The sequence below is a fragment of the Dendropsophus ebraccatus genome, chromosome 9 (assembly GCF_027789765.1).
Source record: "Dendropsophus ebraccatus isolate aDenEbr1 chromosome 9, aDenEbr1.pat, whole genome shotgun sequence".
Taxonomy (NCBI): Eukaryota; Metazoa; Chordata; class Amphibia; order Anura; family Hylidae; genus Dendropsophus; species Dendropsophus ebraccatus.
Genome location: NC_091462.1, coordinates 107,687,840 through 107,748,787, shown reverse-complemented (window position 1 = coordinate 107,748,787; position 60,948 = coordinate 107,687,840). Strand labels below are relative to the sequence as shown.

Here is a 60,948-nt window from a genome sequence, read left to right as displayed (position 1 = left end):
AAACTATTAATTAATCACATTCCTGATCTCGCACGGTAAACGGCGTCAGCGCAAAAAAATCCCAAAGTGCAAAATTGCGCATTTTTGGTCGCATCAAATCCAGAAAAAATGTAATAAAAAGCGATCAAAAAGTCGTATATGCGCAATCAAGGTACCGATAGAAAGAACACATCATGGCGCAAAGAATGACACCTGACACAGCCCCATAGACCAAAGGATAAAAGTGCTATAAGCCTGGGAATGGAGCGGTTTTAAGGAACGTATATTTGTTAACAATGGTTTGAATTTTTTATAGGCCATCAGATACAATAAAAGTTATACATGTTATATATCGTTTTAATCGTAACGACTTGTGGAACATGCATAACAAGTCAGTTTTACCCCAGGGCGAATGGCCGTGTTCAGACAGGTGATGAATATGAGAAATGCTACCTGGGGCATTCCTAATGATGAGGAGGGCGGGGAGGAGAGACGGAGGGTTGGTGCAGGCCCAGGGCACACACACTCTAGGCCACACCAATTTGACACAGGGCTGCAAGTTTAAAGCGACTCTGTACCCACTTTGTGCCCCCCACAACTACTCATACCTTCCTGTAGCTGATAAGTTCTTGCTGGTGGTATGTTTATCATCGCTGGTGTCGCTTTCCAGTGCCCGAAAATCATACTTTACTGTAGCTGGAACCGTGTCTAAGAGGCGTGGCCTAGAGCGATCGTGGCCTAGGCCAGCACCGCCTGTGTGGTGGTCTTCTCTGTCTCCCACTCCACCCGCTGACCGCCCTCTGTCTGGCGCCCAGTCATTGCAATCGTAACAAAGTGGGTACAGAGTCGCTTTAAGGGTATATTCACACGGGCGGGCTCGCAGCGAGATTCTTGCTGCGAGCCCGGCAGGTCCTGGCAGTTCCCATACACTACATACTTGCTGCGGTCTAAACGACCGCAGCGAGTATGTAATTATACCGCCCTTAACCCCTTCTGCTCCCGCCCGGCTCCCCCGCTGTAAGCATACATTACCTGTCCTCGCTGCACGGGTCCGGCGTCCTGCTCTCCCGTCCGGCCAATTAGTGTGTTGTGCAGCCGCAGCCACTGATTGGCCGGGCGGGAGAGCAGGACGCCGGACCTGTGCAGCAAGGACAGGTAATGTATGCTGCTTACAGCGAGGGAGCGGGGCGGGAGCAGAAGGGGTTAAGGGCGGTATAATTACATACTCGCTGCGGTCGTTTAGACCGCAGCAAGTATGTAGTGTATGGGGACTGCCAGGACCTGCCGGGCTCGCAGTTAGTTTTTTAGGACAATAACTGCATCACTTGCCGAATCTGACCCCAGGCCAGATCTTGGATTTAAAGCAACTATCTGGTGTACAAGCGGTTTGTGGGGGGAGGCGCTAGATTGTGGGCACAGACTCGCTTTTAAGGGTTTCATATGGATAGAACAGCGCTGGAATTTTTTTGAACCGCAGCCCAGTTCCCATGTACGGTGCCACGTACGTGGCTCCATTAGAATAAATAGATACTGCTCCCTCCCTGCTCATTCTCCAGATCGGGATAAATCCCATCATGGAAGATTACCTGCAACATAGAAACATAGAAGATTGGCACAAAAAGACCACTGGACACTATACTTTCCTACTAATCAACAGTTCCCAGGTCCCAGTGATGGTGTCGATCCACGCGTGAGCATAGCATCTGTCACATGATGCGTCAACACAAAATATCATCGCCTGTGGATAGGTATACGGACTAGAGGGAGACCAGGAAGTGTTGCCATGCGATCAGTAAAGCATTTTAAAGTGACTGTACCATCAGGCCCGGGCTGAAGCACAGGAGGCGGGCCGACCTACCCCCAGTGGGAGGAAACCCCCTCCCCTCTAAGACGCGGCTTCATTAGAATCAATGGATCCATATCATACAGGGGCGGGGGTTTCCTCCCACTGGGGGTAGGTAGACCCGCCTCCTGTGCTCCAGCCCGGGCCTGATGGTACAGTCACTTTAAAATGCTTTACTGATCGCATGGCAACACTTCCTGGTCTCCCTCTAGTCTCCGTATACCTATCCACAGGCAATGATATTTTGTTTGTTACGAATGCAGAGCCATGGCATCCAGGATCCGTCGAGCACGGACTATTTGGTTACGTCCATAGACTACATGCTCTGTGAAGCACGATCGCACAGGCATCATTCACACTGTAATCTATACACTCGCACATACCCAAAGAGATGGGAAGAAAATTTATTCTGAGAAAACTTCTTTAAAAAATAGTTTTTAACCTTTTAAGTTGCTTTAGAGTTTTTTATAAGGTTTTTTTCACCCACAGTGGTGTTCAGAATTCTGCTGGTTGCCATTGGAAAATGACAGCATTTAAAAGGGGTTATCCAGGATAAGAAAAAATGCACAGCAAAAACAGCGCCACACCTCTCATCAGGTTGTGTGTGGTATTACAACAAAGCTCCATTCACTTCAATGGAATTGAGCTGCAAATCCCAAACTTATTTTTTTTTTTTTAAGTCTGGATAACCCCTTTAAGCCGTTCCCAGTGTCATCTTAGCTCACTGTGGGAACAAGCAGATGGAGCACAGTCAGTCCCTGTAGGCACAAGGCGCAACTGTCTCTTGAAGGGACCAAACATTTCAGGTCTAATGGTCCTTTTACACGGAACGATTTATCATTCGAATTTGCACGATAACGAATTCGAACGATAATCGTATGTGTAAACGCATCGAACGATCAAGCGACGAGCGAGAAATCGTTCATTATGATCTTTCAACATGTTCTCAAATAATCGTTGATTGTTCGCAAAAAATTCGCAGATCGTGAGATAGGCTTAAACGATCGCAAAATGATTTTTCCGTACGATGTATCCGTCTAAACGCTGATCGTTATAAAAAAAACATCGTTCATTCAAAATCGTTAATCGTGCGATCAGGCGAATTATCGCTCCGTGTAAAAGTACCATAATACAACTGCAAGATCTGGATCACCTGCCATTCTAGTGAACCGGACCTGATCACTACAGAACCTAAGTCCACTTCAGTAGAACCACAGCTCTGGATGTTACGGCTAAAATGCGGCAATATTACAGGCACCTGTTTCGGCTTCCTGAGGGTTATGGTAAGGTGCAAAGTCTTTGACAGCAGCTGAGTTTCCCTTTAAAAATGTAAAGATGGCGACTTTTTTCCAAAAACAGCAGCACACCTGCCTGTAGCTTGTGTCTGGCATTGTAGCGAATGGTGCTGCACTACCACAAGTAATCTTGTGGACAGGGGTGGCGCTGTTTTTGGAAGAAAGCAGCCATATTTTTGTAATTTGTCTCCACATTTTACAAAAATACAGGTTACACTATGGTGGAGATATGTCGTCTGCTAGGCATGGACTCCCATTGTTGCAGTTCAGATTCCAGTGTCCTATCATGATTTTGTCTGATGTAACCATCCATAGAGGCAAGCAGGTCCCAGGCCTTTGTTTGCACAGGATATGATGGTTCTTTCTATTCTTAGTCTTCATATAACATCTGTATCAGTAATGATCCTGTGCCCTGCACTGGTGGGAATCCTCTGAACCTCCGCACTCATCCATACACAGGTCCATGTTCTAATACTGCTGTATACGGCACAGTTTTCCATGCTAGTTGCGGCACTCGGATGAGGTGGGGCTACGCACGCTGGACATCAGGTGGGATTTGTAGGTCTTACTGAGGCCGGTCATCCAGAATTTAAGCAGTTTTACATTGTCCTCCTCTGACGCTCCCAGAATTCCCAGCAGCTTCTGAGTATCCTCTTTGGGGCGACTGTCCACTTTAGTGAACTTGAAAAGGACTTTCACTTTACTAAAATATAAAATGCATAAACGGGTAAGTCTCAATTACAAACACCAATATTTCTAATAAATTGCAGTAAAACTGTGACTGTAATGATTAACCACCAAGTAAAAGTGGCAAATCTGACAGTGACTCCTGGGACATCCCCCGCTACTTTTATATCCCTTTAAAGGGGTACTTTGGAAGAAAAAAATAAATATTTCAAATCAACAGGTGTCAGAAACTAATACAGATTTGTAAATTTACTTCCCTTAAAAAAATCTCCAGTCTTCCAGTACTTATCAGCTACTGTATGTCCCGCACATGACACAGTGCTCTCTGCTGCTACCTCTGTCCATGTCAGAAACTGTCCAGAGCAGTAGCAAATACCCCTGGGAAACCTCTCCTGCTCTGGACAGTTTCTGACGTGGACAGAGGTGGCAGCAGAGAGCACTGTGCCAGACTGGTGAGAATACACCACTTCGTGCAGCAGCTGATAAGTACCGGAAGACTGGAGATTTTTTTTTTTTTTTAACAGAAGTAAATTAAAATATGTATAAGTTTATGACACCAGCTAATTTGAAAGAATTTTTTTTGCCCAAGTACCCCTTTAAGCAGCTTTCTTTATACAGACACTAAATTCTTAGATAAGCAGATTTCCTGAACACTTGATGCAGTGTATTCTGCAAATCCACCCCCCCCAATAGAAGTGCTGCCCCTTACTTCATCCATTCCTCCTTCAGACACACCAGGCACTGCTCCACCACATCCATAGACAGGTTCTCGTTGCTCAGAGCAGCCTCGATTTTGTTCAGGATTGTCAATCCCACTGCAGGTAAAATTACAGGATTGAGACTCTAAGACATCAGCCCATAGACTGTCTATAGATAAGTCCATTCAGGTACTCACCCCTGTCTGTGGCCACCGGGCTCCCACTCGCCACCACAAATTCATACTTGCTGAGTGGCTCATCATCCACGAACAGGACGGGGTATAGGTTGGATCGCGGAGCTGTGCGGACTTCAATCATTACAGCAAATTCTGTCAAATCAAAAAAAAAAAAAAAAATTATATATGTCAGACCTAGACATTGCAGTATAAGGAACTTTCTTGGCTCTGCTATACTGTGACTCACCAGAGGATTGCACATGTGGAGGGATCTCCGCCTGGGGGCTTAGGCCCAGGAAATTGCACCTATAGGCATCTTCATACTTTTCACTGTACGGGATCACACGAACACAACCCACAGGGAGCATGGCCTGAGAGGCGGAAGGATCAAAGCTCAATGTGGTATCCGAGAGTCTCATCAAGACATATAACATATATAACATGAATATATACAGTCTGCACTCACCTGCAGGACATCGAAGGCAGACTGGATGAGGTCTCGGTCCTGCCCCTTCCATATGACTTGGTTTCCCATGAGAATGTGCCAGGCCAACATGCGGAAGGCGGAAGCACCAAGCACCTGGATAGAGACATCACTTCACTGACTAAAAATGGTATATAGGACAGAAACCAGACGTCTGCTCAGGGACTGGCCTGGGATGTGATCGGGTATTAGTAAATCAAGTGGTAAGTGTCCATCAGGACGTGTGAGAAGAACCCCAACCCTAATCTAGGACAGGATTACCCAAAGTGTGGCTCTCCAGCTGTTAAAAACTAAAACTCCCAGCCTGCCCAAACTTCTACACGTTGGGGGAACACTAATCTAGGTTAAAGTGAAGTTCACTATCAGCGGGGGAGACCGTATCCCACTCCTACTCAGACTATATCTTTATAAGAAAAACTTCATCTGGAACCCAGTGGAGAGATGTATACCAATACAGCCACCTTGTACACCACCTGCGTACTGTAATATTACTATCTCTAATACACAATCTTCTCATGTGTCCATAAGCTCCCACCTGTCTCATGTGTCGCAGAGACCGGAACACAGCCGTTCTCCGCATGTTCCAGCTGCAGTCCGATAGGGCAGAGGACTCTATATGGCATTTGGACAGCTCTCTTCCCTCCAGAACTTCAGGCTGGGGTCGGGGCAGACCTTCCTCCTCTTCCTCATGACACTCCCAGGCTGCGCACTCTTCTTCCAAGTCTGGAGAAAAATAACAGTAAATACCTAAAGCTCCCAATCTTTGATGATCCTAGCGCTATCCAGAGCTCCCAGTCCCTACTACTACCCAGAGCTCCCAGTCTCCAGATACCCAGTGCTATCCAGAGCTCTCAGTCCCAAGAACTGTCTACAGCTCCCTGATAATCCCAGTACTTTTAACTCCCAGTCCCTGGTGATAGCTGATGCACCCAAATCTGCAGTTATATCTAGCTATCCTGGTTGTCCAACGCTCCCTAGGGTTTCCAAGTGAGATCTAGCGTGCCCAGCCAGTGATGAGCTAATACTATCTACAAAACAGGGGTCAAACTCAGGCCCTCCAGCTGTTACAAAACTACAATTCCCATCATGCCTTGACATCCAAAGCTAACACTAGTTTTGCAACATCTGGAGGGCCTGAGTCTGACAACCCTGATCTACAGCTTCCAGTCGGTGGTGACCAGATGAATCTACAGCTTCCAGTCCCTGATCACCTGGTGATATCTATCAGTCACATGACCCAAGTAATATCTACAGATACCAATGACTAGGTGATATCCACAGCACCAGTTCCCATCCTAATATTATATATATATATATATATATATTATATATATTATATATATATATATATATATATATATATATATATATATATATATATTACACATACACATACATACCTGCCTGCTTCTCCATCTGCACCAAAGTATCCTCTGTGGGAGCTCCTTCCAGCAGTTTCTCGGTAAGACGGCAGCCACAAGCTTTCAGTAACCTGCGGAAACCTTGTCACCTTAATATATCACAAATGGCAAACTACTAATAAAAGGTTCTAACCAGAAAAAAAAATCTTCAGCATCCCTGCATCTGCTGTGCACATCTCAAGCACATCTGCTGTGATACCCTACACTTGTCATACTGATATAATGTAGTTTCCACTTAAAAGGAGAACTATCAGCAGGTCAGACAAATCTAACCTGCTGATAGCACTCTAGAGGACACAGGGTGCTGAGGATGAAGGCATGTCTCTTACCTTTATCCTCAGCGCCATTCCTGTACTGTTAGTTGGGCCCGGTAAGCCGTTAGAAGCACTGGGGGCAAGGCTACCGCCCTGGGCCAGCCCCTTCTATTGATATTCATTAAGGGGGCCGAATCTGTGCTCACCGGGCACAAATAACAGAGAGAACGATGCTGAGGCTAAAAGGTAGGAGACATACAGTCATGCTCAGCGCCCTGTGGTAGTTCCCCTTTAAGGGACAGAATCAATGTCTACTTTAACACTGTGTGTTTGAAATCGCCATCCACATCAATGTTTACATATATATGTTACTATTGAAGCTAGGCATGGTGTAGATTGTGATTTATACACGGTCATCAGACCCTCTTAGTAGTGCAGCCTCAGGCTTTGGACCTTGACATATAAGAGATCAGATCTATGGCATAGAAGACAATACAGAGACTTAAGTTACCATGCAAAAGATGTGTGAAGACAGGCCCATAAGTTATCATCATTGGTGAGTGACGTCAGGGATCGGGCTGCGTTACCATTTCTCTGGTGCAGAAACGGTGTGAACGCCGTGTTAATTCGAAGGGGGCGCTGTGGGCAGCCGTACTGCTCTGCTTCAAACACCTGTAACACAACCATAATGTGGCTGATGACAAACTGCTGATCTTTTATTACTCAGACCCCCCCCCCTCCCATATAAGTTAATGGGACATTTTCCTTACTTTTAATGCCTTCCCTTGAAGCTCATCTATCACCCCTCTAATCTTAGACAACAGGAAGGGCCAGGAGTTGATCAGGTAGATCCGGTCCATCATGATCACGATGATACTGTACCAGCGCTGGAAGCCCCGGGCGAGGCTGTCCTTGATGAAGAACGTGTGGCTGAAGACAAACCCATGCTGCTCATCCCCAAAGAAGATGGGCCCTTCCCTGCCAGGGCAGACCTACAACACAGGGGCACATCCAACAGACATGAGGGCTGAATTATATACCATTTTGTGTATATATCTCCTCTGATCTGCACACATAGGTCGACATAGGAGCTGTATACATGAAATAATAGGAGATTATTCTATACACAAGTGACTGATGCTACTATTACCTCACAGCTTAAGCTGCGCACACAGGCCTGACGCACAATGCTGAAGAGCTGAGGGTGGTTGGGGTGCTGGTGGCTGACATACTTAATGGACGTCTCCTTATCGTGACTGATGTATCCTGGGTGGCCAGCATCCAAAGAACGGCAGCCCTGAAGGAGCAAAAAAAAAATTTGAAAAAGATTATAAATATCATAATGTCTGCCCAATCCAGACTCCATAAATATTGTGTGTGCTCTTATGTACAATAATATAACTGCTAAATATAACAGGAGGCACCTGTGCACACATGATTAGTACCTCCTATTTTTCCCATTCTATCTGCAGGAGCAATGGTTAACGATAAGACCATGTTCACTCTTGTGTTGCTTGGTGGCAGCTTTCTCTGCGGGCGGTGCCTGCTGGGTTTGGGGGGGGCCCTTTGGGATTGGTCCTGTGACATTGGGGTTGCAGGACCGTTCTATGGCCTCCCTTCCCTGTTTGTGCTTGCTTTGCGGGGTTGGTGGCCGCTGACTGACAAGTGTTCAGTTAGTATCCTGGCGTTGGTTTTTAAATATAGCCAAGAGGCATTAGTATCAGCCATAGGTGTGAGGTGCAGCACTCCTTTCTCTCCTTGTCCATAACTCCTATAATACTTCCTCTATATACAAGAATATAACTACTATAATACTGCCCCCTATATACAGGAATATAACTACTATAATACTGCTCCTATATACAAGAATATAACTACTATAATACTGCTCCTATATACAGGAATATAACTACTATAATACTGCCCCTATATACAGGAATATAACTACTATAATACTGCCCCCTATATACAAGAATATAACTACTATAATACTGCTCCTATATACAAGAATATAACTACTATAATACTGCCCCCTATATACAGGAATATAACTACTATAATACTGCTACTATATATAAGAATATAACTACTATAATACTGCTCCTATATACAGGAATATAACTACTATAATACTGCTCCTATATACAGGGATATAACTACTATAATACTGCCCCTATATACAAGAATATAACTACTATAATACTGCCTTCTATATACAGGAATATAACTACTATAATACTGCTCCTATATACAGGGATATAACTACTATAATACTGCCCCTATATACAAGAATATAACTACTATAATACTGCCCCCTATATACAGGAATATAACCACTATAATACTGCCCCCTATATACAGGAATATAACTACTATAATACTGCTCCTATATACAAGAATATAACTACTATAATACTGCCCCCTATATACAGGAATATAACCACTATAATACTGCCCCCTATATACAGGAATATAACTACTATAATACTGCTCCTATATACAAGAATATAACTACTATAATACTGCTCCTATATACAGGAATATAACTACTATAATACTGCTCCTATATACAGGAATATAACTACTATAATACTGCTCCTGTATACAGGAATATAACTACTATAATACTGCTCCTATATACAGGAATATAACTACTATAATACTGCTCCTATATACTAATATGCTAGTTACCTCGCACATATCGGACTTCTTCAGTCTGGGGCTGTTGGACTCCGCACTGGCGCCATCTGCAGGGCTGTGAGATCGGATCCTGCTGCTCATCTGGATTCCTCCCTCCTCCTCCTCCGCCTGCTCCCCCTGGCCCAGACTATCTCCACAGGTCGCCCCCTGGGGGTGGGGGGAGTGCAGAGCTTCGGTGCAGAACAGAGTGCGGGGTCCATGGAGCTCACAGAAGTGACAGAGAGCTACTATGGCGTTCATGGTCGCTGTTCTGCGGTCAGCGTGCAGCCATGGGTCATACTGCGGGAAGTGAACACACAAGGGAGAGTTAGCACCATCCTCAATACATAGAGCTGTATGGAAGTCAAAGATATGTATGGATCTACAGATGAACGCTCTCAGGGAATGCTGGGAGATGTAGTTTTGTCACAGATGTTAAAACAGATTGCGGAACATCAGTCTAGTCTGATCTAAAGCATGATGGGAGTTATAGTTCTGTAACAGCCAGAGAGCAACAGATTGTAGACCACCCATAGAAGTCTATGGCAAGGAAAACCAATCGAGCACCGAACCTTATAAGGCTATAGTACTTCGGCTCCTCTCGGGCGCACTCGGCTCCTCTCGGAAGTCACCTATTCGCGCAGTGATAATAGGGAAGGGCGGCGGGGGTCTCTGCCGAGAGATCCCCCGCTAATCATCATACTACAAGTCCCAGCACGTCTACACATACAAAACTAGAGCGCCTAAAGTAAGGGGCACCCCCAGAATACGTCCACACACTCACCTGTCAATCCGCCATGTTTACATCACATGACAGTCACTGACTTCTCTTTCTTTGGGCGATCCCAAGTGTCGCGATTAAGAGGGGGGGGGGTGAAATTTGCACAGTCCGACAAATGACTTTTTGTTGCTGTGTTAATAAGATTTTAATTTATAACAATGCAAAGGTGTCGGGAATTAGTCCGAATAAAGGTAAAGTGACGGCGGCGGTTAAACGTTGTCCTACTTCACTCCCCCCGCGCAGGACTTAGAGATGGTTTAATCCGCAGCTCGGGTTTCTATACGGAATGCGTCAGCTGATGCAGTCACATGACTCCTCCCCCTCCAGGTTCTGAGCTGTGTCACCGGGCGGTCACAGGGCGCTGTGCTCTCACTGCACAAAAACTCTTAAAGAAATTTTGATTTTTTTATTTTTTTTATTTTGTAGTAAAGTTTTTGTAGAAAAATGTATTATTTGTTTATTCTTTGTAAATTTTTACAGCAGTATGGGAGGACAGGTCCTCTCTGCTACCACCACTGGCTGTGTCAGGAACTGCAGGGCTGCTCAAGCTCAAGTCCCCTGCTGCTCCCTGTAGAGCAGGGATGGGGAACCTTCGACCCTTCAGCTGTTGCAAAAGTACAATTCCCATCATGCCTGGACAGCCAAAGCGAAGCTTTGGCTGTCCAGGCATGATGGGAATTGTAGTTTTGCAACAGCTGAAGGGCCAAAGGTTCCCCATCTCTGCTGTAGAGCATCTCCTGGTCTATTATACATGCATGGGTGCCAATTCGGAGGACTCCTTTATATTATTGTTCATGTTTAATAGGACATAGGCGGTGATCTAAAACTATACTGAGTGTCCTTGTCTTTCTAACTAATAGTTACTAATAGAGATGAGCAAATTTACATTACAAACAAATGCAAGCACTTCGTTTGCTCGGCACTCGGCTTATGAACCGGCTGCCTTTGATCTCCGTGCTGCTCCCTGTCGCTCCGTCCTGGGGTGCCTGGAAAAGCTGGGTCCAGTTCTGGGAAACTTCTCCCAGTTTCCCAGGACTTGATCCAGCTTTTCCAGGCACGAAGCTCAAAGTCAGCTGGAGTATAGGCCGAGTGCCGAGCAAACGTCGCTTTGTTTCTAATGTAAATTTACTCATCTCTAGTTACTAACACTGCAATATGAGAACAGAAATCCAAACCAATGTCTCGGCAATCACAATCAATAGCAGCACAACAATGCCATCCGACAGGGGCGGTCTCATTGGAAAAACTAGGACTAATCTGATGCATTATGGGAAATTAACAATACAGGCATTTCTGATACTGTACAGTACTAGAGATATAGACTTACTAATCCCCCATGTGCCTGCTTGTAACCTGTTGCCGTTAGGATGCGTTTACATAGCGAGATTTATCTGACAGATTTTTGAAGCCAAAGCCAGGAATAGATGTGGGAAAGAGGAGAAATCTCAGTCTTTCCTTTATGACCTGATCTCTGTTTAAAGTCTGTTCCTGGCTTTGGCTTAAAAAATCTGGCAGATAAGTCTCTTTGTGTAAACGCACCCTTAGGGTAGCTTCACACGTACCGTATATCGCTGCGTTTTTGGTGCGATTTTTACATGCGAGTTTTGATTTTCACATGAAAATCATGTGAAAATCAAAACTTGCATGTAAAAATCGCACCAAACACGCAGCGATACGGTACGTGTGAAGGCACCCTTAGGGTGCGTTCACACCTACAGGATCTGCAGCGGAAAATACGCTGCGGATCCGGTAAGTGTGAACGTACCCTAAGTTACAACCCACTCAGGAGGGCCGAGCCTATTCAGTTCAAGTGCAATCTCCTGGTAGTACTGGCAGATGGTCTCCATGGAGCCTGTAAGCAAGGGGGATTGTGGGAGTGTTGTATGGCGACAGTAGGGTCACAGTACAGAGGAAACTGAACTGCAGGCTGGCACATATACTTACCAATGGTAATCAGTGTTCCACAGCGTGGCTTCGTTCCGGGGCCGCTAGGACCCCACGTGATCACTTCAGCTGCAGCTCAGGAGGCTGGAAGTCATGGTCCTTTTAGACGGAGCGATAATTTGTCCGATTAACGATTTTGAATGAATAATGTGTTTTTTTTATAACGATCAGCGTTTAGACGGAACGATACATCGTACGGAGAAATCGTTTTGCGATCGCTTAAGCCTATCTCACACATAGGTCAAATCTTCAAAAGACTGTTTACACGGAACGATGGGCGATGGGCAAACGATCAACGACAATTTGAGAACATATTGAAAGATCTAAAGGAACGATTTCTCGCTCGTCGCTTGATCGTTCGCAGTGTTTACACGAACCGATTATCGCTCAAATGCGATAGTTATCGTGCAAATTTGAACGATAATTGTTCCGCCTAAAAGGACCATCAGGGTTTCCAATACATCTCTATGATAGCGCTCTCATAGAGATGCCTAATGGTATGTTTACACAAAGAGATTTATCTGACAAATCTTTGAAGCCAAAGCCAGGAACAGACTATACACAGAGAACAGGTCATAAAGGAAAGACTGAGATTTCTCCTCTTTTCAAATCCATTCCTGGCTTTGGCTTCAAAAATCTGTCAGATAAATCTGTGTAAACGCAGCATAAGGGTCAATTTATATAGAAAGATTATCTGCCAAAGATTTGAAGCCAAGGCCAGAAATGGATTTTAAAGAGGAGCAATCTCAGTCTTTCCTTTAGGTCTGTTTCTGGCTTTGGCTTTAAATCTTTGGCAGATAATGTCAGATAATCTTTCTGTGTAAATGGACCCTTAGAAACCCTGACTTCTGGCCTTCCATAGACCTGTAGAAAGAAGGCGGCCCAGAAGAGCTGTGACGTCACTGCCAGCAGGATCCAAGTGGTGTAGCAGGACACCGATCATCCATGATAGTATATGTGCCAGTCCGCAGCTTGGGGGAGGAAACCTGGACTGCTACTTTAAATCCATGGGGGAGAAAAGCAGTACAGGGTACAATATATGTAAGTTAGCTTAAAGGAAGCAGAATCTGCAGCGGCACTCACCTTTATTGGACACAAATACACATACCAGGAATATAGAGAACACCCAATCCTGGCCCACCACTAGAAAGTGCCGGAAGGTGCAGAGACCATGGGCCGGGAGTGAGCGTTCTCAGTATTCCTGCTATGTGTATTTGTGCTTACATGTGTGTGTCAAGGTGTAATTTCTGGTGAGTGCTGCTGAAAATTCCTCTTCATTCAAGCTTATACATGGCCTCTGTGTGACAGCGGAGAACCACTTACAACACTGTGATTAAGATGTTGATATCTGTCTGGATTGCCGACCACCTGATCCTGTGACCTTCTATTGGAATCTATCAAACATGGTGTAAAGTGAAACTGTCTCAGTCGCCCCTAGCAACCAATCAGATTCCACCTTTTATTTCTCACAGACTCTTTGGAAAATGAAAGGTGGAATCTGATTGGTTGCTAGGGGCAACTGAGCCAGTCTCACTTTACACCATGTATGATAAATCTCCCCCTGTATGTGTAAATTACTTTACTGAATCAGCACATTTGTTCTCCTCAACATCCACGTATGTGGTGCACATATGGTTATACCATGACACCATCTGCAGCCATTGCTCTCAGTCTGAAACCAGTTATCCTGTAATCTTTAAAACCAGTCAGAAGTGGTCCCAGCAGGATTTACCCATCATACCCTGCAGGCCGGCAAATTGGACAAAACAGTTCTCTATTCTCTTCTATGCAGCTCGGTGGCTTTACAGCAGCCTGAAGGGAGGATATTGTAACAGACCTGCAGCTGTTCTACTGTACAGACTACATAATGGTAATGACTGAGGGCTGGCAGGGCATGATGGGAGTTATCATTTTCCAACAATTAAAGAGCTACAGGTTGGAGAACACTGGTCATGATGGGAGTTGTAATTTTGTAACAGCCTGATAGCCACAAGATGAGACCTAGTCAGGTCTACAGCATTATGGCATGTGCCGGTTGGGGAACCGTGGTCTAGAGCATGATGGGAGTAGTAGGTTTGCAACAGCTAGAGAACCCCAAGATTATAATGCAGTGACACCACGTAACCAAAATCCTCCTCCTGGGCACAGTCTCACCATTGTGCACATAAGCAGAATACAGGCACAGTATGTGTACAGGACTTGTGTAAAATCCCTTTAACCATTTACCAAGTCTCACAGGTCAGCAATAAAAAGGTCCAGAGACAAATTCACAACAGACTTTATTCGTATAGGTCATTTCCGTTCCTCAGAGTATAACTGAACGCATACAGGACCGAGAGAATTTGTGGTTTTTTTCATAAATATTGGTTTTCCATTTTTTTTTTTTAGTTAAATGTCCAGGCATAGAGGTGGTGGCATTTCTCCCAGTTTGTTATCGAAGACATTTTTTTCGTTTAACTCAAGAAAGAAAGAAAAAAAAAAGTTTTGCATTGCTTGACGATCCACATTCTGGAGTAGTGAGATGCCGGGGTCGTCCCCTTCAAGAATAGCTCGATGGCTTGTTTCCTGAGTCGTCGTCTTGAGAGCCCATGCTCTGCAATTCACAAGAGGTCGGGTCAGGCACAGTTCTGATATATGTCATAAGAATATACGGTGCAGAGTTATGACAACCCTCAAAGTTTACTTACAGAACCGCGGAGTCGTCAGTAACTAGATCATGGGTGTCCCTCCCGCTGTTGAAAAACTATGATTCCCATCATGTCTGGACAGCCAAAGCATTAGCCAGTTTGACACATGTGATCTGTTCATCAACTGGTGCCAGAAAGTGCCAAAGATTTGTAATTTACTTCTATTGAAAAAAAAATCTCAAGTCTTCGAGTACTTATCAGCTGCTTTTTGTCCTGCAGGAAGTTGTGTATTCTTTCCAGTCTGGAGAGAAGGAGAGGTTTTATATTGGGATTTAATACTGCTCTGGGCAGTTTCAGACACTTCCTGCAGGACATGCAGCAGCTGATAAGTACTGCAAGACTTGAGATGTTTAAATAGAAGTAAATTACAAATCTCTGGCATCACTTGATTTGGAAGAAATTTTTTAGGGTGAAAAACCCCCTTAAGTTACCACTACACAATGGGGACATTAATAACTAACCCCCTCCAAGTTTCCTGGACTGATTTACTAAGATGCACATCTGGCCAGCTCTGCGCCTCCCGCAACAAGTCTATAGCTACTTGGGGCAGGTGTAGATTTGTGCCCCGAGTTACCTCTGAGAGCGGGTGTAAATCATGATACATCAGGCGAGCAGGAGATACAGCTGGTGCACGCCATGGAAAAGGGGAGAATTTGTCCCTTTTTCTGTGGCGTAACATTGATGGATAAATGTCAATATGTCAAGCCGTGCTGAGAGTTGTAGTTTCTTCACAGCTGGACGCTCACAGCTTTCCCACCACTGATATACGTTATTACCTTCTGAACAAACTGTGGGTTCACCGTGATTTCTTGATCCATTGCTTTTAATCGATCGTCAAGGTCTATACAGCGCAGCATCTGGTGAGCGCAAACAGAAGAGTTATCAGAAACGTCATATAAAACATAGCAAACAAGTACTAGGCGCAATCCTAAGAGTCGTTGTTAAAGGAGCACTCCGGCAAGAATCTTTTATTTTAAATCAACTGGTTTCAGAAAGTTATATAGATTTTTACAGTGCTCTCTGCTGCCACCTCTGTCCATGTCAGGAACTGACCAGAGCAGCAGCAAATCCCTATAGAAAACCTCTCCTGCTCTGGACAGTTCCTGACATGGACAGAGGTGGCAGCAGAGAGAACTGTGTCAGACTGGAAAGAATACAACACTTCCTGCAAGACATACAGAAGCTGATAAGTACTGGAAGACTGGAGATTTTTAAATAAGAATTACAAATCTATATCATTTTCTGAAACAAGGTGATTTGAAAGAAAAAGATTTTCGCTGGAGTACACCTTTAAGTAAAAAGAAAAAAAGAAAAACACATTTACTGAACCCGGCATCTTACCTCCTGATCAATATTGTGAAGCATAGCAGGATTGTTGTATTTCTCGGGATTATCATGAAAGCACACCATGCCATCCTTCTGATTAATACTTGCAAAGATTTCTCCGTCTTCTATCTGAGAAGATAAAAAAACAAAGATATCAAGCTAAGACGCCTTCAGTGAGGCAGCCAATGTTCATACGAGTACAGGCCACTCACATACATATTAGAAGTGGGCAACTAGATTATGTGGATGGAAAACTAGAGGTGTCTGGCAGCAGCCAATCCCTGGTCCCCACTGAGAAGATATGCCTGCATATATATATCATATATATATATATATATATATACACACACACACACACATTTTCAGGAAGGGTAATTGAGCACCCCCCAACAAGCATATGCACATCTACTCCATTCATTCTCTATGGGGGAGGCCAGAAGTACCCCAGTGGTGCAGTCTATTTCGAGGAGAACATTGCCTTCCCTTTATGCTCCTTTTTAAATATGGGCCTGCGCTCGGGTTAAAAAAAGTGGCATCAAAAAGTGCCACAAAAATCACACAGGTAATCCTGAAACAAAAGCTGAAAGATAGAATGGCCACAGTTTTAACCCTTTAATCTCCACAGTGCGTGCAGTTGTATCAGCCATAGGACTGCAGTACGGCACAGGACTAGAACCTTTGCATTAGGTGCCGAACCCTTTCTCACCATACTTCTTACCATATATAGAACATATTTTTCAGCCTCTTGAGCACCGGATAATTGAACTCGACTGGCCATGTCTTGTAATGAAAGCGTTAGGAAGGTCTGGAAGAAGAGGAGAACAGCAGGGTTACAGAAGAGAAGGTATTCAAAACACAACACAATAAGGAGCTGATCTGGGTTCCATCATGGAAACTGATGGCTGATCCGGAAGATTAGTCATTAAAGATGAGCGAACCTCAGGCACACCTGGCTCCATCCTCGTGGCTGAAAAAGAAGTTGCCTCAAGCCCTAGGGAGTCCTGGAAAACATGGATACAGTCTACGGCCTATGGCTGTATCCATGTTTCCAATGCAGTCTTAGGGCTCCATCCAACCTCTTCAGCCACTGGTAATCAAATGACAAGAGTTCAGGTGCTTGAGAATCGCTCATCTCTATTTGTCATGAGAAGATGATGGGAGGAGTAGCACAGTGTATATGTGTGCATACATAGACATCCATTGAATCCATAGAGTGTCCAGCAGGGGGCGCACTATATATATAGAAGTCAATGGTATACATTGACTTATATATATATATATATATATATATATATATTATATATATATAAAGTCAATGAATACCATTGACTTCTATTTTATTTATATATATATATATATATATATATATATATATATATATATATATATATATATATATATATATATATATAAATAAAATAGAAGTCAATGAGTACCATTGACTTCTATATATATAGTGCGCCCCCTGCTGGACACTCCATAGGAATTACAACGGATTCGTGACGTCACGATTTTTGAGAGAATTTGAAGACTCCATGATCTACTAAATTAAGGGAAATACTAGTATATGTGCATTTCCCATAATTAATGAACATTAGGAATTTGTCTAACTTTCCATAGGTAATAACATATTAAAAAATGCTTTTGGCCAAATATTAGATGATTTGAGATCTGACACTATATCCCAACCAAAAGTATGTCTGAAGGGGTTATGGTATTCAGGCCTGAGATCTACCGTGGGTGTTCACAGGTTCATTTTTTTTGGGTAAATTTTAGGATATCTGGCACAGAGTTGTATTTGTCCCATGCCAGTATATCAAGCTTTCTAATCCAATAAGTCACCTATGAGATGCACTAAACATCATGAGTTTACTACCGCTCAGATTTGACCTGAATATTTGCAGGAACCTTCTAACGACGTAAGAATTCTCAACTTTATCCATTAGACTGAGCAGCTCCTATGACCAGATCCCACCTCCCCCCTATGCGTGTGTGATAAGCCGTGGCCGACACTTACTTTGGTAAGCCTCTGTATATTCTTTTTGTAGAGGGAGGACAGACACTGTTTCACCAGCCCCATGTTATTATCTCGGGTAAAGGTCTCGCTGTGTTTGTTCACCAGGTTTCGCAGCTCGGCCGGGTTGTTGGTCAGGTAGACTTGCGCCAGCTCGTGGTAGGCATTGCTAAGAGGCTGCAAGACCAAAAGGAACAGACGGCTCCACGTTATCAGCTGCAGATGTAATAACACAAAGAGCCTCACGTGCTGGACCGCCGCTCACCTTAATAAATCTACCGACAATCTGTGAGGTATATTTAGGCAGCTGCTGGACTTTTCCTAGGAGTATTAAAGAGACTAGGATATACTTCTTATAGGATTCCAACATTATGTGACTAACAGCCATGGCCGGCGTTGTGATCGCCTGCAACAAAGGGAACAAAGCAGCAAAATGAATCAAACTATATAAATTTGCTGGATTATAGGAATTGCACCATAAATCACATATCAGTTTTCTTCTTACCTGCTCATAGAAGTAAAGCGCCCTCTCGAAGTTCTTCAGCCCAGTGTAGATCATCCCTCCGTAATAATAGTAGCACAGGAAGGGTCTGGCGTCGTACGCTCCATTCTCCTTACATATGTCCATCATATCTACATCTAAGTAAGCCAGTGCCGGCTTAAAACATTTCGCTAGCAAGCAGAGCTGTGGCAACAAGAGGAAGATGGTAAACCAAGGCAGAGAATGACAAAATAGTCAGAGGCTTCAGCACCATAGGCTAATGGAGTCTGAAACCCACGTTCTGTGTGATCTCAGGCTAGTGATGGGTCTCTGCTTTACACCAGTGGTATCAAACTTGTGGCCCTACAGCCATTAAGGGACCCATTATGATAGTCTGTAGTCTGTAGTGTGCCAGTGCACAAGACCGACTCCGCATGTAGTGCAGTTTCCTCCTAAACTTCTTGTATAAGGGCAATAGCGGACAGCTTAAAAGGAATCTGTCACTAGGTGTATGGTGCCTTAAATGATGACAGCATAAACTAGTGACAGAAATGCTGAACAGATCGGTGTGTTACTTACATCATTCTGTTCAGCCGTTCTCCTAATATGCAGGAGAATAGGATTCTTGCCACACCCCTCCCCCTCCCTCCAGCTGCTGATTGACAGCTGACTGCCTATACACAGCATGGATAGATAACTGCCAATCAGCTGCTGGTGGGCAGAGTTTTCTGCTTCTCATGGATATCCAGGACTACTGAGCACATGCACATAATGGAGAGGACTACTTATTGTCCATGTTATACAGGAGGAGATCTCTGGATCAGCTGCACAGAACAATGTAAGTGATACATCATTCTGTTCAGCTTCTCTGTCACTAGGTTATGCTACCCTGAGATAGGACGACATAAACCTACTGACAGAGTCTCTTTAAGGTGTTTACAGCACAAGGCAATTTATTTGAGTTTAGTGTGGCTATTAATAGCCAATAGCAGGAGCCAAGTAGGTACCCCATAAGTAATTTGTACCCAGTTGCTTACATTTAGATAAATGGACCGCGTCGGCTTACATACAGGTAGGGTATAATAGGGAATTAGTGCAAAGGGGTGGACAGGGTAGGAGTCGCTCTTTTTTAGGCAAGCGCTCCGACACACCCTGTGAGAGAAGGGGTAGAGGTCTACACATATACTAGAGGAAACTAGAGTGAATAATTATCCCAATACCCCGTGGACCAATCCAACCATTTTTCTGGAGGGGACTCCCACAGGAAGACCTACGTGATACGACTAATATCTAAAGGATGATTGAACCTCACATTTGCTATAAGTCTTTCTATTTGGTAAGGGAGACCTGCTTTGGCTGTCCAGGCAGGATGGGAATTGTAGTTTTGCAGCAGCTGGAGGGCCACAAATGTGACACCTGTGCTTTACACTGCAGCTCTGCTTGCTGGCATTGTATATGAGCATGGTGTACAACCAAGCAGATCTGCATTACAGCCAGGACAGGATGTATTACCTGGCAGAGATCTGCGTGAATTGAGGTCAGCTGATTTGTATTCATTTGCATCTTGTCTATGGCTTGTCTGAGAACGCAGATCCCTCGTAAAGGCTGTAAGAGAAGATAGGAGATTAACCTTGTCTAGTTTGGAGCCGCTTTACATAACATTTTATAAAGTTATAATGTAGCGTCCTCCCAACCTGTGGGGAAACTACAACTCCCATAATTCCTTGAAGGCAGATGGCATAATGGGAGTTGTACTTTTACAACAGCAGGTTGGAAAACATCGATCAAGTCAAGGCATGATGGAGGTTACAGTAGTAGTAAAATCTTTTTTCAGGAGCAATCAAGTAGCAGAACAAAAGCTGCTGTCATTGCATTACAATCTAGGAAAGCTGGCTATGTTCTTGGGGATGAAACTGTGCTTATGTAGCATAGAAATTGAGACCTCACAGTTTGTGCTGAGCAGAGTTGCCAAACTGTTCGGTTTCAGCAACGTTCTCCAAATCTCAACGCTCTGCGTCTGGAAAAGTTAGATGTCACCCTAGTGAGTCATAGAAAACTTGGATACAGCCATAGATCATATGCATGTTTTCCCAGAAACCCTAGGGCAGCATCTAACTTTTCCAGACACCAGGAGTCGAATGCCGAGCGTTCGGGATTGGAGAATGTTGCAGAACCCGAACATTTCGGCAACTCCACTCAACACTACTGACGGTGAATGGTTTACTGCAGGGAAATTTGGCTCTCCAGCTGTTGCAAAACTACAACTACCATCATGCCCAAATTGGATAACTAAAGCTTCGGCTGTCAAGGTATGATGGGAGTTGTAGTTTTGCAACAGCTGGAAAACAAAGGTTCTTTACCCCTGTTCTATCAGATAGACTGATCCCTGTTACCTGCACTGATACACTGTAGCAAACTACCAGGGCAGGAAGAGGTTTGAGCTGCTGCGTTTTGTTTAGGGTACAGTGTCAGGACAGATTTGCATCCACTATAAACACAGAACATGCCCATTCCCTGACAGCAAGCGGAGGTCTTTAACAAGCCAAGGAAATGAAATGTAAAGTATCTGAGAAAGGTGCGATAAGAAATGACAAGACGCCGCTCACCTGTTTTCTCTCCACAAGTGCATTTGTTAACTGATGGCAAAGACCAGCGACTGAGAATGGGAAGAAAAGAGAAAGATTCAGTCACTGCAGAGGACGGGATCCTCATCCTCCCCCATATGGGATCATACTCACAGGTGTCTGTGGCATATCTAATGTGCTCCCCATTACAAGTGCTGATAAAGAGCTGGACTTGAGAGAACAAGGTCTCAAAATCAGGAATACTGGGCATGGAAAACTTCACAAACCTGCAAAAAGACAGAGTTGGTACTTCAGAGACTATATGGGCATCAACCGCCCATAGACATCGATAGCACAAGAGGAGGGGACGGACACTGATGGAAATTTATACTTATGTGTACAGTATTGCAGCCCAGCCCATTCACCAAACTGTAGTCACACTGCAGCACACCCTGTGCACAGATGTAGCAGATATGTGTGTGTATATATATATATATATATATATATATATATATATATATATATATATATATATATATATATATATATATATATATACACACACACATACACATATATTATATATATATATATAGTTCAAGGGGACTGGTGACCACTATGCACTACCCCTGAGATCAGAGAGGACACTGACATCTAGAAGACCAGAATGGATGATGATCAGGACCCTCTGTGATCAATCATCACATCCTCCCAATCGTGTTACTGTGTAATCCAGGTTTCCTTGCTCCTCATTATAGTAAAAACAGATTGTGATGATCGTGGATCAATACTTACAGGACAGCGAGGACCCCCAGGGAATGCTCCTGGATGTCCAGAGCCCCCAGCACTGTATCCAGGTGGGAGAGGTTCTTGGCCAGCAGCTCACCGCTCTTGTTGATCAGCTCACACAGCTGAGTCATTTGTCCTGTAACACAATGGAGGAAAGTATATATCATATATAATGTAACATACGGGGGAGGAAGGTATATATCATATATAACATAACATACAGGGGAGGAAGGTATATATCATATATAACATAACATACAGGGGAGGAAGGTATATATCATATATAACATAACATACAGGGGAGGAAGGTATATATCATATATAACATAACATACAGGGGAGGAAGGTATATATCATATATAACATACAGGGGAGGAAGGTATATATCATATATAACATAACATACAGGGGAGGAAGGTATATATCATATATAATGTAACATACAGGGGAGGAAGGTATATATCATATATAACATAACATACAGGGGAGGAAGGTATATATCATATATAACAACATACAGGGGAGGAAGGTATATATCATATATAACATAACATACAGGGGAGGAAGGTATATATCATATATAATGTAACATACGGGGGAGGAAGGTATATATCATATATAACATAACATACAGGGGAGGAAGGTATATATCATATATAACATACAGGGGAGGAAGGTATATATCATATATAACATACAGGGGAGGAAGGTATATATCATATATAATGTAACATACAGGGGAGGAAGGTATATATCATATATAACATAACATACAGGGGAGGAAGGTATATATCATATATAACAACATACAGGGGAGGAAGGTATATATCATATATAACATAACATACAGGGGAGGAAGGTATATATCATATATAACATAACATACAGGGGAGGAAGGTATATATCATATATAACATAACATACAGGGGAGGAAGGTATATATCATATATAACATAACATACAGGGGAGGAAGGTATATATCATATATAATGTAACATACAGGGGAGGAAGGTATATATCATATATAATGTAACATACAGGGGAGGAAGGTATATATCATATATAACATAACATACAGGGGAGGAAGGTATATATCAGGGGTCCTCAACTGGTGGACCCTGCACAGTAACTTTGAGCGCTCATAGTAACCTTCCAGCAGCAGCACTGACAGAGAGAAAGCCATCAGCTCCCTCCCTGTCAGTCACTCTTGTGGCTGCAGCGGTTATAAAAGGCCGCTCTCTACCTCTGGTTTCGGCAGGGGGGGGGGGGCTATATACTACTGGGGCAGTCACCCCATTTGTACCTAATTTCAAAGGGCTGGTGAGAGAGAAAAAAATGCCAGTTTTCCAACTAATAAGCATCAATTCTGTATGTAAATAGTTCAACAACCTTTTTGCTAAGTAACAAAACACGTTTCCTACTAATGTTCAGCTCGGACCTTCCCCTAATAGACCCCGGTAAGGTACATATCATATATGATGTAACATACAACACAGGAAAGTATAGCATATATAACATACATAGGAGGAAGGTATATATCATATATAACATACGGGGGAGGAAGGTATATATCATATATAACATACAGAGGAGGAAGGTCTATATCATATATAACATACAGGGGAGGAAGGTCTATATCATATACAGTGCTACCTTGGTATAAGAGCATTGCTTTGGTGTAAGAGCTCCCTGTACTGGGTGGGAGGGGGAGTGGCATGGTCTGCATAGCGGGGCCTACAGCACTGTACTCTGACCCAGGAAGTCTCCCTCACCTTCCAAATCATAGCAGATCCACTTCAGGCTGGGGCTTACATCAGAGGACAGGACTGTGGAGATAATCTCTCCATAGCTGTAACCCCTCTCTCCCCGGACAGAGAGCGCTGCATGTATGTGCCCCCATCTGTCCTGCTCATTCCTTCATGCTCCCTGCAGTCTCTGTCCGCCCTTGTGTTTCCCATCCTCTCCATTACTGTACAGTAACTTATAATATCACATATTCTGCTGTTTCTGAATGTTTGTTTCATCTGTTTTACATGTTATTCAGAATAATAAATCATTATTTTTGGAACCAATTGTCTGCATATCAGTGATTTCTTACGGGAAAATTTGCTTTGGTGTAAGAGTGGATTTGGATTACAAGCGCGGTCCCGGAATGATTTATACTCGTAATCCAAGGCACCAGTGTATATCACCTGGCTGACACTGATCTGTATATGGGAGACACCTATAACATAAGATGGTGATAAGGGTAGTGGGAGGAGCGGCTGCCATCTCCCGCTGACCAGGCGCAGGCCTCCTCCACACATCTCAGCAAGCAGAAGTAGTGAAAGGAACCGGAACACATGACATATTAGAAAGTTAAAAACTTCCTATTTGAATAGCCAAGCTTTATTGGTAAGAACAGTAACAGGTGAACATTAGACCCCCCCCCCCCCCCAAAAAAAAAACATAGCAACCAGCTTCCAGAAAGTAAAAGCATTGATCTGATTGGCTCTTGTAGGGCACTGCTCCATTGTAAGCCCTGTAGTTACCCATAGCAACCAATCAGCTTCTCTCTCAACGTCAAAGAATTAAAACGCTGATCTCATTGGCTGCCGCAGACGACTGCTCCTTCGCAGATCCCTGGAGTTGCCCATAGCAACCAATCAGCTTCCAGCTCATAGACGTCAAAAATTGAAGCGCTGATTTGATTGGCTGCCGTAGATACCTGCTTCTTCGCACTAGTTTTGACATCTTTCTTCATTCATGTCTCCCGTTCTATGTGCCCAGCCCCTCACCCGCACACCCTGGCTGCACCCGGCCTCCAGCCCGCTACCGCCGCTCCCGGCCTCCTCACCTTGAGAGGACAGCTGCCTGACGCTGTTAACGAACTGCTCCAAAGCGGACGCCATGGTGCGGGATGTCTCCCGCCTCCCCCGCGGAGGAGAGCCGGTGCCGGGAGCCGAGAGAGCAGGAGCACAGGCCGAGCTCACTCACCGCGCCGAAATCTCGCGAGATTCCCGACACCAGGCGGGGAAGCTAGACATCGCGAGATCGCTGTCAGTGAACGGGGCGGAGCCATGTCAACGTCACTGCGCGAACTATCGCGATAACGGCACCAAGCAGGTTAGTGTGAATTTAAAGAAGCAGTGTCACGATAATAGATATCACCGCGGTCCGATCATGGTTACTCAGGAGGGGCCACAGGAGGTCTCCAGGGAATGCTGGGAGTTGTAGTTTCCCCATGTCTCATTGGACCACTGTTTCCCTACATGCGGCTCTCCAACTGTCACAGAACTACAATTCCCATCATGCTCTACACTCTACATCATGCTCAATCACACTCCAACATCTCCGCTATGGCTAAGACCAAAGAGCTGTCTAAGGGACAAAATTGTAGACCTGCACAAGGCTGGGATGGGCTACAAGACAATAGGCAAGCAGCTTGGTGAAAAGGCAACAACCATTTGCACAATTATTACCCACTGTCTTATGCTACGTTTACACGGAACGATTATCGGGAGAATTTTCGCGTATGTGTAAACGCGGCAAACGAAGGGGGGGGGCTATTGGAGTGGCGGGGGTGGCGATCGGAGCGGCAGCGGGGGTGGCCATCGGAGCTGCGGGGGTGGCGATTGGAGCGGGGGGTGGCAAACGGAGCGGCGGCAGCGGGGGGCAATCGGAGCGGCGGGGGTGGCGATCGGAAAGGCGGGGGTGGCGATTGGGGCGGCGCAGGGGGCTGCGGTTGAGCGGGGTGCCGAGCTGCGAGCGGGGGGGGGTGGGCTGCGGGCGGCCGGGCTGAGCGTGCGCGATCGCAAAACGATTTTTCCGTACGATATATCGTACCGTCTAAACGCTGATCGTTATAAAGAAAAAAATCGTTACTTCGAAATGGGTAATCGTGCAATCGGGCCAATTATCGCTCCGTGTAAACTTAGCATTATGGTGCGTTTACACAGGCAGATTTATCTGACAGATTTTGGAAGCCAAAACCAGAAATGGAATTGAAAAGAGGAGAAATCTCAATATTTCCTTTATGACCCTTTCCCTGTCTATGGTCTGTTCCTGGCTTTGGCTTCAAAAATCTGTCAGATAAATCTGCCTGTGTAAACACACCATTAGCCTGGGCTCTAAATTATCAGTAGAGTATTTTACCAGCTGTAAGAAGCTCCTCCTACTCTGCACTCATTATCTCTATTACTTGCACTTGTTTAAACTCGTTACCTATTTAATAAAAAAAAAACAAAAAAAAACACCTGTCCAAACACCCAGTCAATCAAACTCCACCATGGCTAAGATCAAAGAGCTGTGTAAGGACACCAGGGACAAAATTGTAGACCTGCACAAGGCTGGGATGGGCTATGGGACAATAGGCAAGCAGCTTGGTGCAATTATTAGAAAGTGTAAGAAATACAAGATGACTGTCAATCTTCCTCAGTCTGGAGCCCCATGCAAGGACTCACCTCATGACTCCAAATTATTTGTAGAGTATTTTACAAGCTTGGGAGACATGAGGCAGACTCAGGATTATGTGAAACAAGCTTATAGTTTATTGGACTAAATGCATATTTATACATAAAGAAACAGGACGGCATCCAACCAAGAAAGGACATGGGTGACTCCCAAGCTCCTATTGGTCACATACATATTCATTCTTATTGGATGAGCGTCAGTGACATATTCTGTTACCCAGTACATTAGCAGATAAAGTTAGTTAAGCCACTTGTTATTTAGACTAGTTACTTATTATCCAGACTCCACACCAGCAGTATCTTTAAAGCTCGTAGTCTTAATTGTTCCCTTCAAGGTATCTCAACAACTTCTACAAACAACATACTGCACACATTGTCATCTCCCTTCAAGGTCTCCCAAGGAATTCTACAGTCTCCTGCATACTTTCTATGGTTAACCATTTCATTTCCTCACACTTTGTGGGCTAAGGATTATTTTGAAAAGGGTCAGGAATCAGCCCAGAACTACACATGAGGACCTGGTTGGTGATCTGAGGAGAGCTGGGATCACAGTCTCATAGATTACCCCTAGTAACACTACACCGTCATGGATTATAATCCTGCAGGACACACATGGTCCCCCGGTTTATACCAGCACATGTCCACTAATGACCATCTGGATGATCCAGAGGAGACATGGGAGAAGGTCATGTGGTCAGATGAGACCAAAATACAACTTTCTATTATCGACTCCACTTACCGTGTTTGGAGGAAGAAAAAGGATGAGTACAACCCCAAGAACACACAGTCAGGACAACTAAGGAGGAGACACACAGCCAAGGGGACAACTAGGGAGGAGACACACAGAAGGGACAACTAAGGAGGAAACACACAGCCGGGACAACTAAGGAGGAAACACACAGCCGGGACAACTAAGGAGGAAACCCACAGCCGGGACAACTAAGGAGGAAACACACAGCCGGGACAACTAAGGAGGAAACCCACAGTTGGGACAACTAAGGAGGAAACACACAGCCAGGACAACTAAGGAGGAAACACACAGCCTGGACAACTAAGGAGGAGACACACAGCCGGGACAACTAAGGAGGAAACACACAGCTGGGACAACTAAGAAGAAAACACACAGCCGGGACAACTAAGGAGGAAACACACAGGACAACTAAGGAGAAAACACACAGCCGGGACAACTAAGGAGGACACCCACAGCCGGGACAACTAAGGAGGAAACACACAGCCGGGACAACTAAGGAGGAAACACACAGCCGGGACAACTAAGGAGGGAACCCACAGCCGGGACAACTGAGGAGGAAACCCACAGCCGGGACAACTAAGGAGGAAACACACAGCCGGGACAACTAAGGAGGAAACACACAGCCGGGACAACTAAGGAGGAGACACACAGCCGGGACAACTAAGGAGGAAACACACAGGACAACTAAGGAGGAAACACACAGCCGGGACAACTAAGGAGGAAACCCACAGCTGGGACAACTAAGGAGGAAACACACAGGCGGGACAACTAAGGAGGAAACACACAGGACAACTAAGGAGGAAACACACAGCCGGGACAACTAAGGAGGAAACACACAGCCGGGACAACTAAGGAGGAAACAAACAGCCGGGACAACTAAGGAGGAAACACACAGCCGGGACAACTGAGGAGGAAACACAGGGACAACTAAGGAGGAGAAACACACAGCCGGGACAACTAAGGAGGAAACACACAGCCGGGACAACTAAGGAGGAAACCCACAGCTGGGACAACTAAGGAGGAAACACACAGCCGGGACAACTAAGGAGGAAACACACAGCCGGGACAACTAAGGAGGAAACACACAGCCGGGACAACTAAGGAGGAAACACACAGCCGGGACAACTAAGGAGGAAACACACAGCCGGGATAACTAAGGAGGAAACACACAGCCGGGACAACTAAGGAGGAAACACACAGCCGGGACAACTAAGGAGGAAACACACAGCCGGGACAACTAAGGAGGAAAAACACAGCCGGGACAACTAAGGAGGAAACACACAGCTGGGACAACTAAGGAGGGAACACACAGCCGGGACAACTAAGGAGGGAACCCACAGCCGGGACAACTAAGGAGGAGACACACAGCTGGGACAACTAAGGAGGGAACACACAGCCGGGACAACTAAGGAGGAGACACACAGCCGGGACAACTAAGGAGGGAACACACAGCCGGGACAACTAAGGAGGAAACCCACAGCTGGGACAACTAAGGAGGAAACACACAGCTGGGACAACTAAGGAGGAAACACACAGCCGGGACCACTAAGGAGGAGACACACAGGACAACTAAGGAGGAAACACACAGCTGGGACAACTAAGGAGGAAACACACAGCAGGAACAACTAAGGAGGAAACACACAGCCGGGACAACTAAGAAGGAAACACACAGCCGGGACAACTAAGGAGGAAACCCAGAGCCGGGACAACTAAGGAGGAAACACACAGCCGGGACAACTAAGGAGGAAACACACAGGACAACTAAGGAGGAAACACACAGCCGGGACAACTAAGGAGGAAACACACAGCCGGGACAACTAAGGAGGAAACACACAGCCGGGACAACTAAGGAGGAAACACACAGCCAGGAGTTCCGGCAGCTGTCAGACAGCACTGCGGTGGTACAGTGACAGGTAAGTATACATTCTATATTATGTTCCCCACATCCCCTGCCTGCACAGGATTTTTTTTATTTAATTTATTTTTTATTACATACAATGTGATTCTCTTGAATTTTTTTTATAGATTATGTCTCTCACAGCGGATGTTACCTATGATAAACATTACACATCTCGCCATTCTTTGAATGTGGGAAATATTGCTAAATCAACAGTCTATCAACTATCTATCTACCGTTTTCCCGAAAATAAGGCATATTGGAGGATTTATAGGATAGCTTAAAATAGGGAAAATAAGGCATCCCCCGAAAGTAAGACCTACATCGCCACCATGCTGCTAAGGGGAGTTGTGATGTTAACTACTATAGTAGTATATAATGGTAATTTTTCTTTTGTTCAACAATAAGTGTGAATTCTTCCTCATGTAAAAATAGACACAGCGTATCTTTATAATATAAGACATTGTCTAATTTTCGGGGAAACATCTCTATTAAGGATGGTCCGAACCTGCCGAGGTTCCGGTTCGTATGAACCCGAACTCTCGGCAATGATTCCCGCTGTTTGGCTGCTCTGTGGAGAGGGTGGATACAGCGGGAGGACCGCCTGGAAAACTGGGATACAGCCATAGCCATAGGCTGTATCCCAGTTTTCCAGGCGGTCCTCCCGCTGTATCCACCCGCTGCACGGAGCGGGCACACAGCGGGAATCTGATGCCGAGCGTTCGGGTTCATACGAACCGGAACCTCGGCAGGTTCGGACCATCCTTAATCTCTATCTATTATCTATCTATCTCCTATCTATCTATCTCCTATCTATCTATCTATCTATCTATCCCCTATCTATCTATCTATCTATCTATCTATCTATCTATCTCCTATCTATCTATCTATCTATCTATCCCCTATCTATCTATCTATCTATCTATCTATCTCCTATCTATCTATCTATCTATCTCCTATCTATCTATCTATCTATCTATCTATCTATCTATCTATCTATCTATCTATCTATCCCCTATCTCCTATCTATCTATCTATCTCCTATCTATCTATCTATCTATCTATCTATCTATCTATCTCCTATCTATCTATCTATCTATCTATCTATCTATCTATCTATCTATCTCCTTCTCTTCTCCTGTGACCTTCCCCCTCTCCAGCTCAGACTTGTAGGAGTTAACACTTCACCCTGTCCCTCCCCTGGAGAGTTGCTATGCAGAACAGAAACACAAACAGCGGGCGCCTGTCCCTTTAAGTAGAGCAGTCAGCCTGTCCTTACAAGGCAGCAGTGTACAGGAACAGGCAGGGTGATAGGAGGCTGTGGCTGCAGATCCCCCCTGTGCATGGAGGACGGAGGGACCAGTGCAGGCAGTGATCGGGAGCCCCCCTGTGTATGCAGGACGGAGGGGCCGCTTACATAACTATTGAGGTATCTGCAGGACATTAGTGCAGTTGTTGCTGCCGGTCCAGATGCCGCCGCCGCCTCCTCCCTGTGCCTACCCTCCATGCAGCACTGCTGTCCTCCTGTCACTAGCTCACACCCTGCAGTGTAGCATTCACAATGCCCTGGACTATCAGTGTCATACAATGATCTCTCTACAGACCCCGGCTGCTGCTGCTGAATGAACAGGACTCTGCACCAGGAAGATCTTCTCCCCTGAGCGGTAACCCCGGCTGGGGTCATATTGCACCTGTGTGATGTAAAGGGGTCCCCGGAGAGCATGCCCACATCTCCCTCCAGGTTACACAGGCGTGGATCTGATGCTGTATGATTACAAGCAACGTGTCGGCAAACTCCATATGATACACCGCTAGTTCATCCAGCGCCATGTCCATTCCTAGACTGCTCCGCGGGGGCAGCGCTCTCACCGCTGGGCTCCAGAATTGCCGGCCGTCTTCTTCCCCCGCACGTTCTACCAGGCGCCTCAGAGTGCTGGTTGACATGGATGGAGTGTTGGCCGACTTTGAGGGAGGCTTCTTGAAGAAGTACAGAGCTCAGTACCCCAAAGAGCCTTACATTGATCTGGAGGACCGCAGAGGATTCTGGGTATCGGAGCAGTACGAAAAATTAAAGCCAGGACTGAGCGTAAGTTATTGGTACAATATGGTATGATCTTCTGTAACTATCATTTATGCTGCGTTTACACGGAGCGACTATCGTTTGAATTTTCGCAATAACGATTGCATTTGAGCGATAATCGTTCCATGTAAACACAGCAAACGATTAAGCAACGATCGAGAAATCGTTCATTTTGATCTTTCAACATGTTCTCAAATCATCGTTCGTCGTTCGCTAAAATTTTGCAGATCGCTTTGTGTAAACAGTCTTTCAAAGATTCACCATATGTGAAAGATGGGCTTAAAGGGGTTATCCAGCGCTATAAAGCATGGCCACTTTCCCCCTACTGTTGTCTCCAGTTTGGGTGGGGTTTTGAAACTTAGTTCCATTAAAGTAAATGGAGCTTAATTGCAAACTGCACCTGAACTGGAGACAAGAGAGGGGGGAAAAGTGACCATGTTTTTGTAGCGCTGGACAACCCCTTTAAGCAGTCTTAAAAATGATTGCAATAACGATTTTTCTTACGAATTTCCTAACGATTTATTCGTCTAAACACTGATTGTTATAAAAACCAAATCGTTGCTTCAAAATCGGTAAACGATCGATTGGGCAAATTATCGCTCCGTGTAAACGCAGCATTAAAGCAGGGATGGGAAAGCTTTAGCTTTGGCTGTCCAGGCATGATGGGAATTGTAGTTTTATAACAGCGAAGTTTCCCTATCCTTGCCTTAAAGGGACATTCATTCCCCAGCTACAGGATAACGAATGACTTAACCACTGACACCCCCACAGATCACAGGAACAAAGGTCTATGGGGGGGGGGGGGAGATTTATCAAACATGGTGTAAAGTGAAACTGGCTCAGTTGCCCCTAGCAACCAATCAGAGTCCAGCTTTCATTCCTCACAGACTCTTTGGAAAATGAAAGGTGGAATCTGATTGGTTGCTAGGGGCAACTGAGCCAGTTTCACTTTACACCATGTTTGATAAATCTCCCCCTATGTCCCTACTGCAGAGAGACTGCAGCTCTGTTCAATGGGGGACATGGGGCATGATGATGATCAGTGGTTGGAGCTTCACTGATCAGACACTGGTATGAGTGTCCGTTAAAAGGGAAGTTTACCCCCAAAAAATTTATTTCAAATTAACTGTTGCCAGAAAGTGCCAGAGATTTGTAATTTACTTCTATTAAAAATCTAAAGTCTTCCAGTGCTTATCAGCTGCTGTATGTCCTGCAGGAAGTGGTGTATTATTTCCAGTCTGACACACTGCTCTCTGCTGCCACCTCTGTCCATGTCAGGAACCGTCCAGAGCAGCAGCAAATCCCCATAGAAAACCTCTCCTGCTCTGGACAGTTCCTTACATGGACAGAGGTGGCAGCAGAGAGCACTGTGTTAGACTGGAAAGAATACACCACTTCCTGCAGGACATACAGCAGCTGATAAGTACTGGAAGACTGGAGATTTTTTTTTTTTTTATAGAAGTACATTACAAATCTCTGGCACTTTCTGGCACCAGTTGATTTGAAAGATTATTATTTTTTTTTTTTGAACTACCCCTTTAGAGGGGGTGATATCACTAGGATTTGTATTCAGGGGGTAATGCTTCATTGTGACTTATACAGACTTTAGTCTATTTGATTTTCTGCAGGAGAAAGCTATTAGCATCTGGGAGGCAAAGAATTTCTTTTTGGATCTGGATCCCATTGATGGTGCTGTGGAAGCCTTAAAGGAAATGTCAAGTTTACCAAAGTAAGTGTATATCCCAAGGTTATACTTTATCGGCGATGCATAGTCAATAGAGATGAGCGAACCGGGTTCGGGTTTGAGTCGATCCGAACCCGAACGATCGGCATTTGATTAGCTGGGGCTGCTGAAGTTGGATAAAGCTCTAAGGTTGTCTGGAAAACATGGATACAGCCAATGACTATATCCATGATTTCCACATAGCCTTAGGGCTTTATCCAACTTCAGCAGCCACCGCTAATCAAATGCTGAATGTTCTGGTTCGGATCGACTCAAGTATGCTCCAGGTTCGCTCATCTCTAATAGTCCAGTATAGGTGATAAGTACCTGATGATGGAGGGTCAGAGCGCGGAGCCCCCATTCATCATGGGGGCTTCATTCATTCATCATGGCACAACGCTCACCTATGCGCTTGTCTGCCCTAGAGGTGGAGAAACTTGTCTGCCCTAGAGGTGGAGAAGCTGCTGCTGCACATCTTGTCACTCAGAAGATCTATCTAGTTATCCAGCAATACAGTCACTAGAATATATATCTGTGTAACTTTTCAAACCGCTAAAGGGGTAATCCAGCAAAAAAAAGATTGGCCTTCAGATTGACTGGTTTCAGAAAGTTATATAGATTTGTAAATTACTTCTATTAAAAAATCTCCAGTCTTCCAGTACTTCCAGTGCTGTATGTCCTGCAGGAAGTGGTGTATTCTTTCTAGCCTTACACAGTGCTCTCTGCTGCCACCTCTGTCTGAGAGCAGCAGCAAATCCACATAGAAAACCTCTCCTGCTCTGGACAATTCCTGACATGGACAGAGGTGGCAGCAGAGAGCAGTGTGTCAGATTGAAAATAAAACACTACTCCCTGCAGGACATACAGCAGCTGATAAGTACTGGAAGACTGGAAATAAATTACAAACCTATATAACTTACTGAAGCCAGTTGATTTGAAAGAAAAAGATTTTCGCCAGAGTACCCCTTTAAGCTGTTATTGATATAATAATACTGGTTGTCACCCAACTTTACCAGTAGTTATTCTAAAGAATTTAAATTCATAGACGCAAACGACCTAAAGACTTTGGTGGACCAGTCTGCAAACTGTGGTGCTACAACTCCCAGCATGCTGAAATAAGGAATGGGAACCTCCGTCCTCCTAGCTGCCTGGACGGCATCCCTGCTCTCATAGCTGCATTCTATCATTTATAATCATTGACAGATGACACAAATTTTTTCACTCCTGGCTGGCACCACGTGAGATCAGACCACAGATACTGATCTGCCTGTAGTACGACCTGTCATGGCCTCGGGCACAGCCGATTGACGGAACGTGCAGCGACTTGTATCTCAGCTCCTGGTGTGCCAGGGGAATGTAAAAAATACTCCGTCTATTTCCCACAACCCTAATGGGACCCTGAGCCTATAGGTCGTCTCATCATCTCATGTGTTGTGCAGATGACTGCAGTCCATTGTTCCCTGGTATCAGCCACCTCAGCCTCACTGTATTATTTCCTATTTATGTCATGTATTGTCAGTGCTGAGCTTTACCACTTGTCCACAGGATTAGAATTCATGACCACCAGTACCCCCACCAATAGTGTTCCCTACTGTTCCTTGTTAAAAAGGATCATGAGTGACCATGCATGACTGCCGTTCCATTCATTGCTATGGAACCAATTGCATTTGGAGAACTCTGTTAGTCCCATAGCATTGAATGCAGTGCATTCACAAGGAGAACTCAGAAACATCAGTTTTTGGTAGGTGTCCTTATGGTTGGACCGCCAGGGATCATGCATACATTCTCAATCCTGCGGATATGTGGCAAATGGTTGTAGTGGTAAAACTCCTTAAAGGGGTATTCCACTCAAACATACCTTTTGATATGTTGCTACCCATGGTGAGACTAACAATCCCTTCCATACTTATTATTATTCAGTCTCCTCCCCCAGTTTTGAGCTGCTGCTTTCTGCTGTAGACAGAAAAATCTATGTATGAGATTTTCTCTCTGTCTCCCCCTCCTCCCCCCTTCCTTCTGAGACGGCTGATGTAAACAAGTCCGTGGAAGGCTGTATCTGCAACATTTTAGCTTCTTTGTAATGCTGTGAGGGTTATTCTGAGGTCAAGTTGCTGATGGACTCACTGTGATTAACCCTCCAGGCATTACAAAGAAGCTACACTAGTGATACATTGCAAATACAGCCACTCTACTTATTGTCTATGAATCTGGCAAAGATAGCCAAGTGGGGAACACGGCTTCCCACAGACAATGAATGGAGCTGCAGCTGGCATACGCAGTTTCTGCTCCATTCAGAACAGTCAGGCATCATTCTCAAAACTTCTGGTAAAGAACGTCCATGGATAGGGTATACGTTATTTTAACTCAGTAGGGCTGCAGTAGAAACCAGTGGGTACAATCCAGCTACTACCTGGCTGTAATATAGGCATTACAACATGCTGTGTGGGAAGAGAGCCTAAAGGAGGTGCCGAGCCGCACCCAGACGCATAATAGCTGAGGTGTTATCAGTATTGGCCAATATTATCTCCTCTCACAAGGTCCCAATGATTCCACATTAAGGGCCCTATTCCACTGGACGATTATCGTTTGCATAATCGTTAACGATTTACGATCTCAAACGACCGCTATTGCGAAAGACCTGAAAACGTTCACTCATTTCCATGGAACGATAATCGTTACTTATGATCGTAATTGCAATCGTTTTTTCTTCGCTATTTATTCGCTATTGCGTTCGTATCTACTGCGAACGACCGAACGACGTCTTATTCAATGCGAACGATTTGCGAACAATCAACGATAAAAATAGGTCCAGGTCTTATAAAGCGATCAACGATTTCTCGTTCAGTCGTTAATCGTTAACTGCATTTCAACCGAACGATTATCGTTTAGATTCGAACGATTTAACGATAATCTGAACGATAATCGTCCGGTGGAATAGGGCCCTAAGGCTGGGTTCACACTACGTATATTTCAGTCAGTATTGTGGTCCTCATATTGCAACCAAAACCAGGAGTGGATTAAAAACACAGAAAGGATCTGGTCACACAATGTTGTAATTGAGTGGATGGCCGCCATATAACAGTAAATAACGGCCATTATTTCAATACAACAGCCGTTGTTTTAAAATAACAGCAAATATTTGCCATTAAATGGCGGCCATCCACTCAATTACAACATTATGTGAACAGATCCTTTCTGAGTTTTTAATCCACTCCTGGTTTTGGTTGCAATATGAGGCCCACAATACTGACTGAAATATACGTAGTGTGAACCTAGTCTAAAGAGGCAATGTTGCAAAATTTTTTCGTCTTAAGAAATCAACAGGGGTTGTGATGGCAAGCAGTTTTGCAATGTAGTCTCAGCTAATTTCTCACAGTGCCACTTAGCCACGCCCACAGTGACACCCATGGCCCCACCCCTCTGTGACGTCATTGGCACATAGGCCCTCTCGACGCCCATTGGTATGGGCTGCCCTAGAGAGGGTGGGGCCTAGACCTTTAGGCCAGCCTGTTCCAATGGTCAGCGAGGGGGTGGGGCTTATGTGCCTATGAAGTATTGGAGGGGCGGGGCCCACTTAGCACAATCAGCAGTTGATAAAAGATCACTTTTTACTTGAACAAGCACCATGATGATATAAAACAAGGTACAAAGACTGCTAAATTTATCTTTTATACCTGTGTAGAGAAGTCAGAATGCAAAAAGGGGTGACAGTGTCACTTTAAAACATAGAAAACGAGAAAAAAATATTAAGCAAGTATACAGCAACAGTATACAGTTGATTTCTTAAAAATGTTGGTGACAGCTAGGCTTTATAGAAAGTTAACTGTAGTTTAAAGCCGTGGCCGTGTACTGATAAATATATATTCATTGCTGATCTGTTAATCACAGTGTTTTTCCCCTCCAGCACTGATGTCTTCATCTGCACCAGCCCCATAAAGCGATACCAGTTCTGTCCATATGAGAAGGTAAATGGAGGACCAACTGGGAGAGTGACAGCTTGGGGCCTGTTTTATGATTTTTTGTCACCTGTTTACCATATTTGATGCATTTAGAGGGAGACTTTTTATCTTCATATCAGTAAGAGCGGCCTTTTAGACACCCATATACACACAGTTGTGCGTATAGACATTGGCATTGCTAAAGACACATAGGAGAGCCACAGACTGTAAAACTACAACTTACATCATGGCATGCAATCATAAAAATAACTACTATAATGCGGATAAGTGGTAGAGACAGATCACCCGCACCACTAGGAGTCAGTCCTTAGTATGGAGGAATAAAAAAACTGTACACGAACTCAAAGAATGCTCTATATTAAAAAAGCATCCAGAAAAAAACGGGGTGCTAGTAAACGAAAAAAGTCCATATATAAGCATAAAAAGAGAAAAAACATTTCCAGCACTCACCGATCCATGAAGTAAGGACGAGCTTTATTTCATTTTCATGAAAAGTGGGGAGAGGTACACAGGGGGTGCAGACTGCGCTGCAGAGCTACACACGTTTCAGGCTATCATAGCCCTTAGACTGGCTCATCGAACTACTATAATACTGCTCCAATATACAAGAATATAACTACTATAATACTGCCCCCTATATACAAGAATATAACTACTATAATACTGCTCCAATATACAAGAATATAACTACTATAATACTACCTCCTATATGCAAGAATAAAACTGCTATAATACTGCTCCTATATACAGGAATATAACTACTATAATACTGCCTCCTATATGCAAGAATAAAACTGCTATAATACTGCTCCAATATACAAGAATATAACTACTATAATACTTCTCCTATATACAGGAATATAACTACTATAATACTGCCCCTATATACAAGAAAATAACTACTATAATACTGCTCCTATATACAGGAATATAAACAACTATAATACTGCTTCTATATACAAGAATATACTATAATACTGCCTCCTACCTGTGAGGAGGTGTGTTGGTAGCTCTCCTGCATAGCTCTGATGCCTGGAGAAAGCCCAGGGCGGGGCCACCCTGGGTGGGGAAGCTCCCCAAGCGAGGCCCAGGCTCCAAGGCCTACACTGGGAGACAACTCCCAAGCTCTTTCTAAGGTGGATGAAAATCCCAAAGTTTCTAGTAATCAAAAGAACGTAAGCAGCACAAGTAAACTGAAAGATAACAAGATGGAAGTCAGTGAGAAAACAGCAGCAGCAGCAGCAGCAGGAAGCCCAAGGCGAAGCCAGCAAGGTGAGCACATGGTCAGACAAGCAGGAGAAGCAGCAGGTGCACAGCCCCCCACTCCTGCACCCAGACAGAAGAGGACATCTCTGGAGAGACAGACCCTGCAGGAGAACATCAGGCAGCAGGTGATGGTCTCCAGGATGGTGGGTCACGGCAAGACCAGATCTGCAACAAAGCTGGAAGGAAAGCTGGAACCAGGTGATTGCAAACAGCCTGAGAGAGCACAGAGGCCTACACCTGAGGAGAAAGAGCCAGAGAGACCAGCAGCAGCAGAGAAGGAGCCAGAGAGAGCACCTGAGCTGCAGATGGCGGAGGAGATCCCAGGTCTGGTAAGGAGGATGGGGGAGCTAAAACACCATAAGCAACTGCTGCAAATGCAGATTGACTGTATTTACAATCTAAAAACTGTGCAACCAGAGAGTAACACCTTGTATGATGCTAAGCTGCACTCACTGAGCATTGAGCTGGCTGAGGTGGTGAGGGAGATGGACTGTGTCCTGGAGAGGATGGGGCCTCTGGCTGAGACTTACCATAACCAGGAACGTTTTGCTGCCCAAGCTCAGACTGTATCATCCCAGTCTAGACCCTCAGACGCTGCGTCTATGTCCCAGCGAGGGCCACGTGTCATCCTGCAGGCCCCAAGCTTTGTGTTCCAGAAGGAGAAAAAAGACCAGCAGGGACAACCACATGCACTACAAGTCCCAGCCAACACTGTACAACAGCAGGACATTGGAGAGTGTGGAGAGTCATCTGTGTGTGAGACTGTGGGCAGTAATGTTAATCCTGGTGTACATAACCCTCAGGTAGCAGCACATGGACTACAAGTCCCAGGAGAAGCATCATCGGCACCACAAGTCCCAGCCAACACTGCCCAGCAGCAGGACAGTGGACAATTATCTGGGTGTCAGACTGTGGACAGTAGTGGTGGTCATGGTGTACCTGAGGGGTCAGGGGTTGGAGGGGATACGCAGTCTGTGTGGGACATGGAACCATCTGATGATGCCATGGTTGATGGGGTGGAGGAGGTTAAAAATAATGTTGCATGTGATTTCCCCCCATTACCCCCCCATGTTGAGGCTGCCCCCTCTAGTACAGATCCTCACCCTAAAGCCCCTGAGAGTGCCCCCCGTCAGGAACCCCCCAGAAACGCCTGGAGTCGGGGTGCCCCATCATTCACCCCCAGTGCCCATTATACCGGCCAGGCATTTAAGAGGAGGAACGTGGTGAGGTTCAAGCATAAGGGCAACAAGGAAGACCTCCCTGCCAGGAGACTGGTCATCCGGGAGCTCCTGTGCCACCAGATGGGGTTCTCACCAGCCGACATCCTGGCCGTAATAAACCTTCCAGACAGACAGGGCTATGACGTTAGCTTTAAGCTCATGTCCAGTCTGGATCGGTTTTGGGCGCAGTTTCCCAGGTTTAGGGACACAGAGGGCTGGAGTAAGTTCATCCTCATTCCCATTTCTAAGCCTGATACAGCCACGGTAAATATCATCTTCTGGAATGAGTCTGTTCCCCCCCAGGATATAGTGGTATGGCTCAGGCGACACTGTGACCTCATGTCTGACCTCACCAAAGCCCGTGACGATGATGGGATCTGGACTGGAGGGTGGCGGGCACTGGTGAAACTACGGCAGCACAATAACATCACGCTGCATCTCCCCAATTCCTTCTTCATTGGGAGAGAGAAGGGGGTCTGTTTCTATCCTGGGCAGCCCAGGAAATGCTTCAAGTGTGGTAAACTGGGTCATGTGGCGAGTGTGTGCACGGTGCTGAGGTGCAACCTGTGTGGGGAGGTCGGCCATGTCAGTTCCATCTGCAAAAACATCCGCTGTAACCTATGTGGTAAGATTGGCCACCCGCACAGGGAATGCCCAGATGCCTGGCACAATATATGTGGAGACCTCCCTGACCAGGACTTGCTGGCAGCGACAGACGTCTTAGAGGAGGAGGCTCTAATATCAGGGACAGTACTGACCAGACAGGAGGTCCAGCGGGGGTCAGACAATGTAACACCAGGTCCATCATCAGAGGGGGTGCAAGCACACACACAGGGGGTACAGAGACGCACAGAGGGGGTACAAGCACCCATAGAGGCCACCTCAGACCAACAGCAGTCACAGACAGTCTCCTCTAGGTCACCATCTGTATCTGAGGAAATTAAGTGCAATAAGAGGAAGAAAAAAGACCCATCCACCCGAAAACCTGAGGAGAGTCCCAGCGCAGGCCAGAGGGCCAAGAAACCAGTCACTAGCGGTGATGGAGTCATGGTCTTATCTAATAGATATGATGTCCTCTCAGAATCAGATGGTGACTATGAGAAAGAGCTAGGAAGGATAGATAAAGAGTGTGAAGAGGACACAGGGCTCCCCCGCACAAAAAAGAAAACCCCCACTATAGAGACTCCGACACAGTCAGATATGGAGACTGGAGGTAGAGACAGCGACTCTGACATGTGATGATGACAGTCACCAATATAGTCTTCTATTGTCTTCTCATGGCTGGGTTCTCATTAAACATCATCTCCAGTAATGCCAACAGTATAAAAGTAAGAAGAACAAGACATGCGGTATACGACCATCTGAGACACCTGAATGCTGATGTCATCTTCTTACAAGAGACACGTCTAACGTCATCTGGACTGTTGTCTGAGGCCCAGAGAGATTGGACATCTGGTCCGTCCTTTTGGTCTCTGGCTGTAGAGCCTTATGCGGGAGTAGCCATACTGTTTAACACCACTGACGTGACTGTACATAGGATGACAGAGGTTGTTATGGGGAGGTGTCTGGTCCTTGAGGTCACTGTCCATAGCAGACGGCTGAGGTTTATTAACATCTATGGCCCACAGACAGTGACTGAAAGGATCCATGTGTTTAATGAGGTGAAGCCATACCTGTTTACCTCTATGCCCGTTGTATTAGCTGGAGACTTTAACGTTGCCCGGTCATCAGGTGACAGGTCCTCCGGCAGAGCTGTGGTCAGGGACTCTACAGTCCTTAATAACATCATTTTGCAGGCTGGTCTGAGTGATGTGTTTGCACAGGGTGGGAGGAGGCCGAAATTCACATACTGCTGTGGTGACAGGAGGAGTAGAATAGATCTGGCGTTTGTGAATCCCACGGAAACTATTAGCGGGATAAGTGAGAAAGCCGTCCCATACTCCGACCACCTGGCCTTGTGTTTCTGCCTGGGAGTCGCTAAACGTCCAGATCTTGGTAGGGGGTTATGGAAACTTAATTCCAGCCTCCTGGATGACGTTTATGTCCAGCGTTGTGTTCACTCCCTCCTCCAGAACCAACTTGAGAGAGTGGATTTTTATGACAGTGTGGCTGACTGGTGGGAGGATGTCAAGGAGGAGATCCGCTCCATCTTGAAGAAACTGTCTATTAAGAGAGGGAAGAGTAAGTATGGCCAGTATCTAAGACTGCGCAAAGAATTGGAGTCACTCTATTCGTCGGGTGGGGGTGACCAACAAAGGATTGACCGGCTGAAATCTGAGATAAGGCAGTATCAGTATAGCAGGTATACCTCCCTGGTGGTTGAACGGGATTATGGGTCCTTAGGGTCTCCTGATCCCTTTGAGAATTGCCGGGAGCGGGTGGCAAAGAAATTAATCTCGGGTCTCACTGACTCCCAGGGTGTTTTGCAGGAATCTCGGGAGGGTATCCTGGGGGTCGTGAGATCCTACTATACTGACTTGTTTCAGAGGAAGGCTTTGGATAAGGAAAAAGTTACCCAATTCTTGGAGGCAACTCCGCTCCCTGATACTAATAATTTGGACTTTTCTCCTTTGACAGCAGAGTTAACGGTAGAGGAGGTCAAAGAGGCCATTGATAAGTTACATCTGAAGAAGGCACCAGGTCCAGATGGGATAACAGCAGAATTCTATAAGAAATTCAGAGACCTCTTGGCTCCAATCCTCGTGGATGTATATAGAGATTGTCTAGAAAATCACCTGATGCCTCCATCCATGAGGGTCTCATCGTTGATTCTGCTGTCTAAAGGTAAAGACCCTAGCGACATCAAGAACTGGAGGCCAATTGCCCTCTTGAATGTCGACAGGAAGATTCTGGCAAAAATTCTGTTCTCTAGATTAGTTTGTTTGTCCCCGGCACTGTTGGCAGGCTGTCAGTATGGCACGGTAAAAGGGCGGAACATCTCTGGAGCGGTGCTCTCCATCAGGGAGATGTTTGAGAGATGTAAAGCCCTTGGGTGTGGGAGATATGTTGTAGGTCTTGACCAGGCTAAAGCCTTTGACAGAGTAGATCATGCGTATCTATGGGCCACTTTATCAAAGTACGGTATTCCGGGACAATTTATAGATTGGCTGAGAACTTTGTACTGTGAGGCTGAGAGCTTTCCTCTGATCAATGGTTGGCAGGGTGGCACGTTCAGGGTAGAGGCAGGGGTGCGACAGGGCTGTCCCCTGAGTCCACTGCTGTATGTGTTTGCTATCGATCCGTTCCTGAGATCACTGCAGCGGTGTGGTTTTCAGGGGGTACCAGTCCCCCATTGCTTGCCCCTGGATGTTGTTGCCTATGCGGATGATGTGACTGTAGTAATATCTGAGCCTCGAGAGGTGGAGATGTTGTCTGCAGCCATCAGAAGCTACTCGGAGGCCTCAGGGTCTCTGGTCAACCTTGAGAAGAGTCAAGCTTTCTGGACATTGAATACAGACCCAGATTTTGATCTGCCGCAGTTTGCCAAGGCCTCCACCCATATTAAGATCTTAGGGGTTAAATTTGGGAGGGATGACAATTCCAGGCTAAATTGGGAGGAAAAGTTGGAAGCCGGAAATGTAAAGGTTCAGCGGTGGAAGAACTGGAGGCTGACCTATAGAGAGCGGATCTCAATGTTGAAGACTTACCTGGTCCCCGTCTTCTTGTACGTCTCTGTTGTCTTTCCTTTGCCAGAATCTTCCTCGGCTAGGCTCTTTAGCCTGTTCTTCCAGCTCTTATGGGGGAACAGGTTGAACCCAGTAAAAAGAGGGATAACCTACCTGCAGAGGAGAGAGGGTGGGCTAGATATGTTAAATCCAAGGGTGTTCTTTGACTCCATGTTTCTTAAAGTCAATTTTGGTTGCCTGGACTCAAATAACAGCCCTCTGTGGGTGAATAGTATCAGGGACTGGATATTGCCTTTTGCAGAACCTTGGATGCGAGGCGGCAGTCTCAAGAGGGGGAGATTGACTCCTGGACACCTTCCCCAGTATCTGGAGTACGGTATACGATGTCTCAAGAAATGGAATATTGATAAGTGTTTCATTGAGAGTAAAACCAGGAAAGATCTATACTCCAGAGTGTGTAGGACGTTCTACAGTGTACAGCCTGTACTTAGGGACTGTCCAACTACCATCTTGCATGACAGTCTGCGGCTTCTCAATGGTCCACGGCTCCCCCCTAAGTTCTGGGATATTGCTTGGTTATCATTACAGGGGAAGCTTTTTGTCAGGGGAAATCTAAAGTTCCTCAGTGTGTCAGATCGCATGTGTCCCTTGGGTTGTCAGCAGGAGGAGACTATGGATCACTTCATCTCAGAGTGTCGGGGTGGACGGAAAATCTGGTGTGACATATCCACCAAGCTAAAGATCCCCACATTACAGTCCCTGAAATACCCGGAAATCATCTATGGGGTCACATCTAATGGGTATAATATCAACCGGGGGACCCTGTATCTTATCATCTCTGTGATCAAATATTACCACTGGCACACAAGAACAAGAGTCTCCATACATAGTGAGCCATTCAATCACAGCAAAGCCATATCCCTCATTCTGTCAGAGCTCAGGTGGATCCAGGCACTAGAGGTCAGGAAAAAAGGGGAGAACATCAAATTATGGAGGAACGTCCATCTGGACTAATGTATTGTATATTGTGTATAGTGATGGAGGCTATTACTTACTTCTTTTTCTTTTCCCCTTTAGTTAAAATGCACTTAAGGTACAATTAGTATAATTTCATTTTCCTTTGTACAAGTATAAGTTATACTGTATGATCATTTATTTATTTATTCTGATGGAAATCTTTATGTTTGTTTTATATCAATAAAAATTGCCTCCTATATGCAAGAATAAAACTGCTATAATACTGCTCCAATATACAAGAATATAACTACTATAATACTGCTCCTATATACAGGAATATAACTACTATAATACTGCCCCTATATACAAGAAAATAACTACTATAATACTGCTCCTATATACAGGAATATAAACAACTATAATACTGCTTCTATATACAAGAATATACTATAATACTGCCTCCTATATACAAGAATATAACTACTATAATACTGCTCCTATATACAAGAATATAACTACTATAATACTGCTCCTATATACAAGAATATACTATAATACTGTTCCTATATACAAGAATATAACTACTATAATACTGCCCCTATGTACAAGAATATAACTACTATAATACTGCCTCCTATATACAGGAATATAACTACTATAATACTGCCCCTATATACAAGAATATAACTACTATAATACTGCTCCAATATACAAGAATATAACTACTATAATACTGCTCCTATATACAAGAATATAACAACTATAATACTGCCCCCTATATACAAGAATATAACTACTATAATACTGCTCCAATATACAAGAATATAACTACTATAATACTACCTCCTATATGCAAGAATAAAACGGCTATAATACTGCTCCTATATACAGGAATATAACTACTATAATACTGCTCCAATATACAAGAATATAACTACTATAATACTGCTCCTATATACAGGAATATAACTACTATAATACTGCTCCTATATACAGGAATATAACTACTATAATACTGCCCCTATATACAAGAAAATAACTACTATAATACTGCTCCTATATACAGGAATATAAACAACTATAATACTGCTTCTATATACAAGAATATACTATAATACTGCCTCCTATATACAAGAATATAACTACTATAACACTGCTCCCTATATACAGGAATATAACTACTATAACACTGCTCCCTATATACAGGAATATAACTACTATAATACTGCTCCTATATACAAGAATATAACTACTATAATACTGCTCCTATATACATTAATATAACTACTATAATACTGCTCCCTATATACAAGAATATAACTACTATAATACTGCTCCTATATACAAGAATATAACTACTATAAAGCTGGGTTCACACACAGTATATTTCAGGCTGTATTTGGTCCTCAAGTCAGGTCCTCATAGCAACCAAAAGTAGGAGTGGATTGAAAACACAGAAAGGATCTGTTCACACAATGTTGAAATTGAGTGGATGGCCGCCATATAACAGTAAATAACTGCCATTATTTCAATATAACAGCCGTTGTTTTAAAATAACAGCAAATATTTGCCATTAAATGACGGCCATCCACTCAATTACAACATTATGTGAACATAGCCTTTCTGTGTTTTCAATCCACTCCTTGTTTTGGTTGCTATACAGCCTCACAAATACAGCCTCAAATATACATAGTGTGAACCCAGCCTCATACTGCTCCTATATACAAGAATATACTATAATACTGTTCCTATATACAAGAATATAACTACTATAACACTGCTCCCTATATACAGGAATATAACTACTATAACACTGCTCCCTATATACAGGAATATAACTACTATAACACTGCTCCCTATATACAGGAATATAACTACTATAATACTGCTCCTATATACAAGAATATAACTACTATAATACTGCTCCTATATACAGGAATATAACTACTATAATACTGCTCCCTATATACAAGAATATAACTACTATAATACTGCTCCTATATACAGGAATATAACTACTATAATACTGCTCCTATATACAAGAATATAACTACTATAATACTGCCTCCTTTATTCTTTGGATGAATAAAGTATCTTCGGCATCTAACGTGGTGAGTGACCGCCTCAATTCTTCTACCTAATTTAAGTTGGACTGTTTTCTTTGGCATTGGGCACCTCCACTAGCCGTATATTCTATCCAGTCTAGAGCTTGCCTGTCCGCTGCATCGCAGACTGATTGTGCAGATAGTAGTGCCAGCCGCTCCGTCTCCACTACATAACTACTATAATACTGCCTCCTATGTACAAGAATATAACTACTATAATACTGCCTCCTATGTACAAGAATATAACTACTAAAATACTGCCTCCTATGTACAAGAATATAACTACTACAATACTGCTCCTATATACAAGAATATAACTACAATAATACTGCCCCCTATATACAGGAATATAACTACTATAATACTGCTCCTATATACAGGAATATAACTACTATAATACTGCCTTCTATGTATATACCCACGGCATGCAGTAGTAATGTCTCTTTTCTTCTTTCTCTCTAGTACGCTTGGGTGGAGAAACACTTTGGCCATGAATTTTTGGAGCAGATTATTCTGACCCGGGATAAGACTGTCGTTTCCGCTGACCTTCTGATAGACGACCGGCCTGACATTACAGGTAATTGTGTCGCCCTGGGTGTGGAGGGAATTTTTTTCGGGCAGCACATTACATTAGAGATGAGCTAACTTCCAGCATGCTCTTGTTCGTCTGACCCCGACTGTGCGCTCATTTGAATACTAGTGGCTGAAGAAGTTGGATGCAGCACTAGGGAGTTCGGGAAAACATGGATAAGGCCCGTGGCTGTATCCATGTTTTCCAGGCACCCTTAGTGCTGCATCCAACTTCTTTAGCCACCGGTTATAATATGCTGAGAGTTTAGGTTTTGGCTCGAGTTGCGCTCATCTCTACATTACATGCAGTTAGTCGCCCTGATGGTCCTTTTCCTCCACTTAGTTTTACACTTCGTCCAGCTGCAGGAAGATGAGGGGTATAGTGAAGAGGACATCATAGAAGCCTTTGCATGTAGAAGTGACCCTGTTCCTATTTGATAGCTCCAGAGCTGATATACAGGGATACAAGAATATTTACGAGACTATGATGTGCTGTTATACATTTCTTCCCATACAGGGGCAGAAGCGAACCCCACCTGGGAACACGTCCTCTTCACGGCGTGCCACAACTGCCATCTACTGGTGACGGCACCCAACCGCAGGCTTCAGTCCTGGAGAGATGACTGGAAGGGCTTACTGGACAGTAAGAGACAGCCCAGCTAGTCACTGGCTGCAGCCTGTCAATCAGAGAAGCTTGGCGCACAACTGGAAACGCACAGCCACGCAATAAGTAATCGTTACCCTTACGTCAAGTATTAAAGTGCACGTTAGCTATAGGTAATGCAGACCGCCATTTTGCACACATTAGAGTGCACCTTGAGTCACTAGCTACTGCTGCTAAGTGTTTTGCAAAAAATCAGGTAAGACGAGTCAAAAATGGCCGCCTCCAGGTGACAAGTGCACTTTAAGAGAGGTGGGGTAAGCAGCGTATCGCCTGTAGTGGTGTTATTACAGGGGAATATGGTGCTGCTTCATATACACTGTCCATCTCAATGGCATTGAATTGCAAATGTGTCAGTTGTTGCCGATTGAGGCTTTGTCCACATTTGGGCTATGTTCACACAATGTACGAGCAACGGCCGTTGTTGTTGAAAATTGTATTGATTTCAGTGCACAACAGCCAGACATGTCAATTATTCCCACGGCCGTACCAAACAACAGCCGTTGTTCAATACACTGTTTAAACAATGGCCGCTGTTTGCATTGACTTCAGTGCAACCCATTGTACTATGAAAAGAATGGCCGTTGTTTTAATTGCAAGCAACGGCCGATCCTGTCATAAAAAATACGTAGTGTGAACATAGCCTAAAAGTGAATACAGCTTTCTGGCACATCTGTTGTACCACACTTAGCACTGACACCCTATAAGCCCTAATGGCTTACAGTTTATGGGACGTTGTCCATCAACTATGGCTGAGGTTTTAACCCAAATGTGAACATAGCCTTAAAGGGGTTATTCAGGATTAGAAAAAACAACGCAAGAACAGCTCCATACCTGTCCTCAGATTGTGTGTGGTATGACAACACAGCTCTATTCACTTCAATAGAACTGAGCTGCAAAATCCCCCACGCCCAAACTGAGAACAAAAGGGGCGCTGTTTCTAGGAGAAAGCGTTTTTTTTAAGACTGGATAATCCTTTTTAATTATAGAATACTGTGACCCCTTGATATATGCAACAGATAGGGAATAGGGATAGGGAAAGATCTTTTAGCTTACGCTCACATGCACCAGAATGATCCTGACTTGGATCTTGACGCAAATCCTGAGAAAAATCTGCACCATGTAAATTTAGCAGGAGGCCATACTGCAGATTTACTTATCCAAGGTGAAAATTCCCACTGGATCAGCTGATCATAGATGCTTTTCCCATTCACTGACCAAAAGCAGAGGTCTTGAAAGTGCTGAGATAGAAAAGCATGTACAAGAAGGCAGCTTCATCTAAACATATACTATCATTTAAAGACACTGTCTATCAACAAAAACTATTGACCAGTGACACGTCAACATTTTTGATCTGTGTTCAGACTCCCATAATAGCTGGGAGAAGCGATCGATTGAGCACTTTTCTCCCCGACTGACTGAGATCCGTAACTTATTATAGAAAGAAATGTCCTGCAGTGAGATGGAGAAAGCAGAGCACCAAAGAGAGAAGTGCTCAGCCAAGTTTTAGCGATCAGTGGGGTCTTTTGGCATACCTTAATAACATGTCAAACGTTTAGTTAAAGTGTACCTGACACGATGGGGAGCATCAACGGAATTTCCTTAAAAAGTGTCTTGACACTATAAGGCGCATCCCATCTTGTAATGTTACAATGTGTCCCTCAGGTATACAGAAACATTACCCCTGACATCAGCGACCCTGGCCAATCCTTCACCATCTTTCCGGAATTGCGGTGCTCCCAACCATGCACTCTAGAGGGCACTGCAGCAGAGCGGAAGGTTTACCCAGACCCTCCCCTATCTTAGCCATAGGAAACCCCTTATTGCCCCTTTTTTATTGCTACAATGTGCGGTTAAAGGCAGCATGATGTATTTTATTTGGTCTTTGTAGCTTTTTGCTTTTTGCTTTTTGCTTTTTTTTTTTTTTTAAACAGTTAAAGAAAAAAAAAATGTTGGTGCTCAAAAAATGTTGGTGCTCCCATTAGTGCAGTGGCAGACATCTTAAAGGGACACTCCAGGTAAAGCTAATACACTGAGCACAGATCCTGGATGGTCTGGATGGTTCATAAGCAATATGTGAAATACAAGTCACTAAGATGAAATTATTTTTTATTACACTCATTTTACCTCAGTCTGAGCCATTCTTACCTAATCCTTCATCCTTTTTGCATGTTTTTTGTTTTTTATTTTTATCGACAATCATATTTAATGTTTTTTTTTAAAGGGGGGGGAAGGATTACCTCTAAATCAAGACCCCCCCCCCCCACACACACACACACACACCATGGCCATGCCTAACATGTTAGTGTCAGTATAGAGGAGTGCTATTTATGTCCCATGTTATATATATTTAATGTCTAACCCCACTTTAAGTCCTGGAAGCTGAGATATGAGGAGCTGTTTTTAGGGTCCTTACTCTGCTTTAGCAGTGAACATTGCAGTGTCTGGGCATAAGCTCTTCTGGACTAAGGATGGACATAACCATAAGGTCAACCAATGTTGGTAAAAGGGAAGGGTTGGGCATGTTGGATTTCAGCTGCCCGATCCTGTTGTTCTCAGGAAGATAAACCACCTCAAGAGGTGTCTTATACCTGTATGTTCTGCTAAGACGAGCGTGCACATGCATGATGGAGACTGGAAGACATAGGTCTTGGCTCCTCGTGTCTTAGCTTCCTGAACCCCTGTGAGTATGACATGGGGGGAGGGGGGGATATTGGGGTGAATTTTCAGGATTTGTGTGAATTTATCAATTATATTTTTCTTTGAACTTTATGAACAAAATGAAGAACTGTGATATCATGACCATGATCAGGTATAGTAACACTTCCCGACTGAGACTCATGCTACGCTTTCATATATACCGACATTTAATTCACCTCAATCGGGCGATTTAGGATCCACCCTGTGGGAAACACCATCTGCACCCATCCTGAGAACGAAGGTCCCGTACCTCCCCCCTGGTTGTATGGAGCGGCAGTCAGACGTGCACTGCTACTTTGTTCACTTTTTGAAGATCTTTGTCAAGTCTGACCAGGGGGACATGGGACCTCCGTTGACTTGATTGGCGGGGGACCACCCCACTATTAGACACTCATCCCCTAACGTTCATAAGAAAATCACTGGAAATATGCTGCAACCTGGGCGTTTTTGGATGAAGAGGGGCGGGGTGGTACCAGGTGTGTGGTGGTGATGCCAATAATGGCAGCCAGAGAACTATGTGCCACTAAACTTCCATCACATTTGGATTCTGTGTAGCCTTAGTCTTAGGAAGCAACTCATTCTCTATAATAGCGACTAAAACAGGACCTTGTTGCCCATAGCAACCAGAGTCCATCTTTCTTGAAAGTCTGAACCATTTATAAAGTGAAAGCTTTACGCTGATTGGTTGCTGTGGGCAACAAGGCTGATTCCTCCCTGAGGCCTAAAGAGCATTCAGAAGCCTTTGGAAGTGTTCTCTGTGTTTTCTTCAAATAAAGTTAATTGAAACAAGCACAATTAGTACAGTCATGTAGTCCCTGAGATCAGAGTCCGTAGCAGCACACATCCCTGTCCGTGGACACAACGTTTGTATACTATCAGAGGCGTCCCATAATGTACTGCGGCCCAACAGACCTTACAGAAAGCGTACTGTGCTTGTTTCAACAAATTTTATTCATAAAAATAAAAACACGATGAATCTCTTTATGTGCTGCACACGATCAGAAAAAAAACAAGCCTAGATGTAATATCACGTAAACATATGATGGCGCCATTAGCATATCGATGATAGTGAGTTATATCACATACGGGAATGGCTTACAATTTACTCTTCGGTTCACTGTAATAATAGCTGCCTCCATGTTGTGTATGGGATAGGATTTTACCTGTGTTATGGAAATACAAAACTGTTATAAGAAATATTATGTATACTATATCATATATGCACTATGTTATCTGTGATCAAACCTCTGTACTGTACAATATATATACTTCTATTTGGTGCTTATTGGTGTTGTTACTGAGATTTCTACTATGTATACCATAAGATACCCAGGTTATACCAGCTGTGGATATATAATCATTTACAGGAGATCCCCAGGTTATAAAGCTGTGGATATATAGTTATATACAAGCGATACCCATGTTATGCCAGCTGTACATATATAATTATATACAGGAGATACCCAGGTTATACCAGCTGTACATATATAATTATATACAGGAGATACCCAGGTTATACCAGCTGTACATATATTATTATATACAGGAGATCCCCAGGTTATACTAGCTGTACATATATAATTATATACAGGAGATACCCAGGTTATACCAGCTGTACATATATAATTATATACAGGAGATACCCAGGTTATACCAGCTGTACATATATAATTATATACAGGAGATACCCAGGTTATACCAGCTGTACATATATTATTATATACAGGAGATCCCCAGGTTATACTAGCTGTACATATATAATTATATACAGGAGATACCCAGGTTATACCAGCTGTACATATATAATTATATACAGGATATACCCAGGTTATACCAGCTGTATATATATAACTATATACAGGAGATACCCATGTTATACCAGCTGTACATATATAATTATATACAGGAGATACCCAGGTTATACCAGCTGTGGGTATATAATCATATACAGGAGATACCCAGGTTATAAAGCTGTGGATATATAATTATATACAGGAGATACCCATGTTATGTCAGCTGTACATATATAATTATATACAGGAGATACCCAGGTTATACCAGCTGTACACATATAATTATATACAGGAAATGCTCAGGTTATACCAGCTGTACATATATAATTATATACAGGAGATACCCAGGTTATACCAGCTGTACATATATAATTATATACAGGAGATATCCAGGTTAAACCAGCTGTACATATATAATTACATATAGGAGTTACCCAGGTTATACCAGCTGTACATATATAATTATATACAGGAGATACCCAGGTTATACCAGCTGTACATATATAATTATATATAGGAGATACCCAGGTTATACCAGCTGTACTGTACATATATAATTATATACAGGAGATACCCAGGTTATACCAGCTGTACATATATAATTATATATAGGAGATACCCAGGTTATACCAGCTGTACATATATAATTATATACAGGAGATACCCAGGTTATACCAGCTGTACATATATTATTATATACAGGAGATACCCAGGTTATATCATGATGCTCCATATCACTACATATTGATGATATATAACTTATACCAGCCGTACATAAATAATTATACACTGGAGGTGTATAATTGTTACAAGCCATATAGTATTTCAAAATACAGCCTGCAGTAACTAAACTGTCCACACGAGGTCACTGTTACAACATTTATTACCATTGCAACTCACAGTTATTGCTATTACTGATAAAGCAGCAGATTCTTGTACCTAGGGTGTGTTCACATCCCGTCTTTTCCTTCTGTCGGAGGTATACTTAAGCAGTATTCCCGTAAGCCTTTACACAGACAGATTTATCTGACAGATTTTTGAAGCCAAAGCCAGGAACATACTTTAAACAGAGAATAAGTCATAAAGGAAAGACAGATTTCTCCTCTTTTCAAATGCATTCCTGGCTTTGGCTTCAAAAATCTGTCTGTGTAAAGGCACCCTACGATGATGATGTTAAAAGGTGGACATTCCCTTTAAGAAATATTGAGCATGTTATGTGTATTATTGGTTGTTATTAGGGATGTTGTGATGGGGGGGGGGGGCAGATTATGGTCTTATTTACACTACACTCTAACCCATTTTCAAGCAGAATCTGGCAGCTGCTCCACTTCCTCCTGGTGTCCTGACTATGTAAACTCTATTCAGCCCTAATATCCCACTAAATTATCGATCGACTTCTTGTATATAAACAGAACACAAAGTCCAAGGCCCCGCAGCGTAAATAATGTGCTTATAATGAACGTGGGAGCAGAATGGGCACAGGGATGCTGAGCGGTTTCTTATCGTCACAGCTCCCAGAATCCCCTGCTCCTCTCTGCTGCACACTGTCACTTTCACAACCCTCATCTGCTAAAACAGAACCTGGTGTTTCCAGAGAGGACACAGAAAGTGTCCAAACATCCTGTCCAGAGCAAACCCAAACACTGATAAGAAACAGAGCTGGGAAACACAGATTTATGACCCATCTGGATGAGTCACATGGGGACCGCGTAAGCTAGCGTTAACCCTTACTATGCAGCATAGCCTAAGAAAAAGTAAGTGGACCCTTTGGAATAACCTGGATTTCTGCCTTGATTACAAATAAAATGTAATCTGATTGTTCTCTAAGTCACAACAATTGTTCTGATAATGTATTTTAATGAGAACAGTGAGTAAACATCCATAGGGCAGGGAGAAAGGTAATCTAAAGGTAAATCTATTATTCGCGTGGGATCAAAGAGGGAGGGCCAAGAGCATCAGTGCCTCTCTCTTATTGCTGCCTGCCTTACCTGCCCAAGGAGGCAGCAAGAAGGCCTAAGCTATGGATGTTCTAGGCTCCACCTCTTTGACCCCACATCGCCCGAGTAAGAGATCCTTTTTTACAGCAATGCCGGTAGCAGAAGGAAAATGGACCCCGGCATTGGCCGTGGATTTATTAAAGGGGTATTCCACTCAAAAATAACTTTTCATATGTTGCTGCCCGTGGTAAGACTACCAATTAATTCCCTACATTATTATCTTTTAAGTCTCCTTCCCCCAGTTCTGAGCTGCTGCTTTCTGCTGAAGACACAAAAAACTGTGTGCGAGCCTTTCTCTCTGTCTCCCCATCCTACCTTTCAAGGCAGCTGATGTAAACAAGTCCCTATATGCAGCTTTGTAGCAACTTTGTAATACCAGGAGGGTTATTCACAGTGAGTTCATCAGCAACTTGACCTTAGACTTGTTTACATCAGCCTTCTCAGAAAGGAAGGGGGGGGACAGAGAGAAAAGCTCACACACAGTTTTCTTTGTCTTCAGCAGAAAGCTGCAGCTGAAAACTGGGGGAAGGCGACTGAATAGATAATATAACAAGTATGGAAGGTATTGTTAGTCTCACCATGGGCAGCAACATATGTAGAGTTATTTTTGTGCAGAGTGCCCCTTTAAAGCCACAAAATGGTACTGGTGGTTTAGGAGAAGGGGCTCGGTAACATTTTTAAAAAGCCAAAAATATACACAAGCACTATGTAAATAAACTAATAACAAACAGACAGCTGTACTTTCCATGCCTTTTTTTGAGCACATTGAGTAAACATCCACAGTGCAGGGAGGAAAGGGATGTGAATCTTTTGATAAAAAAAATGTGTATGTCTGCTTTGATTCCTTATCAAATGTGATAATATTGTTCTCTATTACACAGGACGATTATCATTAGATCGTTCGGATTTGAACGATAATCGTTTAGTGTAATAGCAGACAACGATCAAACGACCAACAAGAAATCGTTAGTCGTTTGATAGAATTTGGACCTATTTTTATCGTTGATCGTTCGCAAATCGTTCGCATGGAATAAGACGTTGTTCAGTCGTTCGCAGTAGCAATGAACGCAATAGCGACGACCAGACGGCCGCAGGAACGATCATAAGTAATGATCATCGTTCCGTGTAATTGGGCTAATTATTTCAGGTCGTTCACCATAACGGTCGTTTAAGATCGTTTATCGTTAATCATTGATCGTCGAAAAATCTTTCATGTAATAGTACCCTAAGCCACAATTATAGGCAAACACAATGTAAGTAAACTAATAATACACAGAAGATTGGGTAAACATCCACAGTGCATGGGGAAAAGAAAATGAACCTGTGTAAATGACATCTACAGATGAGATGGGAAGTGTAGATATCACATGGGCCTTATCCATTACATAAAGGGCGCAGAAAGCCTGGTTACTGACAGATCTGTTTTTCTCAAGAAATACTGGTTAGTGTGAACCATGCCCAGCTGGAAAAGACTGCCAAAACTTAAGACCTGGATGTGTAATAAATCCATGGTAAGACAAAATATCTACAAACAGAGGAGACTCAAGGCTGTTGCTCCCCACCCTAGGAGTGGATGTCCTGTTAAGAGTACTAAAAGGACAATAGGCAATCCTTAAAGGGGTCAAGAGGAACAGCAAAAGACTCTACAGACTGACTGACTCTATGGAATTGCCCTGGAATGGCTAAGTCAACTGGTGTCGGTTATATAGATTTGTAATTTGCTTCAGTAGTCTTCAGCATTCCAGTACTTATGAGCTGCTGTATGTCCTGCAAGAAGAGGTGTGTTCTTTTAAATCTGACACAGTGCTCTCTGCTGCCACCTCTGTCCATGTCAGGAACTGTCCAGAGCAGGAGAGATTTTCTATGGGGATTTGTTGCTGCTCTGGACACTTCCTGCAGGACATACAGCAGCTGATAAGTACTGAAAGACTGGAGATTTTTTTTAAATAGACGTAAACTACAAAGCTATAATTTTTTTTTTTCTCTGAAGTTCCCCTTGAAGAAGATTCTGCACAATGAAATATGGATGAACTAAAAACACATACAGGAAAGAATTATCCAAAATTCAGAAAACTGGATTAGATACAGGAGCTAAGCAGAGAGTATCACACCTGATAGGCTTAGATACGTGCTCAGCAGATATTATGACACCTGATAGGTTTAGATACACAGGCTTAGCATATAGCTCAGAGTATCACACATGATAGCCTTAGATACACGCTCAGCAGATATTATGACACCTGATCGGTTTGGATACACAGGCTTAGCATATAGCTCAGAGTATCACACATGATAGCCTTAGATACATGTTCAGCAGATAGTATGACACCTGATCGGTTTGGATACACAGGCTTAGCATATAGCTCAGAGTATCACACATGATAGCCTTAGATACATGTTCAGCAGATATTATTACACCTGATCGGTTTGGATACACAGGCTTAGCATATAGCTCAGAGTATCACACATGATAGCCTTAGATACATGTTCAGCAGATATTATTACACCTGATCGGTTTGGATACACAGGCTTAGCATATAGCTCAGAGCATCACACAGGAAAGGCTTAGATACACGCTCAGCAGATATTATTACACCTGGTAGGTTTAGATACACAGGCTTAGCCAATGCTATAGCTCAGAGTATCCCACAGGATAGGCTTGGATCCAGTGGTTTGGGAGCACAATCTGCATTCAGTTAGATGCCCCCTGGTGGTCATCACTGGTATATACACATATAACTCCAGATTCTGCTCAGCTATTACTCCACGTGCAGCAGCAGGGGTGGGGGCTGGGATGACGTAGGGGCTGATGTTTAGGAACAGAGGGATCCCATTGTGTCATCTGGTGGGATCATCTTGTGCTCTGGGGTTTTATATTAACCCAGAAGCTGGTCTGATTCGGCTGCGATGACTTCCCCCGTATCCTCCTCACCACAGGAGCTGAGCAAACACTTATTATCCATCTCCTTTATTCCACTTTTTATGACCGAAACCAACAAATGTCATTTAATTACTAGAACGGAACAATGAAATGACAGTGTTTACCGTCCCTTTATTATAGGGTGAGAGCATGGAAAAGCCGTATGTACAAGAGAGGTCCGCAGGCCAGAGACCACAGGCGTCTAGTCGCAGCCCACCACCAGCATTTGGCCCTGTTTGCCATCATGAGAAGCAGTATACAGGCGGCTACGTAGGTTGTTACTCCACACTCCTATACTTACTTTCTCTACACCCCTGTTGACTTTGACCAGTCTGTTTACCCCTAGTCCAGTGTTTCCAGACCTCTGACTTTCCAGCTGTTGCAAAATTAAAACCCCCAGAATGCCCTTAAAGGTGAACTATTTTTCTTGAAGTCAACCGGTATCAGAAAGTTATATTGATCTATAAATGATTTCTATTTAAAAATCTCCAGTCTTCCAGTACTTATCAGCTGCTGTATATCCTACAGGAAGTGGTGTATTCTTTCCACTCTGACATAGTGCTCTCTGCTGCCACCTCTGTCCATGTCAGGAACTGTCCAGAGCAGTAGCAAATCCCCATAGAAAACCTCTCCTGCTCTGGACAGTTCCTGACATGGACAGAGGTGGCAGCAGAGAGCACTGTGTCAGACTGGAGAGAATACACCACTTCCTGCAGGACATACAGCAGCTGATAACTACTGGAAGACTGGAGATTTTTAAATAGAAGTTATTTATAGATCAATATAACTTTCACAGGTTGGGAAACATTGTAATAGAAGGAAACAGAGGAGTCCATGTCAACAGGGGTGTAGAGAAAATTCTCACTATATACTTGCTATAGTCTTTGAGTAGGGGTGAGATTAAAATTTCCAATGTAGGTGGCACCCTACATGCAACACCAATGCTGCATGGCCGAAACGGGGAGAACTGTCCGAATCCAACCCCTGGATAAGAGATACAGAGAGTTGTTCATCATGTGTATTGTCATGAGCCGCTTCTTCACAGGCCCCGATGCAGGATTGTTTCCTTCTGACCACAAGATGTCACTGCTGAACCATCCAAGTCTTGTGAAAACACAGGTCTGGGTAAAATCCTATATTTACCCTTGGACGTGTTCTGCACATTTTTCTGCATGATTTTTTTTGCATGTACTGGTCATGGTCAAGCAACTATCATATATATATATATATTTTTTTTTTAATTTGGAGTAAAATAAACCCCTAAAAAAAGTTGTTTTTGTGATGGTTATTTTGCTATGTATGTCAGGGCAGCACAGGGTAGCAGTCTATTAGATGAGGTTTGTGGATGTCTGACCCTGAATGTCTCCTGTGGACCCAACAGTACGTTTGTCACATAAGTTACCACCGTCCTGCAGCAATGAGACCTCTGGACGCTAGAATTATGTGATAAAAACCTTAAAGGTTGTCCAGCGGAAAAAAAATTCTTTTAAATCAACTGGTTTCAGAAAGTTATATAGATTTGTAATTTACTTCTATTTTAAAATCTCAAGTCTTCCCATACTTATCAGCTGCTGTATGTCCTGCTGAAGTGTTGTTTTATTTACTTTCAGGCACAATGCTCTCTGCTGCCATCTCTGTCCATGTCAGGAACTGTCCAGAGCAGTAGCAAATACCCATAGAAAACCTCTCCTGCTCTGGACAGTTCCTGACACAGACAGAGGTGGCAGCAGAGAGCACTGTGTCTGAATGTAAATAAAACATTTCCTGCATGACATACAACAGCTGATAAGTATAGGAAGACTTGAGATTTTTAAATAGAAGTAAATTACAAATCTATATAACTTTCTGACATGAGTTGATTTGAAAGAAAAATGTTTTCACTGGACAACCCCTTTAAGTAGTACTGACAGTCTCAGCAGATATCCAGGCAATGATGTCTCTCACAGCTCAGGGTGTGACTATATAGTACTTAAAATGAACGATTCCAGTCGCTTTTAGCAGTTTTGGCAAATAAAAGTGTAGCAGGAGAGTCCTTGTACAGCTTTCAGCAACGTCTCCGAACCTGAACTCTCTGCATTTGATTCCCCGTGTCTGCACAAGTTGGATGCCACCCTTGGGCTGCCAGGAAACATGGATGCAGCCTATGGCCCATAGCCGTATCCATGTTTTCCAGAACTCCTTAGAGCGGAATTCAACTTCTGCAGCCTCGGGGAATCAAATGCCGAGCGCTCAAGAACAATTTGACAGGCACGCTTTACACCTACGCACAACTTTTTGGTAACTTGATCATAGCAGGTTTTAAACTCCGGCCAAAATGTACTTTTACTTATGGAAAGTTAGACAATTTCCTAATGTACATTATTATGGAAAATGCACATATACTGCTATTTCCCTTAATTTAGTAGATCAGGCAGGCTTCAGATTCTGTAAAAAAAACGTGACTTCACGAATCAGTTGTAAATCCCATGGAGTGTCCAGCAGGGGGCGCACTATATGTAGTGCCTATGGCACTGTATTATTTTTATGGATGTCTATGAAAGGAATGTAATGTAATGTACAGTGTGCTTTATTGATTCAATACATTTATGGAATACTTTGGGGAGCAAGTGTCCTTACTTTTGTAGTGTCCGAACTACTCCTTTAACTATGAACTAGAAACCAAAGTTTGCAGTGATTGGTTCTAACCTGCAAAGGGGCTGAACCTGGGAGACTCCTCCCTCTGACCACACTTCAGATTGACGCTGTCTAGGAAAGGGTCATGTGACCACGCTCCTTACATCTTTGACATGTGACCATTAGATGTGGCAAATACAGAGCAGTTTTAACCCTTGCACATCCATAATACTTCAGTGTATGCAGTAGTGTACACCAACTAACTTACCATATCCAAAACTCCTCGGCCACACAACACCTGTACACATTTGTAGCTGGGATACAGGTACCAGGACACTGCGCATGCCCTTGTTAAAGGGGTTGTCTGGAGATATACATTTACATGTAAATGTGGCCAGGACAAGAAGAAGAAAGATTCAAGATTCAGGAAATCTGGGTTATGAGGTATATTGGAGGACACATTGGTTTTCACCCCCCAGGTTTCACAGATACAGATATAACTAAGAACCAGTTTAATAGATTAGTTTACATGATAGGCGAGGATGACTCAAGGACTTAGTTACTGCCGACTGTCGCTTTGCATGGGAACAATGGACTGACTCATAAAGGATCCGTTATGTAAGAATCACATCATTAGGTGACGGGAAATCAATGTAATGATCCTAAGCTAATCATTTGTTTTCTTCTCCTGGGACATACAATGGCTCCTCTCACAGCCGCCCTGACAACCAGTATCTCTGCACCAAGCTACAGTCACTAATCCTCACCCAGGACTCAGGATCCGCCGTATGGAGCCTCATTTATTGCCTGTTTTATAACACGGAGAATAATAAAACTGATCAAGGAAATAAATGGTGTGAAATAAAGAGCTGAGGTGATAGAGAAGGCGAGAGGAGAATTTATTCATACTACTCTGCAAACATGAGACAAAGGCCGGACTGTAACTTCCAGCACAAAGGATGGGAAAATACTGCATGGTACAAGAAGCAACAAGGATGGAAAAAAAGGAACTGCAGTCATATGTAGTATCCCAAACACTCTATGAAGTCCTCATATGTGTCCAGTCTATAATACTGCTCCTATGTACAAGAATATAACTGCTATAATACTGCTCCTGTATACAAGAATATAACTACTATAATACTGCTCCTATATACAAGAATATAACTACTATAATACTGCTCCCTATATACAAGAATATAACTACTATAATACTCCCCCTATATACAAGAATATAACTACTATAATACTGCCCCTATATACAAGAATATAACTACTATAATACTGCTCCTATATACAAGAATATAACTACTATAATACTGCTCCTATATACAAGAACATAACTACTATAATACTGCTCCTATATACAAGAATATAACTACTATAATACTGCCCCTATATACAAGAATATAACTACTATAATACTGCTCCTATATACAAGAATATAACTACTATAATACTGCTCCTATATACAAGAACATAACTACTATAATACTGCCCCTATATACAAGAATATAACTACTATAATACTGCTCCTATATACAAGAATATAACTAC

The 60,948-nt window shown here is 43.7% G+C and overlaps 3 protein-coding genes across 6 annotated transcripts; 1 reads left to right on the top strand and 2 right to left on the bottom strand.

Annotated features, from left to right (window-relative positions):
• Nucleotides 1–2,210: 2,210 nt before the first annotated feature.
• Nucleotides 2,211–10,354, bottom strand: FLCN (folliculin). Its single transcript, XM_069984263.1, has 12 exons — nucleotides 10,301–10,354; nucleotides 9,529–9,816; nucleotides 7,988–8,134; nucleotides 7,608–7,829; nucleotides 7,349–7,509; nucleotides 6,563–6,654; nucleotides 5,698–5,885; nucleotides 5,145–5,258; nucleotides 4,926–5,049; nucleotides 4,700–4,831; nucleotides 4,514–4,619; nucleotides 2,211–3,820 (listed from the first exon to the last, which is right to left on the bottom strand). Exons 2-12 carry the CDS (start codon nucleotides 9,775–9,777, stop codon nucleotides 3,619–3,621), a joined length of 1,737 nt encoding a protein of 578 aa, XP_069840364.1. The 5' UTR covers nucleotides 9,778–9,816; nucleotides 10,301–10,354; the 3' UTR covers nucleotides 2,211–3,618.
• A 4,149-nt stretch (nucleotides 10,355–14,503) lies between these two features.
• COPS3 (COP9 signalosome subunit 3) lies at nucleotides 14,504–25,115 on the bottom strand. Of its 2 annotated transcripts, none has more exons than XM_069984258.1 (12): nucleotides 24,939–25,115; nucleotides 22,109–22,238; nucleotides 21,488–21,600; nucleotides 21,356–21,405; nucleotides 20,262–20,354; nucleotides 18,774–18,953; nucleotides 18,534–18,674; nucleotides 18,272–18,445; nucleotides 16,973–17,059; nucleotides 16,270–16,383; nucleotides 15,705–15,785; nucleotides 14,504–14,834 (listed from the first exon to the last, which is right to left on the bottom strand). In XM_069984258.1, the coding sequence occupies exons 1-12, from the start codon at nucleotides 24,991–24,993 to the stop codon at nucleotides 14,781–14,783; spliced, it is 1,272 nt and encodes a 423-aa protein (XP_069840359.1). In that variant the 5' UTR covers nucleotides 24,994–25,115; the 3' UTR covers nucleotides 14,504–14,780. The 2 variants fall into 2 exon arrangements, with proteins under 2 accessions (XP_069840359.1, XP_069840360.1); XM_069984259.1 differs by lacking the exon at nucleotides 24,939–25,115 and adding an exon at nucleotides 24,634–24,657.
• On the top strand, nucleotides 24,858–51,343 carry NT5M (5',3'-nucleotidase, mitochondrial). 3 transcript variants are annotated; one of them, XM_069984260.1, is made up of 6 exons: nucleotides 24,858–25,207; nucleotides 30,804–31,287; nucleotides 32,910–33,010; nucleotides 36,909–36,969; nucleotides 46,600–46,714; nucleotides 47,225–51,343. In XM_069984260.1, the coding sequence occupies exons 2-6, from the start codon at nucleotides 31,030–31,032 to the stop codon at nucleotides 47,368–47,370; spliced, it is 681 nt and encodes a 226-aa protein (XP_069840361.1). In that variant the 5' UTR covers nucleotides 24,858–25,207; nucleotides 30,804–31,029; the 3' UTR covers nucleotides 47,371–51,343. The 3 variants fall into 3 exon arrangements, with proteins under 3 accessions (XP_069840361.1, XP_069840363.1, XP_069840362.1); XM_069984262.1 differs by lacking the exon at nucleotides 24,858–25,207 and adding an exon at nucleotides 29,126–29,217; XM_069984261.1 differs by lacking the exon at nucleotides 24,858–25,207 and having other exon boundaries at nucleotides 30,467–31,287.
• Nucleotides 51,344–60,948: the final 9,605 nt, after the last annotated feature.

Coding starts and splice junctions, on each gene's coding strand:
- FLCN (XM_069984263.1), bottom strand. CDS start 9,777: ATGAACGCCATAGTAGCTCTCTGTCACTTCTGTGAGCTCCATGGACCC. Junction 8,135..9,528: donor AGAAGTCCGATATGTGCGAG/GTAACTAGCATA, acceptor TTGCTCCTTCAG/GGCTGCCGTTCTTTGGATGC. Junction 3,821..4,513: donor CTGAAGGAGGAATGGATGAA/GTAAGGGGCAGC, acceptor TTTATATTTTAG/TAAAGTGAAAGTCCTTTTCA.
- NT5M (XM_069984260.1), top strand. CDS start 31,030: ATGTCCATTCCTAGACTGCTCCGCGGGGGCAGCGCTCTCACCGCTGGG. Junction 31,288..32,909: donor AATTAAAGCCAGGACTGAGC/GTAAGTTATTGG, acceptor GATTTTCTGCAG/GAGAAAGCTATTAGCATCTG. Junction 33,011..36,908: donor GAAATGTCAAGTTTACCAAA/GTAAGTGTATAT, acceptor TTTCCCCTCCAG/CACTGATGTCTTCATCTGCA.
- COPS3 (XM_069984258.1), bottom strand. CDS start 24,993: ATGGCGTCCGCTTTGGAGCAGTTCGTTAACAGCGTCAGGCAGCTGTCC. Junction 22,239..24,938: donor CAGGCAGCTGTCCTCTCAAG/GTGAGGAGGCCG, acceptor ATTGTGTTACAG/GACAAATGACTCAGCTGTGT. Junction 21,406..21,487: donor TAGATATGCCACAGACACCT/GTGAGTATGATC, acceptor TCCCATTCTCAG/TCGCTGGTCTTTGCCATCAG.